The 51,328-nt window shown below is 45.4% G+C and overlaps 1 protein-coding gene across 1 annotated transcript; it reads left to right on the top strand.

The window, feature by feature from the left end:
• The first annotated feature begins 9,946 nt into the window (after nucleotides 1-9,946).
• Nucleotides 9,947-50,211, top strand: LOC147646918 (serine/threonine-protein kinase pim-1-like). Its single transcript, XM_086872723.1, has 6 exons — nucleotides 9,947-9,962; nucleotides 48,208-48,314; nucleotides 48,419-48,469; nucleotides 48,674-49,040; nucleotides 49,654-49,830; nucleotides 50,065-50,211. Exons 1-6 carry the CDS (start codon nucleotides 9,947-9,949, stop codon nucleotides 50,169-50,171), a joined length of 825 nt encoding a protein of 274 aa, XP_086728849.1. The 3' UTR covers nucleotides 50,172-50,211.
• Nucleotides 50,212-51,328: the final 1,117 nt, after the last annotated feature.

Below are 51,328 nucleotides of genomic sequence, written 5' to 3'. Positions count from 1 at the left end.
GGAAGGGATCCATGGCAGCCTTGCTGCCCCGCTGCTGCTTTCTTGGCCTGCAGGGCTGTTTCCCAGCCTGGCCTGGCTACAGCTTCTCCCCAGCCTCTGCAGGAAGGCATTTGGCATCAGCTGACAGGGAGCCCAAACTGCAGCACAGGCCATGCAGAGCCAGAGATCCCTTGCAATTTCCCAGTCTTGGGGTAGATGTGGAATGGCAGCTCTTTGGAGGAGGGAAGGCCCTGGCCTGGCTCCGAAGTTTTGATGGCTTCCTGAACCTTATTCATGACTTGGACAAGTATTGCCTTTTGAAGATGCCACCTTCCTGTTGGGGAACAGCCCCACCTGATCCAGCTGTGGCTCTTCTTTTCTCCAGAGATGAACCCTAAGGCTGTGCTGAAGGCAGCGTTTCCCGGAGGAAGCAGTGGCTCATGGGCAGCCTCTGCTGCAGGAAGGGAGGCCATGCCAGGCACAGTCCCAGGAGGTAATTGCTGTGCCTCTGGGCCTGAGCCCTGCTGAGGCTTGAGCTGCCATCTCTGTTGCTTGGCTTTGTGAGCACAGTGCAGAGGAATTATCCTGAGCAGGCTCAGGGCACTCGGCTACTGAGCAGTTCTGCTGAAGTCCCTCCATGGGAGACACATCCCAAAACCTGGCAGCGGCTGCAAGGAATGCCCATGGTGGGGAAAGGGCTGAGGGGAGGGTAAAGCTCCAGTGTGCCCTGAGAGGGCCTGGCTCTGTCCCCTTGGGCTGGGGGAGCTGTCCCAGCTGAAGGACGGAGGGCAGGAGAGAGGGCAGGACGGAGGTAGGGATGTCTGTGGCACTGAATGCTGCAGTTTGGCCCAGGGCTTAATGGTTTCCTCTGTGGCAGGGAGAGCCCCTGGGCCCTGGGCTGGTGCCGCTGCCCCACCAGGGATATTGCACAGGGCCTGCAAAGAAGGTGGAGAGTGTCCAGAGCCAGCCCAGAGCTCCCCAGGCCCCTCTGCAGCTTTGGCCATGTCCACTGACATCTGGCTCCCTTGGCCATCCCCCGACCCCCTTGCAGTGCCCAGTTTCCTAATGCAGAAGGGGGTCCCAGCACACCATGGAATGGTTCTGATCTGTGCTCCCTTCCAGATGAGGGTGGTAGGAAGGCTCCTCCAGCAGCTTGGCTGCATGAAGATTTTAAGCCTCTGGAGCCCCATGCAGGTATGTTCTCACTGTCCCAACAAGAAATAATCATTGACAACCTGTCACAAACCAGGTGACAGAAGCTTCTGTGGCTGTTGAGTTACAGGTGTGTCTGCATCAAGGACATTTCAAGCTCCTTTTCTGGTTGCTGCACGCAAGCCCAGCTCCCATCACAGGGGTGAGTGGTGTGTCCCTGCTGATCCCACAGGCTGAGCCCTGGTTCTATGGGATCCATACATCTGAAATGGAAATACTTTCTGTTAAGGTTCTCCGAGAGGGAGGAACAAACCTACAGAGGATAGTAAGTCGCTGGAGACATCCAAACACATGGATAAGATGTTGAGTGAACTGGAGAGACGCCATAGTGAGTCCATGTCCCTCAGCCTTCTCCTGTGACTCAGCAGCCGGGGGCTTTCTCTGCACATCTGGACATGCTATGGCTGGCACAGCAGGAAGGCATCCATGTCAGCCTCGCTGTCCCACTGCTGCTTTCACGGCCTACAGGGCTGTTTCCCAGCCTGGCCTGGCTGCAGCTTCTCCCCAGTCCCTGCAGGAAGGCATTTGGCATCAGCTGACAGGGAGCCCAAACTGCAGCATGGGCCATGCACACCCTGAGATCCCTTGCAATTTCCTGGTCTTGGGCTAGATCAGGTGTAGGGGCTGTTTGGAGGAGGGAGGGCCCTGGCCAGCCCAAATAACCTGGCCTTTCTCCTGATCCTTAACCATGACTTTAACAAATATTGCCACTTGAACATGCCACCTCCTCAATGGGGAATGGTTCTATCTGATCGAGCTGTGGCTCTTCCTTCCTCCAGAGATGAACCCAAAGGCTGTGCTGAAGGTGCCATTTCCCGGAGGAAGCAGTGGCTCATGGGCAGCCTCTGCTGCAGGAAGGGAGGCCATGCCAGGCACAGTCCCAGGAGGTAATTGCTGTGCCTCTGGGCCTGAGCCCTGCTGAGGCTTGAGATGTAAATCTCTGCTCCTTGGCAGTGCCTGCCTTTCAGGGATTTTGCACAGAGCATGGAAAAGGTGTTGAGAATGTCCAGAGCCAGTCCAGAGCTTTCCTCAGGCCTCTCTGCAGCTTTGGCCATGTCCATTGACATCTGGCTCCCACGGCCTTACGTGACCTCCTTGCAGTGCCCAGTTCCCTAAGGCAGAAAGGGATCCCAGCACACCATGGAATGGTTCTGATCTGTTCTCCCTTCTAGACTGGGATCGTGACATGGAGCATCTGGAAGTGCTGGTAAATGGCGGTTTGAAGACCTTGCCAGATGCTGGAGGCAAGTTCTCAATGTCCCTTTCCGCACAGAACAATCCGTGTCAAGGTGGCAAAAGCTCACTCATGTGCCATTTCCCTCAAGAGTCTGAAGGTTGACGGATTCTGGAAACCTTGCCCTGCTCCCTTCTGGAGCCCTGAGTGATCCCACAGCATTGCTGTCAGTGGGAGGAAGGAGCATTTAGCTGTCAATCCTCTTCCTGTGTGTAATGCCAGTGTCTCCTTCCGTGTGCTCTGTACAGCCACGGAGAAGAGCAGAGAGGGAAGGGCTGGGCTCAGGGCTGTGCCCTGGGGCTCTGCCTTGTGTGGCTCCTTTCTGGCCCCAGGGAACCTGAGATGCTCCTGCTCCAGCTGCCAAGCCCTGGCCCTGCTTGAGGCTCAGTTCAGAGCTGCTGGCAGCTCCAGGGAGTCCTTTCTCCCCTGACTGCCGTGCAAGGGGCTCCTTCCATCCCACTGTGGGCCCACTGCAGGCACGTGGTCCCCCTGCCCTTGCTACTGAGTTGAAAGCAGAGATGAGGAAGTGCCTTGGAGGGCAGCAGTCACCTGGGTGTACTCACTGCCACTCCAGCCTGAAGAAGAATCTTCAGCAGTGTCACGGGAGTTGTTCTGTCCTGACTTTCTTTGCAGATGAACCTGATGATGAAGATGATCCGGATTCCCAATCCATATCAGTTACTGAGCCTGATGATGAGGAAGATTCTGAGGGTAGGTCAAGGCCTTTCCCCCTGGGAGAGCCGCCAGCTCAGAGCCCAAGGGTCGGCCACGGTGGCATCTCTGCAGGTGCCAGGACAGAGCCGTGCATGGTTGTGCCCTCACCCTGCGTGATCCTCTCACTGCTCCTGTGGCTCAGTGCTGCCTGTGCAGATCAGCAGACATGACTGAAGCTTCTGTGGCTGTTGAGTTATAGGTGTGTCTGCAGGGAGGACTTTCCCAGCTCCTGAGCTAAATTCTGCCAGCAAGCCCAGCTCCCATCGCTGGGGTGTGTGGTGCCTCCCTGCTGATCCCACAGGCTGACCACAGGTTCTGTGGGATCCATTCCTGAGAAATGCAAATACTTTATATAATGGTCCCCTGAGAAAGAAGGACAAACCTATAGGAGATAGTAATGTAGCAATGGGGGAACTCAAATACCTGGACATAGTCCTGAATGATCTGGAGGGACGCCATGGTGGGTCCATGTCCCTCAGCCTCCTCCTGACACTCAGCAGCCAGGGGCTTTCTCTGCACATCTGGACACGCCGTGCCCGGTACAGCAGGAAGGGATCCATGGCAGCCTTGCTGCCCCACTGCTGCTTTCATGGCCTACAGGGCTGTTTCCCAGCCTGGCCTGGCTGCAGCTTCTCCCCAGCCTCTGCAGGAAAGCATTTGGCATCAGGTGACAGGGAACCCAAACTGCACCATGGGGCACGCACACCTTGAGATCCCCTGAAAATTTCCAGTCTCAGGCTAGTTCAGGTTTAGGGTCTGTTTGGAAGAGGGGTGGCCCTGGAGCATTTCCAAAACCGTGGGCATTTTCCTGATCCTTATCCATGTCTTTGACAAGTATTGCCTGGAGAAGACCAGCACAGCACAGAGAAATTGTGCCATTTGAGCTCAGGGGGTTGAGCAGTCTTGTGCCAAGGGGTGGCAAGGTGCCTGCAGGCCCCAGCTCTGGGGGAAACAGAGAACGTCCTGGCTGTATCCAGCGTGCTGCCAGCTCAGCAGTGGAGCACAGCAAAGGCTCACGCTGCCCATTGCTCCCACAGATGCAGCTGGCACCACAGCACATGCTCAGAAGATCTGGGAGAGCATGAGAAGAGTTTTCTACCAGGGAACAGATGGTTTGATTAAGTTAATGGCCATTGTGGCTGGTGGAGCAGTTTTCCTGATGATGTGCTGTGCCGGAATCTGGTATTGCTGGAAGGGAAAACGGTGAGTGTTTTGCGATCTCAGCCTCAAACAGCTTCTTGAAAGGCTGCTCATAGTCAGGAAACATTCCCAGTGAGGCTGCTGTGCACTTGTGGGTAGGCCTTGGTTGCCCAAATAACTCTGCTGAGAGTTCTGCTGCTGCCCAGGCCTTTCATTGGCCTCTTAATTGCTGGGCCTTGTCCTGGGGAGCCCGCTGGGGCTGCAGCCAGTGCTGGCTCCCACTGAGGCTGCCTGGCCAAGAGCAGCCCCAGGAGCAGTGGGCAGAGGCAAAGCAAGGTGGGCAGGAGAAAGAGCAGGGACGAGATTGCCCTTGAAAGGCAGAGGTGCTCTGGGGCCCGCTCCCGGCCAGGGACCCTGCCCAGAGCCATCCCCTGCTCGCTGGGGCCTTGAGGGGCAGCTGTCCAGCTGGGCCAAGCTGTGCCAGCAGCTCCAGCGGTGCTGGGGAGCCTTGGCCGCTCTGGGCCCTGCTGTTCAGGAGGGTCCCTGAGTGCCAGCAGTAGCTGGGGGCCTCAGCCACCTCCTCTCTCCACAGGAGCACCTCTGCAGCTTCAGAAGAGCAGCCAAAGATTCCAGTGTCTGAGAAGCTGACCTGTTATCCTCGCTCTCCACATCTCTCCCTATCTGCTGTGCTGCAGCTGCAACCCCGTCTTCAGGGCATCCCAAGACCCACACCTCCCAAGCGAGACCCTCTGCCCCTGAGCCCCCTGGCCCTGTTCCCTGGCCAGGACTGAAATTGGGCAGCCCCTGTCCACCAGAGTGTTGCTGCCTGTTAGTTTACCTTCATTAAGTATGTTTGTTCACCTTCATTGAGTTTAGAGTTGGTTTGCCCCAGTTACTCCCCACTATCCCGATATAGTTTGTTCCCAGTTGCCTGTCATTGTAAACCTCTCCCCTCTTTCCAGATTGTTCCCCATCCATCACTTTGGTCCTACCCCCAAGCCCTATCAATCTATGTACACCACACCTTTTGTTCTGGTTCCTTCCCTGCTCATCATCCCTTACTCGATGCCCTATTGGTTGTATAGCTATCCTACCTCCCCCAAGTCCCTACCATTGGATTTGTGTATTGTAACCCCTTCCCACAACACCTCCCCTGCTGCAATATTATTGGTTGTTGTATGAGCCGCCCACGGGCTTTAAAACCTGGCGCACAGAGGTGCCCAGGGGCTCGGCTCGGACTTTCTCCTCGAGATCCCAGCGCCGTCCCTCATCGCCTTCTCCCTGCACCTGCTGGAATAAACTTGTTCCTGGGAAATTGGAGGACTCCGAGCACTCTCTCTCCCTTTACTTCACCTCGTGTCTCCCTGCATACTATAGAGCCCAAGCCCAAAGGAGCTCTAGAGGTTCCAGGTCGAGCCACATAGTGCTCACCTGGTTCCCCACTCCTGCCGCCGATGCTTGGCACAAGCTAGCCGGGGTGTGAAGGGCCGAGCAGGCAGCGACACCAGAGCAGGGGTTGGCCCATGTTTTTTGTTCAAATAAAGAGATGGAGCTCTCACCCCAGTGTCTGGCTGGTACCACCAGCAAAGCCCACATGGCACCAGCCTTGGCTGAGCTCCATGTCCAGGAGCAGGCAGGGCTGACCATGGTGTGGGCAGGCAGGAGCCAGGCAGGGGCTGCCGTGACCAGCGGTGGGGCCCCGAGGCGCTGGGGGAACCCGTGCTGAGCATCCCTGGGCTGTGAGGGCACATTTCCTTCAGTGGCATCACCTGGGCCTGCACCTCATGAGGCACACAGGGAAAATTTGGGCTCTCTCCTAAGGTGTGCAGGGATTCCCCAGGAGGAGTGCAGTGGGGTTAAACTGAGAGGGTTTTTTACTCTTCTCAGCACAGCAAAGGGGACAGTCTTGGCCAAGGTTTTGCAGAGCTGGGAGGAAGCCTCTTGTGAGCCCTTGGGCCCGGCCTGTGGGCACAGCGGGCAGGTGGAGCCCATCCCTTGAGGCCAGTCCGGGCTGCTCGGGCCAGGCTGGGCCGGGTGAGCCGGGCCATTCTCTGGGGCACAGGAGGCACCCAGGGCTATAACTGGGGCCGTGGCTTTTCAGCTTGAAGGGAGGCTGGCTCTGTTGGTTCAGAGGGCACAGCTTAGATCCCAGTTACCTTTGTAAACCTGCTGGGGAAGTGTTGAGGGCAGAGAGTTCCAACCCTTCTCACTGGGAAGCTGGGCTGATGCTGTGGGGTTTTTTAATTTTTTGGCCTCTAAATTTGTGTCCTGGCAGAGGATTAAGTTTGCTTGCTCTCAGTAAGCCCCTTTTCTTCTTGGTGCTGTTGTAAATGAAATTAAAATCAGACAACAAGATCTATTGAGTTAACAGCAATTAAATAACAAGGGAAAAAATTATACAACTTAGTGAATTGAATACAAGGATGCAATATAATAAAATAATACTATTTAGTGGATTGAATAGAAATTTGGTATAAAAGGAAAACAATTCAGTAAAAGAGTACAATTTAGTGAATATCTTCATATATATATATATATGTGAATATAATTTGCTAGTAATTGAGTATGATTAAAGCATGAGCAAAACTGACTGGGGTATGGGCAGGGCTTCTCACCCTGCCTCACGTACCAAAACAAAGCAATTCAAACTAAACTTATATACTGTATGCTTATACATATTCATTAATGTTCCCCTAAGTCTCTTCCTATTTTTGATTCTTTAATTTTACATCACTATTCTTCATGGTGCAAGCCTCAGTTGTTGCTAGGGGGTCTTCAGTCTCCTTTCGATGGTATTTTGGATGAAGGCTTACGCTCATCCTCATTGTCCTCTGGATAACCTTACAGGTTTTGCATGGGTACTAAGTGTTATGTAAATAAGCATTGTGTTCCACTAATTAGTCTTACACTTCATAATCTTCAGGCCTATGCCTAAAGTTGTTCCAACTTTATCCATCTCAAGGTTGATTTCTTCTTGGGACACCACTTACCTCAAAACTACATCCTGTACCTTAATTTCAACACGTAACATCTGCAAAGGGGTACATCTGCCTTGTATCACCAATTCCCTTGATTGCTTCTAATAATAACTTTCCAAATAGTTACAATTTAGTTAGCACAAATCATTTCCATTTATTACGCTCCCCAAATTCCACTCCCAACATCTCCCCCGCTTCCAGCTCAGGATGGTGCCCCAATGAGACCCCTCCCCAAATCCCACCCCCAAGACACCTCCCCATCGCTGGAAAATCCCCCAAATCTCACTCCAAAATTGGGAATCCTCCCTGAGACCCCTCCCCAAATTCAGGCCTCCCCAAAATGCCCCTCCTCACTGGGATTAGGACCTCTCCCCATCAATGGAAATTCCCCCAAAACACAAAAAATCCTCCCCAAATCCCCTTCCCAAAATCAGAACTCCACCAGGACCCCTGAATTTCCCCCCAAAACCACCAAATTTTCCCCCCCAAATCCCCAATTTTTTTCCCCAAATCCCAAATCCTCTCCCTAAAAACCCCAAAGTTCTCCCCAAAGTCCCAAACTTCCTCCCCAAACACCCAAATGTTAGAAAAAAAATCCTTAAATTCTTGCCCTAAAACCCCAAAATTCCCCCCAGGACCTTCAGAGTTTTGCCCCATAACCCCAAATTTCCCTCTGAACCCCCAAATTTCTCCAATTCCACCTCAAATCCTGGGAGAACTCCCCAAAAAACAGCAAGCCTTCCCAAAACCTCCACCAAAATTGCAACTCTCTCCCTAAAAATCGCCAAAAATCTGAGAACATAAATTTTTTCACGCCGCGGGTGGGGGGAGAAACACCAGAAATCTCAGGATTTTTCCCGTTTTTTTGGGGAGTGGGGTCTCCCTGTTTCCTGTCCCCCCAGGTGACCCCACCCCAAAATTCCTGCCCCTCGGCCCCCCAAATTAAGTGTAAATAAATAAAAAGATGAAAAAAGGAAAAAAAAAAAGAGGGGGGGGGAAAGGTAAAAAAAAAAAAAGCCAGAGAAAAAATTAAAAAAATATTTTCTCACCTCAGTTTGGGGGGAAGGGGATGGAGGAAATATTGGGGGAGGGGGTGAACCTCCAGAAAAAAAAAATTGAGGGACCCCCCGTGTCCTGGGTTGATTATGATGTTAAATTGTATCCCCATTCGTCCACCTAACCCAGACACAGATTTTGTATTCTTAATATTCCATCTAAAAGTGAGTGGAAAAGAAGCACTGAGCCTGTTATCAGACTGTACTTGCTCCCCCCACATCGGGAGTTTTGACTACAGCACAGACAGACAACAAGACACAGATCGCCTTGGCTTTCCAACTAGCCGGAGCAGAGAGGTCTTCCTGGACTGTTTTCTTTCCCTTTTTCTGAAACGAATCGAACCTGCTCTGGACTGGGGAGTCGGGGGAGCACCGGGAGCTTGCACCCGTGGACTACCGAGAGCCCAGCTTGGGCAGCGGCATTTTCCAGCACCAGAGGGACTGATAACAGAGCGAACACCCACAGAAAGAGACCCTCTGAAGTTTGTCATCTCTTCTGAATGGCGAGAGGTTTTGTAATTTGATATCATTAATTTTTGTGCTGGGTAGAGCTGTGCCTGTGAAATAAACAGGATTTTTCCACTTCTCTCAGAGAAATCTCTTCCGAACCGGCTGAGGGGTGGGAGAAAAGGGCCACATGGGTTTGCTTCCCGGGGGGAGCCCCATTGGAGGTTTTCTCCCAAATTTGCCCTAAACCAGGACAGCGTCCCTCGGCAGTTGGCGGCCTTTGGGGTGGAGCCCAGTGGCACGCGAGCGGCCTTTGGTGGCTGCTGTCGGCCGGCGGCTGGGTAGACCTGCTGTCGGCCGGCGGGCCGCCGTGTGACGCGTCGAGCGGCTCTCCCCTATCGGCCTGAGCGCCTCACCGCCTTCGCGTCTCCCTGAGAGGGAAGGAGGGAACCCTCAGAAGCCGGCGGCGCTCCCTCCCGCGTCTGGGCCCGAGCAGATGGCGGCCCTGCTCCCGCCTCGGTTTCTGCCCGGCTGGCTCGGTCAGCGGGGCTGCCGTCCGCCTGCAGGTTTCGGTGGGGCCGGCCGGGGGCGAGCGGGAAGGAAGCCGCCGTCGGAGCGAAAGCCTCCGAGAGAGCGCCGGCGAGAAAGCTTCCTCGGAAAGGGAGGAGACCGAGCCTCAAGCCGCCGGCGGCCCCGTCGGCCCGCTCCTCAGCCCCCGCAGGCGTTGTCGCGGTGCCGAGCGGCCGGCCGCTTGAGGAGCCGCCTGGGCCGTGGGCGGGGAGGGGCCGACGGCGGCGGCCCGAACCCAAGCCGCAGGGGGGCGGGGAAAGCCCGGAAGGCGGTGCCAAGGCAGGGTGACGTCAGAGGGCGGGGCCGCCCGGCGAGCCCCCGGAGGCGGGCCCGGGGCCAAAGACCTGCGCGGAGCGCCGAAGAGCCGGCCTGTGCAAGCGGCCGCCCGCTCGCCGCCTCTGCCGGGGATTCGAGTCGAGTCACGCCGGGGGCCGGCGGCTTCCAGCCGCGTCCCACCGCCCGCTTCCGCCTGCTTCCTTTTCCCCGCTGTCCGCCCCGAGGTGCCGCTTGCTGGCTGGTGCCGTGTCTGCTCCCCGCGGGGTGGGGACGCCCCGTTGCCGGCCTGTGCAAGCGGCCGCCCGCTCGCCGCCTCTGCCGGCGACTCGAGTCGAGTCACTATGACTCTTAACAGAGGTAAGTTTGCATTCCTAACTGGGCTTAGCCGCTGAAATCAGACCTCCTCGTGGTCCCGCTGGATACCCGCAAGGGTAACTAGCTGATTTCTGCCCCAGTGTGAGTGAGGTTGTGTTTTTCACTGCCTCCCTGCCTTTGGACTCGCCACCCAAAGTGCAGTTTCACGATTTTGCGTCGAAAAGTTATCGGCAGAAGCTCCTTAAAAGCTCCCTGCCTGAAACCGAGCCCGCGGTCAAGTTGGGCAAAGCTGACAGCGCTTGAGGGGGTGCTGTTAGTCAATATTCCCTCAATTGGACTTAGTTTTACTTTGAAACGGCACCACGGTAAAGGCTTTAAAGCTACTCCGTGTGTCCACGGCAACTCAAACTAATTTTAAAGACTGGCATATAAAATCGCCACAAAACCCAAATTTTAAACCCTCAGAATTGGAAAGGGAGGTTTGGAAAAGTTTAAAACTGGAGTTCTACAACTCGATGCATTGTGCCGAAGAATGTAATGCCCATTGTGTGGGGCGGGAGGGGCTGGAGGAATACCCTGATGTGTACTGTGATGATACAATGACTTGTTTATCTCTAGATGATAACGGGATTGATAAGAGCCAGGAAAAGACTGCCACACCCCCACCCACCCAGGAAGAAGCAGCCGTTTTATCAGAGCCAGAGGAAACCACTATTCAACCACCAAACAATGGGGAATCAGAAGACTGCCCTGTCATATCAGTTCCAGATGAGAATCCACCCTGCCCGTGCTGCGGTATTAAAACGAATAAAATGCCTGGATTAATTGAACATTTACTCAGAGCACATGGAATTAGAGAATGCAAATTTAAATGCACCAAATGTGATTTGGAAAATACAAATTTTCACAGCATTGCCTGCCACTATCCAAAATGCAAAGGTAAAATAAAAAAACCATCCCCAGGAAAATGGCCCTGCAATGTATGCCAGATGAGTTTTCAAACTAAAATTGGACTGGGACAACATAAAAGAATTGCACATCCAGCAGTCAGAAACCAGGAGAGGCTAGAAGCCATGAGACCAAAAGAAACATCAGCAAGAGGAGCCCACAAGAAATGCTGGAGTGAAGAGGAGGAAAATCTGCTAATCCAACTAATAAAACAATATGAGGGTAATAAAAACATTAATAAACTGATTGCTGAACACATCCCATCCAAAACTGCAAAACAAATCAGTGACAAGAGATGCTATCTGATGTTAAAACAACAAGCCTCAATTGGATTACAAACTAACAGAAAAACAGAAGAGCAGCCACAGGAAAAAATTCAAAAGCCATCAAAGCGTAAAGAAACCACAATAAAGCAGTTGAAAAAACACTAGGAAGAGATTATCCCATCAAAGATCAGTGATGGCACCTTCATTTTGTATCAGGAAGCCTTCCAAGAAATTCTCAAAAAGAAAAATAAGAATCCCACCCACACCATTAGTGAAATAACCAAAGACTGCATGAAGGTATTTAAAGAGATGCACAGCTGGGAAAAGAACACGGCCTCGTCCGTGGGGCTGTGCCTGGCTGTGCTGCTGGAGCTCCACAGGGACCTGATCTGCAAGGCATTCTCCATTTATTTCAAGACTGTTCTTTTATCATTTTTCTGTAGTGTATAAATAAAAGATGTGTTCTAATAAACAGACTGCAAGACTGTTCTTTTGCTGCCCAGGGTCTGCAGGGCATAGGGGAAGAGGGGGAAAAGGGTCTTTGTGCTCAGCAAGCTGCCCAGGTGTGCAGTGGTGCAGGGAAAATGGCCAGAAGCCCCTTGGCCTTTGGTGGTTCTGCTGAAGGCACAAGCCCTGTCCCAGCCTGGCAGTGCCGTCTGTGTCCTCCTGCCCATGTGGTGCTGGCTGGATTGCTGAGGGCTCCCAGGTGCATCTTGCTCCAACTCCATGAGCAGCCCCCAGGCTTGATTTGCCTTGTTCCTGACAGCCGGCTGCTCTGGTGCTTCCCTGGGGCTCCTAACTGGAGCAGGTTTATCTGAGGGGGTGAGAATGCCAGGATGTGCCAGGACCAGAGCCCTGGGGTTTCCAAGGAAGAATCCATCAATCCCCTTTTCCAGGAGATCCCAACCCTCTGAATCACACCTGGGATAGAAAATAGCAGAATCGCTGGAGTGCTTAAGACCGGAATGCTGGGAAAAAACCTGATCTTTAATTAACCCCATTTCCTGATGGGAAATAATCCAGGAATTTGGTTCCTGGAATTGGAAAAAGAAGGAAATGTTTTTTTGGGAGGTGCCATAGGTGCTCCTGGACGGGGGATTTCCCTAATCCATCCTTCCCTGATTGAGGAATGGAAGTTTGTGGGATGAGCCAGGATTAACAGACCCCTCCCTCAGGTGTGTGATCCAGGATTTTTCTGCTTTTTCCCAGCCCAGGTGAGCCATGTGCAGCCTTCCAAATGGATTGGTTCAAACCAGGAAGGATTTTATTCCCCATGGGAATAAACCTGGGCTCCAAAACACTCCCAGAATGGCAAAATCCTGATTTTAGCAGCTTTTTCCAGCTCCACATTGGAGGAATTCATGGATCTGCTGGATGATGGGTTCTCATCCCAAATAATCTGCCTGTTTGTCGAGGAACACTCTGGTGATGGTGCTGATACAAGTTGTGCTGACTCAGTCTTCTGAGAGTTTTGGGGATTTTTTTGGGGGCGGGATTTCAGGTGTCTGAGACAGCGGGGAGTGAGGCAGGAGAGAATCCAGATCCAGAAAAATACCGGATAGTGCAGGGAATGGGGAAATCGCAGTAGAAACAAGCACAAAGGAACTGGGAAAAAAAGCATTTTTAAGAAGGGAAAAAAAGGATAACATTCCAACCAAATGCACTGGATGCATATGGATGCTGAAAGCAGGCAGGGAGCACAGAGCCTGTGTGAAACTGAGTCACACAGGCTTCTCTCTCTGGCCTGGGAAAGCATAAGAAGGAATCCCAACAGTCCTTGTTAAAGGACACCAATTGGCAGGTGTTGTTTAGTCGAGGGCTGGTGTTCCACTTAAGCAATGAAGGTGATGTGTACCTTTAATGAGCAATGGGAGTTTTACCTCTCAGACCTTCTCAACCATGTGTATAAAAGTAGATTAAGAATAATAAACTTTGCTCTCTTGGACAATGCAGCCAAGGGAGTCAGTGTCGTACTCCTCGCTGTTCCTAATACAGTGCGAGAGAAAAGAATAACTTGGAGGTGGAATAGGAGAAATTCCAACACAACAGGTTACCAAGGCCTGGGAGAGCCCAAATTTTTCATTTTATTTGGGAATTTTTTTTGTGTTTATCAATGTTATTGCATTTTGTTTTTTTCCAGGAAAATCCCGGTTTCTTTCTGATGGGACTTGCAGTTGCCTCCTGTTCTTGTAGTTCTGATTTTGCCCATCCTCATTCCCAAAATTTTTTAGAAACTTCTGTAAAATGATGAAAATGATGATGGACTGTGGCCTTTTTTCTTTCTCCTTACTTGTGATGCTATTGCAGTGAAAAGAAGAAGAAAAAACACTGATAAGAAATGGTAAAAAAAAAGATAAAAAGATCAGCATTTTACCATGTATCAGTGCTTGGCTATTTGTTTTAAAGCTTTTTGGCAAATGTTCTTTTTGCTATAAAATAGAATTATATGAAGCCCTGAGGAGGTTTAAAAAATAAGAGAGAAAAAGTAAATTATAATTTAAAATTTAGCTTCTTTTTCAAAGGAGCAATCCTTTTAGACTACAAAAGTGTCGTGGTTTTAAAGCAGTAACTAAAAAATTACTAGAAAATTTACTTATTTCTTGCTATGAGATGTGGATTAGAACAAGAGCAAAACAGGCTTAAAACTTAAAAGGAATAAAGTAAGTTCATTAACAAAACTACAAGAATAAGAACACCAGAATAAACCTCCAGAAAAACCTTTTTATCCCCCACTACTTAACCATTCCCTTGTTCAAATGACAACATAGAGACAAAAAAGTTTGGAACTCAGGTGTTTAAAACAGTCCCAATTCCTGATAGAGTCTTTTCATCAGCCTTTGTAGAGAAACAGAAGTCTTCTTCTGCTAATCTATGGAGTTTCTCACAAGAAAACTATTTTTGTTATAGCTTTCTATTTTTCTGATGTCCAAAAATCTGTCATCATATTTTCTCCTCCCATTTCACATCACTCTGAGGTGTGTTATGGGCCATGAGTCTAGGGATGTCATTTTTAAGGATGAGTTATTCAAAAGCAAAAGTTCTCTTCATTTGTCTTTGTGAGCTTCCCTGGAAAAAAGAAATTTTCTCTTTGCCTCTCAAGGCTTCAAATCTTCAACTATTACTTCTCCCCACTCTGTTCCAGCACTTCACTGTATCACAATTCCTCCACCTTTTGCTCAAAATCTATACTTTGAACACTCCATTCCTCCCTATATACTCTGTTATGAATTGAAGGAGTTTTTTCAGGACACTATTGTCCATCTCCATAACTTTAACAGAAAAGTATTTCAGCTTAATTAAAGCATCTCCTTATTCTCTACCTCTTCTGAAGCTTAACTCTTTTCTTTACTGTCTCTGATAGTTTATAAAGTCTCTTTACATGTTGATTACTATATTTTTCTTTTTCTGGAAAAAAAGGATTAATCTGAAAGTCTCATCTGGGTGATGAAAGAGTTAAAATCTTGCCCAGGCTTTGTAGATGGTTCTGTGATCTCTGCCGGAGCAGCAGCTGGAGTTGTCTGCGATGGAAGATTGTTCATGGCTGCTCTGGAGAGTGTGGTCACTGTCTCAGCCCGCCGCAGGTCAAGAGCTTCTTTTCTTTCCTTACTTGGCAGTCTCTGGTGAATTCAGTCACAGCAAAAACTGCAGCCAAGCCAGGGACCGGCCTGGCTCGGCCAGAGCCCGGGGCAAGCCCCGCAGGCCCCATCTCCCGGCCGGGAGCTGCGGCAGGCCCAGCCCAGCCCCTACCCGGGCCGCATGGGCTGGGCCGGGGACGGGAAGCCAGCTAAAGCTCAGTTACCTTTCACAGACAGGAAACAAAGAGACCAAGAAATTCCCAGGCTTAGGTCTTAAGGTGGTGTCTCACTTTTCAATGGTTAAGAACTGCTGTCAATTCTTAGAAATGACCAGCTGTTGGCTAGGAGACAAACTCCCATCAGGCTCCAGCGGTTTGAACTTCCTTAGGTGTTTCTCTTTGTTTTCTTAAATGCCAATCCATCACAGTTTGATAGACCATGCTGGATTAAATAGCATTTGTTGTTGGCCAGTTTTCCTGATTACATAGGGTCCAGTTTCAGAAATTTTTGGAGTCAATCTAATTGGTGGCTGTGTGGTAGGTATTACAACATGAACATTAAGCTCTCCCCAGTATCTGGTATTGTTTTTACCACACACAAATTTGGAGGACAATTGTACAGCTGTTAAATTCAGCCAACAATCTTGATTCCAAGTTTCACAAGATTTAACCTGGCCACGAGATCCGGCGACTTGACTGTGTACAGGCTCAGTGTGGGATCCAGTACTCAGTCATGAATTAAAGGAGTCTTTTTAAGCTACTATTGTCCATCTCCATAGCTTTAACAGAAAGGTATTTCAGCTTGTAAAGCATCTCCTTATTCTCTCTTCCCCATTTAAAACTTAACTCTTTTCCTCACTGTTTTTAGTGGTTTTATGATGTCTTCTTCATGTTGATTGTCTCTCTCTTTCTCTGTCTTTCTGGGAAAAAGGAGTAATCTGTACGTTTTATTCAGGTAGTAAAAGAATTAAAAGCTTTAGAAAAGCTGCAAGAGTTCATGGTGTCAGGTTTCAGTCCAGCAGCAGAAACTGAAAACTAAACCAGGTTGGCCGGCTCTGCTTTCTTTTCCTCCGCCCCCCCCCTTCGTCCTCTGTGGCCTTGTCCGGCCTGGAGGGTGGGGGGGGAGAGGAGGAGGCCAAGACAGAGCCTTGTTACCTTTTCAGAAGCCAGAAACAAAAGAGGACAAGAGTGCTCTGACTTTACATCTTAAGGAGGTGTTCACAGCGTGACTCTACGTTTTAATGGTCAAAACTGCTGTCAATTGTTAGAAATGACTGATAATTGGTCTGGAGGAAAGACTGCCATCAGCCACCAGCACCTTCAACTTCCTTAGCTCTCAAAACTACCATAAAGGTAAAACCACCCCATGACACTGTGACACAACCGCTGTGAATGTCCCAGTTTCCACCTCTCTGTGACAGTACAGCAGGGACAGCCCCAGTGTTCTCCTCTCTGTGACACCACAGCAGGGACAGCCCCAGTGTTGTCCTCTCTGTGACACCACAGCAGGCACAGCCCCAGTGTTTCACTCTCTGTTGCGCCTGTCGTGGTTTTAAAGCATTAGTTAGAAAATCACTGTAAAACTTACTCATTTCTTGCTGTGAGATGTGGATGATGAGAAGGGCAAAAGAAGCTTAAAACCTAAAGGAATGAGTAAGTTTATTAACCAAACTACAAGGTTAAGAAAGCAGAATAAAACTTCCAGAAACCCTTTTTCCCCACCATGCTGCCATTCCTGTCTTTAATTGACAACATAGAGGAAAAAAACCAAACCCTGGTGGTTAAAACAGTCCAAACTTTGCTATAGTCTTTTCAGCAGTCTTTGTCGAGAAAAAGAAGTTCTTTTTTGTCAGTCTATGGAGTTTTTCATAAGAAAACCATTTTCTCGTGGCTTCCTATTGCTCTGATGCCAGTGGCCCAGAAAACTCTGCCATCAGTCCTTTCCTCCCATTTCACACCACTCTGAGCTGTGTTCTTGGGCTGTGATTCAAGGGGTGTCCTTTGAAGGATAAGATCTTCCAAGGCAAAAGTTCTCTTCATTTGTCTCTGTGACCATCTCTGGAAACAGAAATTTTTGCTTTGTCTCTTAAGAGCCACAAATCTTCAACAACTCTCACTTCTCCTTTTCTCTTCCAGCATCTCCTAGGATTACAACCACTTCACCCTTGACTCAGCTTTATCAATGAATTACTTTTGCTCAGATCTACACTTTGAAATACTCCATTCCCCCAAAATACTCTTTCAGGAATGAAAGGAGTTTTTTCAGGACATTATTGTCCCTCTCCATAGCTTGAACAAAAGAAAACTTCAGCTTATTCAGGCATCTCCTTTTTGTCTTCCCATCTGAGGGTTAATTCCTTCCCTTGCTGCCTTTGATCCTTGATGCTGTCTCTTTCCATGGTGATCCCTCTCTCTTCCCCTCTCTCTGGAAAAAGGATTAATCTGCAAGTCTCATCTGCCTAGCGAAAGGGTTAAACTCTTGCCCAGGCCTTGATCTCTGCCGAGGCAGCGGCTGGAGCAGTTTGCCAGGGAAGATTTTTGGTAGCTGCTCTGGAGGAGTGTGGCCACTGTCTCAGCACGCCGCAGCTCAAGAGCTTTCCCTCCCCTTCCTCGGCAGTCTCTGCTGAAAGCCAGCAGCGTCAGAAACTGCAGCCGAGCCAGGAAGCGGCCTGACCCGGCAGCCCCGCTGCACAAGGCGCAGCGAGCCCTGCAAGGGCTTCAGCCCCTCTGGGAAGGGGCTCCTGTCACTTCACAGTCGCCATCCAGCACCAGGAACCACAGAACTCCAGCCAGCCCCGCTCCCCGCCGCGGCCTTGTCTGAGGTGGAGCGGCGGAGGCTGAACCAGAGCCCTGTTACCTCTTCAAAAGCCAGAAAGCAAAGAGAAAGAGAAATTCCCAGGCTTAAAATTGAAAGGGTGGTGTTCACAGGTTGATGTCACTTTTCAATGGGCAAAACTACTGTCAATTCCAGAAATGGCCAGGTATTGGCCAGGACAAAAATCTCCAATCAGTTTCCAGCAACCTTAACTTCCTTAGCTGTTTCTCTTTTTTTCATAAATGTCAATCTAACCCACACTAGCACAAGTGACAGCCCCAGTGTTCTCCTCTCTGTGACACCACAGCAGTGATAGCTACCATGTCCTCCTCTTTGTGACACCACTGCTGTGACTGTCCCAATTTCCCCCTCTCTGTGACACAACAGCAGGGACAGCCCCAGTGTTCTCCTCTCTGTGACACCACAGCAGGGACAGCCCCAGTGTTCTCCTCTCTGTGACACCACAGCAGGCACAGCCCCAGTGTTCCACTCTCTGTTATGCCTGTCGTGGTTTTAAAGCATTAGTTAGAAAATCACTGTAAAACTTACTCATTTCTTGCTGTGAGATGTGGATGATGAGAAGGGCAAAAGAAACTTAAAGGAATGAGTAAGTTTATTAACCAAACTACAAGGTTAAGAATGCAGAATAGTACTTCCAGAAACCCTTTTTCCCCACCACGCTGCCATTCCTGTCTTTAATTGATGTCATGGGGTGGCTTTACCTTTATAGTGATTTTAGGAGCTAAGGAAGTTGAAGGTGCTGGTGGCTGATGGGAGACTTTCCTCCTGACCAATTATCAGTCATTTTTAAGAACTGACAGCAGTTTTGACCATTAAAAAGTGAATTCAAACTGTGAACACCGCCCTAATATGTAAAGTCAGAGCACTCTGGTCCGCTCTTTTGTTTCCGGCTTCTGAAAAGGTAACAAGGCTCTGTCGTGGCCTCCTCCTTCTCCCCTGCCCCCTCCCCCGCCAAGCCGGACAAGGCCGCAGAGGACAAAGGGGGGGGGACGGGGGCAGGGGGGGCGCAGAGGAAAAGAAAGCAGAGCCGGCCAACCTGGTTTAGTTTTCAGTTTCTGCTGCTGGACTGAAACCTGACACCATGAACTCTTGCAGCTTTTCTAAAGCTTTTAATTCTTTTACTACCTGAATAAAATGTACAGATTACTCCTTTTTCCCAGAAAGACAGAGAAAGAGAGAGACAATCAACATGAAGAAGACATCATAAAACCACTAAAAACAGTGAGGAAAAGAGTTACGTTTTAAATGGGGAAGAGAGAATAAGGAGATGCTTTACAAGCTGAAATACCTTTCTGTTAAAGCTATGGAGATGGACAATAGTAGCTTAAAAAGACTCCTTTAATTCATGACAGAGTATTGGGAAGCTTGGAGTGTTCAAAGTGTGGATTTTTGAGCAAAAGAGAGAGTAATTGTGATACAGTGAGTTGCTGGAACTGAGTAAAGCGAAGATTTTGAAACATTGGGGCAATGAGAAAACTGTTTTCTAGGAAAGCTCACAGAGGCAGATGAAGAAGACTTTTGCCTTTGAATGCCTCATCCTTAAAATGACATCCCTAGACTCATGGCCCATACACACCTCAGAGTGATGTGAAATGAGAGGAGAAGAACTGATGACAGATTTCTGGGCAGCTGGCATCAGAGCAACAGAGAACTGTAACAGAAATAGTTTTCTTGTGAGAAACTCCATAGGTTATCAGAAAGAGACTTCTGTTTCTCTACAATGACTGATGAAAAGACTGTAGCAAGAATTTGGACTGTTTTTAACCACCAAAGTTCAAAATTTTTTTGTCTCTATGGTGTCATGTATACAAAGAAATGGTCAAGTAGTGAGAGATAGAAGAGTTTTCTGGAAGTTTATTCTGGTGTTCTTGTAGTTTTGTTAATAAACTTTCTTTATCCCTTTTTAAGTTTTAAGCCTGTTTTGCCCTTGTTCTAATCCATATCTCACAGCAAGAAATAAGTAATTTTTTAGTTACTGGTTTAAAACCATGACATCTCCTTTCAAAACCTAGTTGAAATTTTGCAAAAACAATTAGATGAAGAAAGGAATGAGACCCATCTCTTGCCAGTGGCCCGAAGAGAGGAATGGGTTAAAAATTCAAAGAATGCTTACTCACCAAAGAAACGGTGGAGAGGGAAACCCCTCTCATTAATCAAATTTAGCCTCAAAAAGAACTAACTGATGAAAAATTTTGGGGAGCACTGCTGTCCTAGCTTGAAACCTTTAATTAAAACAGAATATAATCATATTGTCATGGAGTTACTTTACCTTTAAGGGAGTTGGAGTTGCTGGGAACTGCCTGGAGTCTTTTCTCCTGACCAATTATCGGTCATTGCTGAGAATTGACAGCAGTTTACGCCATTGAAAAGTGGGATCAACTTGTGAACCCTACCTTAAAGTGTAAACCCAGAGCTCTCTTGGTTCTCTTTGTTTCCTGGCTGTGAAGGGTGGCAGAGCTCCAGGCCTCCCGTTCCCTGCCCAGGCCATGCGGCCGGGCGGGGCCGGGGCCGGGGCCAGCCGCGTGTCCCGGCCGGCAGATGGCGGGGGGCCTGCGGAAGGTTTTCCTCGGGCCCAGGCCGGGCCGAACCGATCTCTGGCTCAGCTGCAGGTTTTGCTGTAACTAAATTCACTGGAAAATGCCGAGTGAAGAAAGAGAGAGGCCCTGGACTTGCAGTGGGCTGGAGCGGCGACTACACTCTCCAGAGCAGCCATGAAGAACCTTCCATCGCAGACGGCTCCAGCTCCTGTTCGGCAGAGATCACCGAACCACCTACAAAAGCCTGGGCAAGATTTTAACTCTTTCATTACCCAGATGAGACTTGCGGATTAATCTTTTTATCCAGAGAGAGAGAGACAGAGTGATCAACATGAAAACAGACCTTATAAACTACCAGTGACAGGAAAGAAAAGAAGCTTCAGAAAAGGTAGAGAATTAAGAAGATGCTTTAATTAAGCTGAAATATCTTTCTGTTAAAACTATGGAGATGGACAGTTCTGAAAAGAACTCCTTTAATTCATGATACAGAATCTAGAGAGGAAAAAAGTGTTCAAAGTGTAAATTTGAGTAAAAAGTAGAGTAATTGTGGTATAGTGAAGTGCTGGGAGATTTGAAGCCTTGAGAGGCAATGAGAAAACTGTTTTCTAGTGAAGCTCACAGAAACAGATGAAGAAGACTTTTTGCCTTTGAATAACTTATCCTTAAAAATGCTATCCCTAGACTCATGGCCCATACAAACCTCAGAGTGATGTGAAAATGGGAGGAGTGGGCTCGAATAATAGCAGCTCTGGGCAGCAAACATTAGGGCAAGGAAAACTATAACAAAAATAGTTTTCTTCTGAGAAACTCCATAAATTAACAGGAAGAAACTTCTGTTTCTCTACAAAGACTGATGAAAAGACTGTAGCAAGAATTGGGACTGTTTTAACCATCAAAGTTCCAAAGTTTTTGTCTCTGTTGTCATGTGAACAAGGAAATAGTGAGTAGATAGGGGATGAAAAGGTTTTCTGGAAGTTTATTCTGGTGTTCTTATTATTGTAGTTTGTCAATAAACTTTCCTTTTTCCTTTTAAGTTTTAGGCCTGTTTTGCTCTTGTTCTAATACATATCTCACAGCAAGAAATAAGTAATTTTCTCAGTTACTGGTTTAAAACCACGACATCTCTTCAAAGTCTTTCAAATTCCAGAAACATTCCACAAAATCTCCACAAATTTGCACACAAACTATGAAAAATCTTTCGAAATGATTCAAGTCTAGTCAAAATCCCACAAAATTCCAGAAACATCCCAACAAACTCCCTAAATCTTCTCAAAACCCTACCAAATTCCAGAATCATCCCACAAAAATCTCCACAAATTTCCACACAATCTAAGAAAAATATTTCAAAATGCTTCATGTCGCCTCAAAGTCTTTCAAATTCCTGAAACATGCCACCAAATTCCAGAAAAATCCCACAAAATTCCACAAATATCCCAACAAACTCCCTAAATCTTCTCAAAACCCCACTAAATTCCAGAAACATCTCACAATATTCTAGAAAAATCTTCTCAAAACCCCACCAAATTCCAGAAACTTCCAAAAAAAACGTTACAAATTTCCACACATCCTAGAAAATTCCCTCAAAATTCTTCAAGTCTTCTCAAAATCTCATCAAATTCCAGAACATTCCACAACATTTCAAAAAAATTGCACAATATTCCAGAAACCTCCCACAAAATTCTTTACATTTTCACAAAATTCCACCAAATTCCAGAAACATCCCACAAAATCTCCACAAATTTCCACACAATCTAAGAAAAATACCTCAAAATCCTTCATGTCTCCTCAGTCTTTCGAAATTCCCCAAACATCCCACACAATTGCCTAAATCTTCTCAAAACCCTACCAAATTCCAGAAACATCCCACAAAAATCTCCACAAATTACCACACAATCTAAGAAAAATACCTCAAAATCCTTCATGTCGCCTTAAAGTCTACCAAATTCCAAAAACATCCCACAAAATTCCACAAATTACCACACAATCTAAGAACAATACCTCAAAATCCTTCATGTCTCCTCAAAGTCTTTCGAAATTCCCCAAACATCACACACAATTGCCTAAATCTTCTCAAAACCCTACCAAATTCCAGAAACATCCGAAAAAATTTCACAAAAATTTCAACAGATTCCAAAAACACCCCACAGAATTCCACAAACATCCCAACAAACTCACTAAATCTTCTCAAAACCCTACCAAATTCCAAAAACATCCCACAAAATCTCCACAAATTACCACACAATCTAAGAAAAATACCTCAAAATCCTTCATGTCTCCTCAAAGTCTTGCGAAATTCCCCAAACATTCCACACAATTCCCTAAATCTTCTCAAAACCCTACCAAATTCCAGTAACATCCGACAAAAACTCTTCCAATTTCCAAAAATTCCGCAAACATCCCACAAATATCCAGAAAAACCTTTTCAAAACCCTACCAAACTCCAGAAACATCCTGCAAAATCCCACAAAAATCCCACCAAATTCCAAAAACATCCCACGGAATTCCAAGCATCCCAACAAACTCCATAAATCTTCTCAAAACCCTTCCAAATTACAGAAACATCCCACAAAATTACAGAAAAATCTTCTCAAAACCATACCAAATTCCAGAAATATCCGACAAAATCTTGACAAATTTCCACACAATCTAAAAAAAACCCTCAAAATTATTCATGTCTCCTCAAAGTCTTTCAAATTAGAGAAACATCCCACAAAATCTCCAAAAATATCCACACAATCTAAGAAAAATACCTCAATTGCTTCATATCTCCTCAGTCCGTAAAATTGCAGGAACAGCCCACAAAATTCCACAAAAATCACACATAATTCCAGAAACATCGCACATAATTCCACAAACAACCCAACAACCTCCCTAAATCTTCTCAAAACCCTACCACATTCCAGAAACATCCCACAACAACTTTTCCAGTTTCCACTCATCCTAGAAAAATCCCTCAAAATTCTTCAAGTCTCTTTAAAATCTTATCAAATTCCAAAACATTCCACAACTTTACAAAAAAATCACACAACCTTCCAGAAATCTCCTACAAAATTCTTTACAATTTCACAAAACCCTACCAAATTCCAGAAACTTCCCACTAAACCGCCACCAATATGCACACAATCTAAGAAAAATCTTTCAAAATTCTTCAAGTCTAGTCAAAATCCCACAAAATTCCAGAAACATCCCACCAAATTCCAGAAAAATCACACAAAATTCCACATACATCCCATCAAACTCCCTAAATCTTCTCAAAACCCTACCAAATTCCAGAAACATCCCACAAAAACTTTTCCAATTTCCACAAAATTCCACAAACATCCCAAGAAACTCCCGAAGTCTTATCAAAACCCTGCCAAATTCCAGAAATATCCAACAAAATCTTTACAAAATACCACACAATCTAAGAAAAATACCTCAAAATTCTTCATGTCTCCTCAAAGTCTTTCAAAATTCCACAAACATGCCACACAATTCCACGAACGTCCCAACGAACTCCTTAAACCTTATCAAAACCCCCCCAAATTCCAGAAATTTCCCACAAAAACTTTACAAATTTCCACACATCCTAGAAAAATCCCTCAAAATTCTTCAAGTCTCCGCAAAATCTCACCAAATTCCAGAACATTCCACAACATTTCAAAGAAATCGCACAACATTCCAGAAACCCCCCACAAAATTCTTTACATTTTCACAAAACTCCACCAAATTCCAGAATCATCCCGCAAAAACTCTTCCAATTTCCACAAAATTCCACAAACACCCCACAAAATTCCAGAAAAATCTTCTCAAAACCCTACCACATTCTAGAAACATCCCACAAAATTCCACAAACATCCCAATAAACTCCCTAAATCTTCTCAAAGTCCTTCAAAATTCCAGAAACATCCCACAAAATTCCACAAACATCCCAACAAACTCCCTAAATCTTCTCAAAACCCTACCAAATTCCAGAAATATCCCACAATATCTTTACAAATTACCACACAAATACCTCAAAATTCTTCATGTCTTCTCAAAACCCTACCCAATTCCAGAAACCTCCCACAAAATCCTTTACATTTTTGCGAAACTCCCTCAAATTCCAGAAACATCCCACAAAATCTTTACAAATTTCCACACATCCTAGAAAAATCCCTGAACATTCTTCAAGTCTCCTCAAAATCACAACAAATTCCAGAACATTCCACATTTCAAAAAAATCGCACAACATTCCAGAAACCTCCCACAAAATTCTTTACATTTTCACAAAACTCCATCAAATTCCAGAAACATCCCACAAAATCACCACAAATTTGCACAAAATTCAAGAAAACTCTTTCAAAATTCTTCAAGTCTAGTCAAAATCCCTCAAATTTCCAGAATTATCCCAACAAACTCCCTAAATCTTCTCAAAACCCTACCACATTCCAGAAACATCCCACAAAAATCTCCAAAAATTTCCACACAATCTAAGAAAAATACCTCAAAATGCTTCATGTCTCCTCAAAGTCAAAAACTTTACAAATTTCCACACATCATAGAAAAATCCCTCAAAATTCTTCAAATCTCTTTAAAATCTTACCAAATTCCAAAACATTCCACAACATTTCAAAAAAATCGCACAACTTTCCAGAAACCTCCCACAAAATGCTTTACATTTTCACAAAACCCTACCAAATGCCAGAAACTTCCCACAAAACCTCCTCCAATTTGCACACAAGCTAAGAAAAATACCTCAAAATGCTTCACGTCTCTTCAGTCTACCAAATTCCAGAAACATCCCACAAAATGTCCTCCAATTTGCAAGTGATCTAAAAAAAATCTTTCAAAATTCTTCAAGTCTAGTCAAATTCTCCACAAATTTCCACACAATCTAAGAAAAATACCTCAAAATTATTCATGTCTCCTCAAAGTCTACCAAATTCCAGAAACATCCTGCAAAATCCCTCAAAAATCCCACCACATTCCAAAAACATTCCACGGAATTCCACAAACATCCCAACAAACTCCCTAAATCTTCTCAAAACCTTACCAAATTCCAGAAACATCCCACAAAAATCTCCACAAATTTCCGCACAATGTATGAAAATACCTCAAAATCCTTCACGTCTCCTCAAAGTCTACCAATTCCAGAAACATCCTGCAAAATCCCTCAAAAATCCCACCACATTCCAAAAACATTCAACAGAATTCCACAAACATCCCAACAAACTCCCTAAATCTTCTCAAAACCCTACCAAATTCCAGAAACCTCACACAAAAACTTTTCCAATTTCCACAAAATTCCACAAACATTCCACCAAATTCCAAATACATTCCACAAAATTCCACAAACATCCCAACAAACTCCCTAAGTCTTATCAAAACCCTACCAAATTCCAGAAATATCCCACAAAATCTTTAGAAATTACCACACAATCTAAGAAAAATATCTCAAAATTCTTCATGTTTTCTCAAAACCCTACCCAATTCCAGAAACCTCCCACAAAATCCTTTACATTTCTGCGAAACTCCCTCAAATTCCAGAAACATCCCACAAAATCTCTACAAATTTCCACACATCCTAGAAAAATCCATCATAACTCTTCAAGTCTCCTCAAAATCTCACCAAATTCCAGAACATTCCTGTCGTGGTTTTAAACCAGTAACTAAAAAACTACTTATTTTTTGTTGTGAGATATGGATTAAAACAAGAGCAAAACAGGCTTAAGACTTAAAAGGAATAAAGACAGTTTATTAACAAACTACAAGAATGAGAATACCAGAATAAACTTTCAGAAAACCCTTTTATCTTCTACATCTTAACTATTTCTCTGTACACATGACAACATAGAGACAAATAACTTTAGGACTTTGGTGGTTAAAAACAGTCTTAATTCTTGCTACAGTCTTTCATCAGTCTTTGTAGAGAAACAGAAGTCTCTTTCTGATAGCTTACGGAGTTTCTCACGAGAAAACTATTTTTCATCATAGTTTTCTATTTCTCTAATGCCAGCTGCCTGGAAATCTGTCATTAGATTTTCTCCTCTCATTTCATATTTCCAAGGTGTGTATGGGTCACAGAGTTTAGGAATTTTATTTTTAACGATAAGTTATTCAAAGGCAGAAGTCTTCTTCATTTGTCTCTGTGAGCCTTCCTGGAAAACAGTTTTCTCTTTGCTCTCAAAGCTTCAAAATCTTCACTCAACTCAATTCCAGTAACTCACAGTATCACAAGTACTCTCTCTCTCTCTCTTCTGCTCAAAAGTTACACTTTGAATATCTCATTCCTCCTAATACTCTTATCATGAATTAAAGGAGTCTTTTTAAACTATTATTGTCTATCTCCATAGCTTTAACAGAAAGATATTTCAGCTGTAAAGCATCTCCTTATTCTCTCTTTCTTATTTAAACTTAACTCTTTTCTTCACTGTTTTTGGTGGTTCTATGATGTCTCTTCCATGTTGATTGTCTCTCTCTCTGTTTTTCTGAGAAAAGGAGTAATCTGTATGTTTATCTAGGTAGTAAAAGAATTAAAAGCTTTAAGAAAACTGCAAGAGTTCATGGTGTTAAGTTTTAGTCTAGCAGCAAAAACTGAAAACCAAGCTCGGCTGGCCAGCGCTGCTTCTCTTCCCCCTCCCCCCCCTCCACCCCGCGGCCTTGTAGGCCTGGAGGGGGGGGGGAGGAGGCCGAGACAGAGCCTGCTACCTTGTCAGAAGCCGGAAACCAAAGAGAGCAAGAGAATTCTGTCTGTACTTCTTAAGGGGGTGTTTACAAGTTGAATTCACTTTTTAATGGTCAGATCTGCTGTCAATTCTTGGAAATGACCGATAATTGGTCAGGAGGAAAAACTCCCATCAGCCACCAGCAGCTTCAACTTCCTCTCCCTCCAAGCTGTTTTAAAGGTAAAGCTACCCCATGACATTTCCACAACATTTCAAAAAAATCGCACAACATTCCAGAAACCTCCCACAAAATTCTTTACATTTTCACAAAACTCCACCAAATTCCAGAAACATCTCACAAAATCTCCACAAATTTCCACACAATCTAAGAAAAATACCTCAAAATTCTTCATGTCTCCTCAAAGTCTTTTGAAATTCCACAAACATCCCACACAATTCCACAAACATCCCAACAAACTCCTTAAACCTTCTCAAAGCCCTACCAAATTCCAGAAACATCCCACAAAATCTCCACAAATTTCCACACAATCCAAGAAAAATACCTCAAAATGCTTCATGTCTCTTCAATGTCTACCCAATTCCAGAAACATCCCAAAAAATCTCCTCCAATTTGCACACAATCTAAGAAAACTCTTTCAAAATTCTTCAAGTCTGGTCAATATCGCACAAAATTCCAGAAACATCCCACAAAATTCCACAAATATCCCAACAAACTCCCTAAGTCTTCTCAAAACCCTAACAAATTCCAGAAACATCCCACAAAATCTCCACAGATTTCCACACAATCCAAGAAAAATACCTCAAAATGCTTCATGTCTCTTCAATGTCTACCCAGTTCCAGAAACATCCCAAAAAATCTCCTCCAATTTGCACACAATCTAAGAAAACTCTTTCAAAATTCTTCAAGTCTGGTCAATATCGCACAAAATTCCAGAAACATCCCAAAAAATTCCACCAACATCCCAATAAACTCCCTAAGTCTTATCAAAACCCTACCAAATTCCAGAAATATCCCACAAAATCTTTACCACACAATCTAAGAAAAATATCTCAAAATTCTTCATGTCTCCTCAAAGTCTTTCAAAATTCCACAAACATGCCACACAATTCCACGAACGTCCCAACGAACTCCTTGAACCTTCTCAAAACCCCACCAAATTTCAGAAATTTCCCACAAAAACTTCACAAATTTCCACTCATCCTAGAAAAATCTCTCAGAATTCTTCAAGCCTCCTCAAAATCCCACCAAATTCCAGAACATTCCACAATATTTCAAAGAAATCGCACAACTTTCCAGAAACCTCCCACAAAATTCTTTACATTTTCGCAAAACTCCACCAAATTCCAGAATCATCCCGCAAAAACTCTTCCAATTTCCACAAAATTCCACAAACATCCTACAAAATTCCAGAAAAATCTTCTCAAAACCCTACCAAATTCCAGAAACATCCCAAAAAATTCCACAAACATCCCAACAAACTCCCTAAATCTTCTCAAAACCCTACCAAATTCCAGAAGCATCCCACAAAAACTTTTCCAATTTGCACAAAATTCCACAAACATTCCACAAAATTCCAAATACATCCCACAAAATTCCACAAATATCCCAACAAACTCCTTAAGTCTTATCAAAACCCTACCAAATTCCAGAAATATCCCACAATATCTTTACAAATTACCACACAAAGAAAAATACCTCAAAATTCTTCATGTCTTCTCAAAACCCTACCCAATTCCAGAAACTTCCCACGAAATCCCTTACATTTTTGCGAAACTCCCTCAAATTCCAGAAACATCGCACAAAATATTTACAAATTTCCAAACATCCTAGAAAAATCCCTGAACATTCTTCAAGCCTTCTCAAAATCTCACCAAATTCCAGAACATTCCACAACATTTCAAAAAAATCGCACAACATTCCAGAAACCTCCCACAAAATTCTTTACATTTTCACAAAACTCCACCAAATTCCAGAAACATCCCACAGAATCTCCACAAATTTCCACACAATCTAAGAAAAATACCTCAAAAATCTTCATGTCTCCTCAAAGTCTACCAAATTCCAGAAACATCCTGCATAATCCCTCAAAAATCCCACCAAATTCCAAAAACATTCCACGGAATTCCACAAACATCCCAACAAACTCCCTAAATCTTCTCAAAACCTTACCAAATTCCAGAAACATCCCACAAAAATCTCCACAAATTTCCGCACAATCTATGAAAATACCTCAAAATCCTTCACGTCTCCTCAAAGTCTACCAATTCCAGAAACATCCTGCAAAATCCCTCAAAAATCCCACCACATTCCAAAAACATTCCACAGAATTCCACAAACATCCCAACAAACTCCCTAAATCTTCTCAAAACCCCACCAAATTCCAGAAACCTCACACAAAAACTTTTCCAATTTCCACAAAATTCCACAAACATTCCACCAAATTCCAAATACATTCCACAAAATTCCACAAACATCCCAACAAACTCCCTAAATCTTCTCAAAACCCTACCAAATTCCACAAACATCCCATAAAAACTTTTCCAATTTCCACAAAATTCCACAAACATCCCAATGAACTCCCTAAATCTTCTCAGAACGCTGCCAAATTCCAGAAACATCCCACAAAATTCCACAAACATCCCAACAAACTCCCTAAATCTTCTCAAAACCTTACCAAATTCCAGAAACATCCCACAAAAATCTCCACAAATTTCCGCACAATCTATGAAAATACCTCAAAATCCTTCACGTCTCCTCAAAGTCTACCAATTCCAGAAACATCCTGCAAAATCCCTCAAAAATCCCACCACATTCCAAAAACATTCCACAGAATTCCACAAACATCCCAACAAACTCCCTAAATCTTCTCAAAACCCTACCAAATTCCAGAAACCTCACACAAAAACTTTTCCAATTTCCACAAAATTCCACAAACATTCCACCAAATTCCAAATACATTCCACAAAATTCCACAAACATCCCAACAAACTCCCTAAATCTTCTCAAAACCCTACCAAATTCCACAAACATCCCATAAAAACTTTTCCAATTTCCACAAAATTCCACAAACATCCCAACAAACTCCCTAAGTCTTATCAAAACCCTACCAAATTCCAGAAATATCCCACAAAATCTTTAGAAATTACCACACAATCTAAGAAAAATATCTCAAAATTCTTCATGTCTTCTCAAAACCCTACCCAATTCCAGAAACCTCCCACAAAATCCTTTACATTTTTGCAAAACTTTCTCAAATTCCAGAAACACCCCACAAAATCTTTACAAATTTCCACACATCCTAGAAAAATCCCTCAAAATTCTTCGTCTTCTCAAAATCTCACCAAATTCCAGAACATTCCAAAACATTTCAAAAAAATCGCACAACATTCCAGAAACCTCCCACAAAATTTTTTACTTTTTCACAAAACTCCACCAAATTCCAGAAACATCTCACAAAATCTCCACAAATTTCCACACAATCAAAGAAAAATACCTCAAAATTCTTCATGTCTCCTCAAAGTCCTTCAAAATTCCAGAAACATCCCACAAAATTCCACAAACATGCCACACAATTCCACGAACGTCCCAATGAACTCCTTAAACCTTCTCAAAACCCCACCAAATTCCAGAAATTTCCCACAAAAACTTTACAAATTTCCACTCATCCTAGAAAAATCTCTCAGAATTCTTCAAGTCTCCTCAAAATCCCACCAAATTCCAGAACATTCCACAATATTTCAAAGAAATCGCACAACTTTCCAGAAACCTCCCACAAAATTCTTTACATTTTTGCAAAACTCCACCAAATTCCAGAATCATCCCGCAAAAACTCTTCCAATTTGCACAAAATTCCACAAACATTCCACAAAATTCCAAATACATCCCACAAAATTCCACAAATATACAACAAACTCCTTAAGTCTTCTCAAAACCCTACCCAATTCCAGAAACTTCCCACTAAATCCCTTACATTTTTGCGAAACTCCCTCAAATTCCAGAAACATCGCACAAAATATTTACAAATTTCCACACATCCTAGAAAAATCCCTGAACATTCTTCAAGCCTTCTCAAAATCTCACCAAATTCCAGAACATTCCACAACATTTCAAAAAAATCGCACAACATTCCAGAAACCTCCCACAAAATTCTTTACATTTTCACAAAACTCCACCAAATTCCAGAAACATCCCACAAAATCTCCACAAATTTCCACACAATATAAGAAAAATCCCTCAAAATGCTTCATGTCTCCTCAAAGTCTTTCGAAATTCCACAAACATCCCACGCAATTCCACAAACGTCCCAACGAACTCCTTAAACCTTCTCCAAGCACCACCAAATTCCAGAAATTTCCCACAAAAACTTTACAAATTTCCACACATCCTAGAAAAATCCCTGAACATTCTTCAAGTCTCCTCAAAATCTCACCAAATTCCAGAACATTCGACAACATTTCAAAGAAATCGCACAACATTCCAGAAACCTCCCACAAAATTCTTTACATTTTCTCAAAACTCCACCAAATTCCAGAAACATCCCACAAAAACTCTTCCAATTTCCACAAAATTCCACAAACATCCCACAAAATTCCAGAAAAATCTTCTCAAAACCCTACCAAATTCCAGAAACCTCCCACAAAAGTCTTTACATTTTCACAAAACTCCACCAAATTCCAGAAACATCCCACAGAATCTCCACAAATTTCCACACAATCTAAGAAAAATACCTCAAAAATCTTCATGTCTCCTCAAAGTCTACCAAATTCCAGAAACATCCTGCATAATCCCTCAAAAATCCCACCACATTCCAAAAACATTCCACAGAATTCCACAAACATCCCAGCAAACTCCCTAAATCTTCTCAAAACCCTACCAAATTCCAGAAACCTCACACAAAAACTTTTCCAATTTCCACAAAATTCCACAAACATTACACCAAATTCCAAATACATTCCACAAAATTCCACAAACATCCCAACAAACTCCCTAAATCTTCTCAAAACCCTACCAAATTCCACAAACATCCCATAAAAACTTTTCCAATTTCCACAAAATTCCACAAACATCCCAACAAACTCCCTAAGTCTTATCAAAACCCTACCAAATTCCAGAAATATCCCACAAAATCTTTAGAAATTACCACACAATCTAAGAAAAATATCTCAAAATTCTTCATGTCTTCTCAAAACCCTACCCAACTCCAGAAACCTCCCACAAAATCCTTTACATTTTTGCAAAACTTTCTCAAATTCCAGAAACACCCCACAAAATCTTTACAAATTTCCACACATCCTAGAAAAATCCCTCAAAATTCTTCGTCTTCTCAAAATCTCACCAAATTCCAGAACATTCCAAAACATTTCAAAAAAATCGCACAACATTCCAGAAACCTCCCACAAAATTCTTTACTTTTTCACAAAACTCCACCAAATTCCAGAAACATCTCACAGAATCTCCACAAATTTCCACACAATCTAAGAAAAATACCTCAAAAATCTTCATGTCTCCTCAAAGTCTACCAAATTCCAGAAACATCCTGCATAATCCCTCAAAAATCCCACCAAATTCCAAAAACATTCCACGGAATTCCACAAACATCCCAACAAACTCCCTAAATCTTCTCAAAACTTTACCAAATTCCAGAAACATCCCACAAAAATCTCCACAAATTTCCACACAATCTAAGAAAAATACCTCAAAAATCTTCATGTCTCCTCAAAGTCTACCAAATTCCAGAAACATCCTGCAAAATCCCTCAAAAATCCCACCACATTCCAAAAACATTCCACAGAATTCCACAAACATCCCAGCAAACTCCCTAAATCTTCTCAAAACCCTACCAAATTCCAGAAACCTCACACAAAAACTTTTCCAATTTCCACAAAATTCCACAAACATTACACCAAATTCCAAATACATTCCACAAAATTCCACAAACATCCCAACAAACTCCCTAAATCTTCTCAAAACCCTACCAAATTCCACAAACATCCCATAAAAACTTTTCCAATTTCCACAAAATTCCACAAACATCCCAACAAACTCCCTAAGTCTTATCAAAACCCTACCAAATTCCAGAAATATCCCACAAAATCTTTAGAAATTACCACACAATCTAAGAAAAATATCTCAAAATTCTTCATGTCTTCTCAAAACCCTACCCAATTCCAGAAACCTCCCACAAAATCTTTACAAATTTCCACACATCCTAGAAAAATCCCTCAAAATTCTTCGTCTTCTCAAAATCTCACCAAATTCCAGAACATTCCAAAACATTTCAAAAAAATCGCACAACATTCCAGAAACCTCCCACAAAATTCTTTACTTTTTCACAAAACTCCACCAAATTCCAGAAACATCTCACAAAATCTCCACAAATTTCCACACAATCCTAATAATAAAACCTCTTGCTGTTCGATGGGATGGTAAGTCTAGGAAGAAAGGTCTTTTTTTCATGTGGTGCAGCTCGGCTCACTCAGGTTCTTATCAGTCCCTCTGGCGCTGGAAAAGTGCCGAGGCCCAGGCCGCGGTGGGCCACAGGCGTGAGCTCCCGGGGTTTGGCTGGGTGTTCAGTCCAGAGCAGGCTTGCACAGATCCAAGAAAATTGAAAAAAACAAGGGTCCAGGGAACTCCTCTGCCTCAGCTAGCTAAAACTAACTAAAAGTCAGAGAGAAGCTCTGTCCCGCTGTCTGTCCGTGCTGCAGACACCACAGTCCAGGAGCGGGGTGCGTGGGAGTGATGTTTTCCTTAACACACTGCGCGCTTCTTCTTTCCCCTCTCTTGCTTTCAAAGACAGTCTTAAAGGTGCAGGACTTAATATATAACATAAACCAGACGATTGGGGATACCAGTATCATAAAGTCACCCCAGGACACTAAGAAAAATACCTCAAAATTCTTCATGTCTCCTCAAAGTCTTTCAAAATTCCAGAAACATCCCACAAAATTCCACAAACATCCCAACAAACTCCCTAAGTCTTCTCAAAACCCTAACAAATTCCAGAAACATCCCACAAAATCTCCACAAATTTCCACACAATCCAAGAAAAATACCTCAAAATGCTTCATGTCTCTTCAATGTCTGCCCAATTCCAGAAACATCCCAAAAAATCTCCTCCAATTTGCACACAATCTAAGAAAACTCTTTCAAAATTCTTCAAGTCTGGTCAATATCGCACAAAATTCCAGAAACATCCCAAAAAATTCCACCAACATCCCAACAAACTCCCTAAGTCTTATCAAAACCCTACCAAATTCCAGAAATATCCCACAAAATCTTTACAAATTACCACACAAAGAAAAATACCTCAAAATTCTTCATGTCTTCTCAAAACCCTACCCAATTCCAGAAACCTCCCACAAAATTCTTTACATTTTCGCAAAACTCCACCAAATTCCAGAATCATCCCACAAAAACTCTTCCAATTTCCACAAAATTCCACAAACATCCCACAAAATTCCAGAAAAATCTTCTCAAAACCCTACCAAATTCCAGAAACCTCCCACAAAAGTCTTTACATTTTCACAAAACTTTACCAAATTACAGAAACATCCCACAAAATCTCCACAAATTTCCACACAATCTAAGAAAAATACCTCAAAAATCTTCATGTCTCCTCAAAGTCTACCAAATTCCAGAAACATCCTGCATAATCCCTCAAAAATCCCACCAAATTCCAAAAACATTCCACGGAATTCCACAAACATCCCAACAAACTCCCTAAATCTTCTCAAAACCTTACCAAATTCCAGAAACATTCCACAAAAATCTCCACAAATTTCCGCACAATCTATGAAAATACCTCAAAATCCTTCACGTCTCCTCAAAGTCTACCAATTCCAGAAACATCCTGCAAAATCCCTCAAAAATCCCACCACATTCCAAAAACATTCCACAGAATTTTACAAACATCCCAACAAACTCCCTAAATCTTCTCAAAACCCTACCAAATTCCAGAAACCTCACACAAAACCTTTTCCAATTTCCACAAAATTCCACAAACATTACACCAAATTCCAAATACATTCCACAAAATTCCACAAACATCCCAACAAACTCCCTAAATCTTCTCAAAACCCTACCAAATTCCACAAACATCCCATAAAAACTTTTCCAATTTCCACAAAATTCCACAAACATCCCAACAAACTCCCTAAGTCTTATCAAAACCCTACCAAATTCCAGAAATATCCCACAAAATCTTTAGAAATTACCACACAATCTAAGAAAAATATCTCAAAATTCTTCATGTCTTCTCAAAACCCTACCCAACTCCAGAAACCTCCCACAAAATCCTTTACATTTTTGCAAAACTTTCTCAAATTCCAGAAACACCCCACAAAATCTTTACAAATTTCCACACATCCTAGAAAAATCCCTCAAAATTCTTCGTCTTCTCAAAATCTCACCAAATTCCAGAACATTCCAAAACATTTCAAAAAAATCGCACAACATTCCAGAAACCTCCCACAATATTCTTTACTTTTTCACAAAACTCCACCAAATTCCAGAAACATCTCACAAAATCTCCACAAATTTCCACACAATCAAAGAAAAATACCTCAAAATTCTTCATGTCTCCTCAAAGTCCTTCAAAATTCCAGAAACATCCCACAAAATTCCACAAACATCCCAACAAACTCCTTAAGTCTTCTCAAAACCCTAACAAATTCCAGAAACATCCCACAAAATCTCCACAAATTTCCACACAATCCAAGAAAAATACCTCAAAATGCTTCATGTCTCTTCAATGTCTGCCCAATTCCAGAAACATCCCAAAAAATCTCCTCCAATTTGCACACAATCTAAGAAAACTCTTTCAAAATTCTTCAAGTCTGGTCAATATCGCACAAAATTCCAGAAACATCCCAAAAAATTCCACCAACATCCCAACAAACTCCCTAAGTCTTATCAAAACCCTACCAAATTCCAGAAATATCCCACAAAATCTTTACAAATTACCACACAAATAAAAATACCTCAAAATTCTTCATGTCTTCTCAAAACCCTACCCAATTCCAGAAACCTCCCAGAAAATCCTTTACATTTTTGCGAAACTCCCTCAAATTCCAGAAACATCCCACAAAATCTTTACAAATTTCCATACATCCTAGAAAAATCCCTGAACATTCTTCAAGTCTCCTCAAAATCTCACTAAATTCCAGAACATTCCACAACATTTCGAAGAAATCGCACAACATTCCAGAAACCTCCCACAAAATTCTTTACATTTTTGCAAAACTCCACCAAATTCCAGAATCATCCCACAAAAACTCTTCCAATTTCCACAAAATTTCACAAACATCCCACAAAATTCCAGAAAAATCTTCTCAAAACGCTACCAAATTCCAGAAACATCCCACAAAATTCCACAAACATCCCAACAAACTCCCTAAATCTTCTCAAAACCCTACCAAATTCCAGAAATTTCCCACAAAATCTTTACAAATTTCCACACATCCTAGAAAAATCCCTCAACATTCTTCAAGTCTCCTCAAAATCTCACCAAATTCCAGAACATTCCACAACATTTCAAAGAAATCGCACAACATTCCAGAAACCTCCCACAAAATTCTTTACGTTTTCGCAAAATTCCACCAAATTCCAGAAACATCCCACAAAATCTCCACAAATTTCCACACAATCTAAGAAAAATACCTCAAAATTCTTCATGTCTCCTCAAAGTCTTTCGAAATTCCACAAACATCCCACACAATTCCCTAAATCTTCTCAAAACCCTTTAAAATTCCAGAAACATCCCACAAAATCTCTTCCAATTTCCATAAAATTCCAAAAACATCCCACAAAATTAAAGAAAAATCTTCTCAAAACCCTACCACATTTCAGAAACATCCCACAAAAATCTCCAAAAATTTCCACACAATCTAAGAAAAATACCTCAAAATGCTTCATGTCTCCTCAAAGTCAAAACTTTAAAAATTTCCACACGTCCTAGAAAAATCCCTCAAAATTCTTCAAGTCGCCTCGAAATCTCACCAAATTCCAGAACATTCCACAACATTTCAAAAAAATCGCACAACCTTCCAGAAACCTCCCACAAAATGCTTTACATTTTCACAAAACCCTACCAAATGCCAGAAACTTTCTACAAAACCTCCTCCAATTTGCACACAAGCTAAGAAAAATACCTGAAAATGCTTCACGTCTCTTCAGTCTACGAAATTCCAGAAACATCCCACAAAATCTCCTCCAATTTGCAAGTGATCTAAAAAAAATCTTTCAAAATACTTCAAGTCTAGTTAAAATCCCACAAAATTCCACAAACATCCCAAAAAATTCCACAGACATCCCAAAAAACTCCCTAAGTCTTATCAAAACCCTACCAAATTCCAGAAACCTCCCACAAAATTCTTTACATTTTCACAAAACTTTACCAAATTCCAGAAACATCCCACAAAATCTCCACAAATTTCCACACAATCTAAGAAAAATACCTCAAAATTCTTCATGTCTCCTCAAAGTCTACCAAATTCCAGAAACATCCTGCATAATCCCTCAAAAATCCCACCAAATTCCAAAAACATTCCACGGAATTCCACAAACATCCCAACAAACTCCCTAAATCTTCTCAAAACCTTACCAAATTCCAGAAACATCCCACAAAAATCTCCACAAATTTCCGCACAATCTATGAAAATACCTCAAAATCCTTCACGTCTCCTCAAAGTCTACCAATTCCAGAAACATCCTGTAAAATCCCTCAAAACCCCACCAAATTCCAAAAACATTCCACGGAATTCCACAAACATCCCAACAAACTCCCTAAATCTTCTCAAAACCCCACTAAATTCCAGAAAAATCTCACAAAATTCTAGAAAAATCTTCTCAAAACCCTACCAAATTCCAGAAACATCCCACAAAATTCCACAAAAATTTCAACAGATTCCCAGAACACCCCACAGAATTCCACAAATATCCCAACAAACTCACTAAATCTTCTCAAAACCGTACCAAATTCCAGAAACATCCCACAAAAAACTTTACAAATTACCACACAATCTAAGAAAAATACTTCAAAATACTTCATGTCTCCTCAAAGTCTACCAAATTCCAAAAATATCCCATGAAATCTCCACAAATTACCACACAATCTAAGAAAAATACCTCAAAATCCTTCATGTCTCCTCAAAGTCTTTCGAAATTCCACAAACATCCCACACAATTCCCTAAATCTTCTCAAAACCCTACCAAATTCCAGTAACATCCCACAAAAACTCTTCCAATTTCCAAAAATTCCGCAAACATCCCACAAATATCCAGAAAAATCTGTTCAAAACCCTACCACACTCCAGAAACATCCTGTAAAATCCCACAAAAATACCACCAAATTCCAAAAACATACCACGGAATTCCAAGCATCTCAACAAACTCAATAAATTTTCTCAAAACCCTCCCAAATTCCAGAAACATCCCACAAAATAACAGAAAAATCTTCTCAATACCCTACCAAATTCCAGAAATATCCCACAAAATCTTGACAAATTTCCACACAATCTAAAAAAACCCCTCAAAATTCTTCATGTCTCCTCAAAGTCTTTCAAATTACAGAAACATCCCAAAAAAATCTCCACAAATTTGCACACAAACTAAGAAAACTCTTTCAAAATTCATCAAGTCTAGTCAAAATCCCTCAAAATTCCCTGAAACATCCCAACAAACTCATTAAATCTTCTCAAAACCCTATCACATTCCAGAAACATCCCACAAAATCTCCAAAAATTTCCACACAATCTAAGAAAAATACCTCAATTGCTTCATATCTCCTCAGTCCTTAAAGCTGCAGAAACATCCCACAAAATTCCACAAAAATCCCACAGAATTCCAGAAACATCGCACATAATTCCACAAATATCCCAACAAACTCCCTAAATCTTCTCAAAACCCTACCACATTCCAGAAATATCCCACAAAAACTTTTCCAATTTCCACTCATCCTAGAAAAATCCCTCAAAATTCTTCGTCTCTTTAAAATCTTATCAAATTCCAGAACATTCCACAACTTTCCAAACAAATCGCACAACCTTCCAGAAACCTCATACAAAATTCTTTACATTTTCACAAAACCCTACCAAATTCCAGAAACTTCCCACTAAACCTCCACCAATTTGCACACAATCTAAGAAAAATCTTTCAAAATTCTTCAAGTCCAGTCAAAATCCCACAAAATTCCAGAAACATCCCAAAAAATTCCACCAACATCCCAACAAACTCCCTAAGTCTTATCAAAACCCTACCAAATTCCAGAAATATCCCACAAAATCTTTACAAATTACAACACAATCTAAGAAAAATGCCTCAAAATTCTTCATGTCTCCTCAAAGTCTTTCGAAATTCCACAAACATCCCACACAATTCCACGTACATCCCAACAAACTCCTTAAACCTTCTCAAAACCCTACCAAATTCCAGAAACATCTCACAAAATTCTAGAAAAATCTTCTCAAAACCCCACCAAATTCCAGAAACTTCCCACAAAATCTTTTCCAATTTCCACAAAATTCCACAAACATTCCAAAAAATTCCAGAAAAATCCCACAAAATTCCAGAATCATCCCAACAAACTCCTTAAGTCTTATCAAAACCCTACCAAATTCCAGAAATATCCCACAAAATCTTTACAAATTACCACACAATCTAAGAAAAATACCTCAAAATTTTTCATGTCTTCTCAAAACCCTACCCTATTCCAGAAACCTCCCACAAAATTCTTTACATTTTTGCAAAACTCTCTCATATTCCAGAAACATCCCACAAAATCTCCACAAATTTCCACACATCCTAGAAAAATCCCTGAACATTCTTCAAGTCTCCTCAAAATCTCACCAAATTCCAGAATATTCCACAACATTTCAAAAAAATCGCACAACATTCCAGAAACCTCCCACAAAATTTTTTACATTTTCACAAAACTCCACCAAATTCCAGAAACATCCCACAAAAACTTCTCCAATTTCCACAAAATTCCACAAACATTCCACAAAATTCCAGAAAAATCCCACAAAATTCCACCAACATCCCAACAAACTCCTTAAGTCTTATCAAAACCCTACCAAATTCCAGAAACATCCCATAAAAATCTCCACAAATTACCACACAATCTATGAAAATACCTCAAAATCTTTCATCTCTCCTCAAAGTCTACCAATTCCAGAAACATCCTGCAAAATCCCTCAAAAATCCCACCACATTCCAAAAACATTCCACAAAATGCCACAAACATCCCAACAAATACCCTAAATCTTCTCAAAACCCTACCAAATTGCAGAAACATCCCACGGAATTATACAAAAATTTCAACAAATTCCAAAAACATCCCAAGAAATTCTACAAACATCCCAAAAAAATCACTAAATCTTCTCAAAACCGTACCAAATTCCAGAAATATCCCACAAAAATCTCCACAAATTATCACACAATCTATGAAAAACCCTCAAAATTCTTCATGCTTCCTCAGTCTTTCAAATTCCAGAAACATCACACAAAATCTCCAAAAATTCCCACACAATCTAAGAAAAATACCTCAAAATGCTTCATGTCTCCTCAATGTCCTTCAAAATTCCAGAAACATCCCACCAAATTCCACAAAAGTCCCACCAAATTCCAGAAACATCCCAAAAAATTCCACAAAAATCCCAACAAACTCCCTAAGTCTTCTTAAAACCCTAACAAATTCCAGAAACATCCCACAAAAATCTCCACAAATTACCACACATCCTAGATAAATCCCTCAAAATTCTTCAAGTCTTCTCAAAATCTCACCTAATTCCAGAACATTCCACAACATTCCAAAAAAATCGCACAACATTCCAGAAACCTCACACAAATTTCTTTACATTTTCACAAAACCCTACCGAATTCCACAAACATCCCTCAAAATCTCCACAAATTTCCACACAATCTAAGAAAAATACCTTAAAATGCTTCATGTCTCTTCAAAGTCTACCAAATTCCAGAAACATCTTAAAAAATATCCTCTAATTTGCACACAATCTTAGAAAACTCTTTCAAAATTCTTCAAGTCTAGTCAAAATCCCACGAAATTCCAGAAACATCCCAGCAAACTCCCTAAATCTTCTCAAAACCCTACCAAATTCCAGAAACATCCCACAAAAACTTTTCCAATTTCCACAAAATTCCACAAACACTCCACCAAATTCCAGAAAAATCACACAAAATTCCACAAACATCCCAACAAACTCCCTAAGTCTTCTCAAAACCCTACCAAATTCCAGAATTATCCCACAAAATCTTTACAAATTACCACACAATCTAAGAAAAATACCTCAAAATTCTTCAAGTCTAGTCAAAATTCCTCAAAATTCCAGAAACATCCCAGAAAATTCCAGAAAAATCCCACAAAATTCCACAAACATCCCAACAAAATCTCTAAATCTTCTCAGAACCATACCATATTCTAGAAACTTCTCACAAAATCTTTACAGATTTCCACAAAATCGAAGAAAAATCCCTCAGAATTTTTCAAGTCTCCTCCATATCCCACAAAATTCCACAAAAATCCCACAAAATTCCAGAAACATCCCACAAAATTTCACAGTTATTCCACAAAATTCCACAAATATCTCACAAAATTCCAGTAAAATCTGATTAAATTGTTAGCGTTCAGGATCACACATAATCACAAATGATTATATGCGGGTGCTTTATTAAGAGATCTGGGTGTCAGGGGTACACATACCCAAATCTCTCCCATCTTGGTTTTGAGTTGAACATATTTTCATAGTCTAGCATTATATAACTCACATATTAATTATTAAACTTACATTGTTCTATTGTATGCATTGTTTTTACCCAAGCATGGATTGCTCCTGATCCGCCCCAGCCCCCTAACATTGTTCCTCACGTTCTTTAAACAATAATTACAGCTAATCACATCTAACAATTGTATCATGATCATCTACTGATTACACGGGTGCAATTTTGACCTGATTTTTAGCAAGTACAAGGCCTAACATTTCCCAGGGCCAACTTTTCCAAGGCCTTTCCAAACCTAACTAACTTTATAAGTCCCCAAATTTTCTAACATTTTGAGACCTTTTACTATCACTTATAGGACTTGTGTGCTCCAGAGCCCTCACCAGCCTTGTTGCCCTTCTCTGGACACGCTCCAGCCCATCCATGACCTTCCTAAATTGGGGGCCCAGAACTGGACACAGCACTCGAGGTGCTGCCCAACCAGTGCAGAGTAGAGGGGAGGAATCCCTGCCCTGCTCCTGCTGGCCACACTGTTCCTGATCCAGGCCAGGAGCCATTGGCCTTCTTGGCCACCTGGGCACACTGCTGGCTCATGCCCAGCCTGCTGTCCATCAGTGTCCCAGCTCCCTTTCTGCCTGGCTGCTGTCCAGCCACTCTGTCCCCAGCCTGTAGCACTGCAGGGGTTGTTGGGGCCAAAGTGCACGACCCGACACTTGGACTTGTTAAACCTCACCTTGTTGGGTTTGGGCCCTGGATCCAGCCTGTCCAGCTGCCTGTGCAGAGCCCTCCTACGCTGCAGCACATCAACACTCCCAGCCAACCTGGTGTCACCACGGTTCCATGGGGCCCTAGAGTGTCACAATGGTCTCCAGGATTCCATGAAGCCTCCCACCAATCCAGTTTTGGATCATACTGGGAGTGACTGGACTCATACTGGGAGTATCTGAGAATGACTGGGAACATACCATGCACATCATTCCCCATACTGGGGGTGACTGGGAGCAACTGGGAGCGTGCTGGGAGCCAACGGCATCATCCTGGGACTGACTGGGTTGATCTAGTCCGAGGAAAATGGGACCATCCTGGGAGTGCTGCCATGTGACAAGGATCATACTGGAGCTTACTGGACTCATACTGGTGTTGAAAGGGAACAGCTGGGATCTCTGAACACCAAAGGTTTTTTTCCTGCCCACTGAAGAAGGAGCTTCCCAGTGTCCATGTGTGAGGGGACCTTCACCTGAACCAGATGCTGTTAGGAGAAAAAGCTGCCTCTGCTGGCAAATCCCACACAACAAGTCAATGCCAAGAGAGAGCATTTTACTTTCACAACTTCCCTCCTGGAGCCACAGTCCTTTTGGATCACACAGCAAGCAAGAGAACAGCACAAAATATAAGGCTGTGTCCAGTTTTTGGCTGGGTGAGCAAACAGAGGGAGTGCCAGGGTCCGCTGCCACAGACTCTCCTCTTGGGGAACAGAACCCCCCAGGCTCCATTCCAAATGCTGTGCACACCCTGCTGGCTACAAACAACCCCTTTTTTAAGAAGTTGTTGGCAGGAGCTTTCCCAAATAAATGGCATCTTAATGGCAATTTTCATTCAAAATCACCTCCGTTCCAAAGGATGAATAGAAAGCCCACAGCAATCCCAAAGGCACATATGGTGCACCTGGGGAAATCCTCAACTTCAGGGCCCAGTGGGTTAAAAAATACCCATAAGAAGCCACAGAGTGCAGAGTGCAAACTGCAACAACCACTTGCTGGATCATTTTGGCTGTGCTGCACATGTCTGCAGACTCTCTGTCCCCCTGCAAGGACAGAAGGACACCCATCAGGGGCTGGGCTGGCTGCTGAGAATGCCTCGGGCAGGACGATCCTCAGGCAATGAGCAGGCGCCCAGAGCCGCTCTGACACTGAGGCCTCTGTGCCCCACAGCAACGGGAACACCACAAGGACACGGCAACGTTCCTGTGACATCACAGCAGCAGCTCCCCCAAAAATTGCCTGCAAGGTTCTCCTGGGTCACCAAGGAGCACAAAGGATCCTCAGAGGGCACAACCTATTGCTCAAAGGATCCAAGAGGAGCTCAGAAAATGCAGCAAATGAGGACACCCCACAGCCCAGCCTGAACACTGAGAACGAACAAAGAAGTGACCAAACCAAAGGAAATACAACTTTTGGTCACTGATGCTTCTGACTATAACCAGCAAGGCTGTTCCATCTGGGATCTTTGTTCTAGAAACAAGCAACGTTCTCTGCTGTAACTGTACATAAAGCTGGAACTTGGGGGAAAGAAGTTTTGTGTGACTTCTTGGACATCTTGTGGCTGAGGGTGTCCAAGGCAATGGACTCACAAGCGGGGTCCCTGCCCTCCCGACTGACAGCTGCCATCTCTCCTTCAGCCCCATGCGTGTCTCCAACAACCTCCTGTCAAGGGCCTCCATCCACACATTCCATCACCAGCCACAGATCCTCATCGACGAGGTCACCCAGCATCCCTGAGGCCACAGCAGGGAGTGCTCCTGACATCTGGTACAGCACTGTGGCTTTCCTGGGATCCTTCTGGTGCCTGTGGCTGAGAGGAGTGGGGTGGATGGAACCAGGATGGGTCACAGATCAGCAGCCCCACTGCAAGCAGTGCTTTCTCCTGCTGTGTGGGGACCGTGGGGTGACTGATATTGGGACTCCTCTGGCTTTGGCTCCTGCAGACCACACAGTGGCTCAGACACTGGCCTGAGGGAAGGGGTCTCATGGAAACCCGGCACAGGCATTTCTCTTTGGAGAGGGGGTTCTGCAGGGAGAAGGGAAAACGAGAGACTTTCCTGTCTCCTGAGATTCCCCCTCCTCTTTCAGCAGCCATACCACAATCCATCAATACCAGAGTTCATAGGGTCACTTCCATGCCAGGGAGCACAAGGCACTCAAAACAGAACCCTGCCAGAGCCCAGCACTACCTGCTCATTTGGAGGGTGTGGGGGAATGGAATTTCAGCAGGAGCTGACCCACAATGATACTTTGCCACTTGTGGGTTTCTCACAGCCTTAGAAGGAGTTTGAGATCTCTGTCCCCAACACCCGCTCACCCTTCAAGTGCACACACGCGCCTGGGGGCAATTCAGGGTCCCTGGAGTGGTGGCTGCTAATCTTGGAAACAGGAGCTGTTGTCTTTTCCAATGGCCTTAACTCCCTTCTAGCTATTAGAAAGTGGGTGAGTAAAGGAAATGACCCTGGAGGAAGGGGACCAGAACCTTGGAAAAAGATGAAACATCTTTTGTCTGAATTACAAATTAAATCGCTTTCATTTATTTCTTTAGTACTACTCTATTACTACAAACAAAAACATGTTTCTGAGCTGATTGTTGGGATTCGGGGCTTTATTTCTTGTTCTTGTTGTTGTTATTATTATTTTTTAGTATTACTTTTCATTGTCAAGACTTTTAAATCTTAGACATAAATAACAATGGCTGGATGTCACACACTGGGAAAATTCCCTTGTTTTTCCCACCAGAATTAAACTGGACACTCAACTCCAAGTTGCCAGTGGATTCTAAAGACGGAAAATCCTGTTAATGCCGGGTTTCGTGTGGTTTGGAGCTGGGGAAGGGTCTCATCCCCTCCCAGAGGTGCCCCAAGCCCGCTCTGCTGCCACGTCTGCACTCGCGGCCCCTCACGGCGGCCCTGCCCTGGGGACATGGTGGGACCCCCTCCTGCCAGGGCTGAGGCTCCTCATGGCCCCTCACAGCCCCTCATGGCCCCATAGAACTTCTCAGGGCCCCATAAAACCTCTCATGGCCTCTCAAAGCCCTTCATGGCCCCTCATTTTTCCTCACGGCCCCTCTCAGCTCCAGGCGCGGGGCTCCTCCCAAAGGAGAAGGGGTCGGGCCCTGCTCTTTCTCCTTTTATTTCGGTCCCTTCATAGCGACGAGTAAACAAAGGCTGAATGGAGCCTTTCCCCAGCGTTTCCCTCGGGGTTCATTGCGGGCTGAAGCTCTGTGCAGGCGCTGGCCCCAGTGCCAACATCCCTGCAGCCCCCAAGGCCTTTGCTGTCCCCCCGTGTCCATTCCCTGTCCCCGAGTCCCGCCCGGCTCTGGCAGCAGCAGCAGCCGCAGCGCAGCGGGCGCCGGCCCGGCCCGGCCGGGGCTCCAGGCCACGAGCAGCAGCAGCGCCGGCCCTTCCCACCTGCTCCTGCCTCGGCTTGCCAGGGCTTTTGCCAGGGCAATTCTGGACTACAGCAACAATCCCCCACAAACAGCCCTGATTCCTCAGGCCCGCCTCTGCTGCCCTCAGCCAGCCTTCAGAGGAAGAAAGGATCGGGTTCCAGCGCTGTTTTCAGCACTGTTTTACTCACCCTGAGGTGACAGCAGGAGGCTGTTGGTGCCTTGGCCTTGGCAGTTGTAGATCCCGGCTGCTCTTGCCCCTCTTCTGCTTGCCACTTGAATTTTAGCAGTACAGCTGCAATTGCCTCTTTCAATCAGTGCGACCCACTGTGCTTTTCTGACAGGGAACTCGGACTGCTTGTTAAAAAGGCCTCATGAGTAGTAGATCTCCAAATGCTCCCAACTCCCTGAGCACAAAATCAAAGAGAATTAAAGCCACACAGGTCACATTTGCAGTGCTCAAACACAGCCCTGTTGCTGCTGCTGCTGCTGAAATAGAATCAACTGACAGAGGCCATCACAGAAATTGCCTTTACAGTGGCAAATAAAATGAAAAAATCGACTAGGAGAAAAAAAAACATAACTCCCCAACTCGCTTCACTGTTTCTACGGAGCAGCAGAAGAAAAAGGAACAGGGCACCTTTCAGGCAGTCCCACAAGCTCAGGGTTCTCATTTCATGGGGAATCTGAGATGCAATTGGCCTTTTTAAAAGGATAAAACAAAGGGAATGAATTGGAAATTATTAGGAAAAAATGTACCTTCTTATATACAAAGTTCACCAAGTCATTCCCTGCATTTCTCCTTTTCACATTCTTTCTGTCATCCAGAGAGGTCCAGCTTATCATGTTCAGATGCTTATCATCAACTGATTGTGCTCTTGATTTCTACCACTGCAAGAGATGTAGAATCATCTAAACTGAACACAGAAACAAACTCTCTCTGTCAGCCAATCTTCATGTTCCAGATCACTTTCAAGATGTCCATGGGGCTATTGGAATGATTAGCTCTCCACTTCTGGTTGCACACCCTGGAGATTCTTTCTCCGCATTCAGCCAGGCTTGTATTCCCGAACAATTCCTGGTACCTCATCATGTTTTCTTTGTCTAGAAGAGTAACAGTGAAATCCTTACCAATGGCACAACTCCCCAGTGCACAAGGAAAAGAAAGAACAAGTTGTCAAGTGCTTGAAATATTTGTCCTGCTTTGCTGCAAGAGTTGTGCTGCAGTCACAGTGTGGGAAGCCAAGAGAAGCTGCAGCTGGGGGCACATCTTGTGACAGGAGCTGTGCCTTGTTCTCCAGGACAGGTTTTTGGAAAGAACAGACGGGACTGTGGAGAAGATTCTGGGAAAATTGAAACAACATTTTTATGAAATGAAAATCAAATCAAAAGAAACAACCAATATATTTTTCTCTATTTTTCTCTATTCTCTATTTTTATATTCCCCTTTTCCATCTTGCACTTTCTCCATCCCATTCATTCCAAATGGATCTCACCTCTAAGATCTGAGACTTGGCAAGTTTTAGACACCGTAAAATACCATGAGCTATGCCCAGTTTGCCTTGCCCTGTTTTCCTTGGAAAGCAATGCTGGAGACACAAGTGCAGTGCTTGGATCGGGTACAAATTCTGCATTCAGGGAATGTGCTCAGACGGTGCCTGACCCTCAGCAGGGACAAGGCACAGCAGCAGCCAAGGGCATTCCTGTGCCCCTGTGCAGGAGTCAAGACTCTGGCTCTTGGCTCAACACGGCAAAGTTGCCGTGTTTGGCCAGGCTCAGGGGCTGCCCGGGGAGTGCGGGGCTCGGGCCGGGGCCGAGCGGGCAACGGACAAACGGACACGGGGACAAACGGTCCCGGTGCTTCAGTTGCAGCGGCGGCAGCAGCGGCAGCAGCAGCAGCGGCGGCAGCAGCAGCAGTAGAAGCAGCGAAAGCATCAAATTTATCACTTTTCTGTCTCTCCTCTCCCTTTCCCACTGTCCCACATTCTCTGTGGGTCTCCCTTTTCCTGCGTCCCCCCCTTTTCCAGGTTCCCTCTCCCCGTACCCGCCCGGGCCATGCCCCCGGCCCGCCCCCGGCCCCGCCCACGGGCCCAGGCGGGGTTGCCCCGGCCCCGGCCCCGTCCCCGACCCCGGCCCCGGCCGTCCCGCCGTGGTCTCGCCTCCGCTGGGCTCTGGCTGTGCTGGCGCTGGCGCTGCTGGGCGGGCATCATTGCCTGGGGCTGGGGCGGAATCGCTGCCCTTTGGCTCCGCCTTGCCCGATCCCGGCCCCGGCCCCGACGCAGGCTCCGGTCCCGGCCCCAGCTCCGGTCCCGACCCCGGCCCTGTCCCCGGCCCCGGTCCCGACCCCGGCCCTGCCCCCGGCTCCTCCCGGGGCCCGCGGAGGACACAGGCGGCGGGGCCGCTGCCGCCGCCTCCGCTGCGGCTTCCCCGGCCCGAGCTCCGCCGCTCAGCAGCGCGGCCGCTGGCCCCGAGCCGCCGCTGCCGCGTTCCAATGAGGGAACGCCTGCGGATGCCCGGCCCGGGGAGCTCGGGGAGCGCTCGGGGGCCGTTCCTGTCCCCGGGCCGAGCGCTGATGGCCGCGACTCGCCCCCAGGGAAGGCGCAGGAGGCCCTGCAGCAGCGCTACGAGCTGGGCCCGCTGCTGGGGCGCGGCGGCTTCGGCAGCGTCTTCGCGGCCACGCGACTCTCGGACGGCGCCCCGGTGAGCGGTGGGCAGAGGAGGAGGAGGAGGAGGGGGCGGAGGAGATGGCGGGGGCGCGGCGGGGCGGGCAGCGAGCTCAAGCCTCTGCTGCTCCTTGCTCGCAGGTGGCCATCAAATGTGTGCCGCGGGATCGCGTCCGGCTCTGGGGCGAGCTGGTGAGTGTGCGGGGCCAGCGGCAGAAGCCGGGGCGTGCCGGGCAGGGATGAGCCGGGGCCCGGCGGGGTGGGAGCCGCCGAGAGCCCTGCGGGGAGAGCGGGCGTGCGGTGAGCGAGGTGTGCAGAGCATCCCGGGCTGGCTGAGGGGTCCCAGAGCCCTGGCCCGGCCTCAGCCCCACTGACAGCACCGTGCTCCTCCCGCAGCCCGACGGCACCCGTGCTCCCATGGAGATTGTGCTGCTGGACAGGGTGTCCTCTGGCTGTGCTGCAGTCATTCAGCTGCTGGAGTGGCTTGAGCTCCCCGACAGCTTCGTGTTAGTGTTGGAGCGTCCACAGCGGTGCCAGGACCTCTCGCATTTGCTGGCGGAGCGGAGGTTCCTGCCAGAGGAGGAGGCGCGGGGGCTCTTTCGCCAGGTGCTGGAGGCCGTGCAGCACTGCAGCAGCTGCGGGGTCCTGCACAGGGACATAAAACCGGAGAACATCCTGCTCGACCTGGCCACTGGGCAGCTGAAATTGATCGACTTTGGCTGTGGCGCCTTCCTGCAAGACACAGCCTACACCCAGTTTGCAGGTGAGCCCTCGCAGGGGATGCTCCTGGCCATCTCATGGCCCAGCCTGGCTGTGGCACCGGGGATTCCCCGTGGTGCTGCCAGGATGGGATCAATGCTTGAGGCAAATTGATTTGGATGGGGGTGTGAGTGGGGCCAGCTCCCAGCCCTGCCAAGAGCCTTCAGCACCCACTGTGCCCTGGGCTGGGGCTGGGACAGCCAGCCTGACAAAAACCCCCATGGGGGTAGCAGAGGGCGGGGGTCTGACCCCATGCCCCAGAGAGTTTAGTGAGTCAGCGAGGAAGGGCTTGAACTCCTCTGCTCCCCACGTTTGCCTTGGCCTATTAACAATGTTTTGGAGGCCATGCAGGCAGAGAGGAGAGTGTGTTTTCTCTACCACGGGGTGTGTTTTTATTTGCTTGTCATGGTTGGGCCTCCCCAGTGCTTCTGCTGCCCTCTTCCAGCAGCAGTGGCTTCTTTTCCAACCCTGGGTTTGTAGCCAAGTGCCAGGTGCTGGCAAGAGGGCAGTGGGTCACCCCGTGTGCCGCTGGGGCAGCCCCCACATGCCCAGGGATGCTGGGGCCAGGCTCTGGGAGCAGCAGCATCCCCCTGATGAGCTCCATCTGTGTTCCACAGGAACCCTGTCCTACAGCCCACCAGAGTGGATCCACCAGCAACGCTACCATGGTCAGGCAGCAACAATCTGGTCCCTGGGCCTCCTGCTCTACCAGCTGGTCATAGGGAAGCACCCATTCATGAGGGGCCAGCAGATCATCTGGGGGCGGATCTTGTTCCCACGACGGCTCTCCCAAGGTGAATCCTCATCTCTGGGCACAGGGGGAACACCAGGCTTGGGAGACAGCTGTGGGCTCATGAGCATCCTGCTCTGGCAGCTGCTGAGGAGGTGGCACATGTCCTGCTCTCCTGCAGACAGGGAATCCATGGGGAAGTTGAGGCCCAGCTCTGGGCACACCCAGCATGGCCTGGGCACTGGAAGGGGGCGGCAACTTCTCCAACTGACTGGTGATTCCTGGTTTCTCTCTTCAGAATGCCAAGATATTATTAAGAGGTGTTTGTCCATGCAACCCTCGGACAGGCCATCCTTAGAAGACCTTTTCCGCGATCCTTGGATGCAGGCTGTTCATCTGCCCTAGGAGATGGGAGAGATCCACATGCACAGTTGGATCCAGGGGCCTGGCAGGTAACAGCTCCACACATTTCTTGGCAATCGGTGGCAAAGCAAACCAGGCTGTTTTTGTCGTGCCTGTAGCTCTGAGCAGGGGTCATCAGAAGGGAACACACAGCTCTTGGGCTGGAGCTGAGCTGGACACCTGGTGTGGCAAGCACTGGTGGCCACCATTCCCCCTGCTTTTGCTTGTCTGCTTCACTGATGGCTGGGACCCTGGGCAGAGCACTGACAGCCTGGTCTGGCCCCTAGGCAAGGAGAAGGAGCCCCTGGAGAAGCTGTTACCCGCTGGGGCTGCTGCTGGAGACACCAAGGGCAACCTCAAGGATGGCAATCTCTTCCTCCAGCTGGCCAGCTGAAGATGATGGATTTCAATTCTGGCATGTCTTCTTCAAAGACTCGCTCCACGCCCAATTTGCAGGTGAGTCCACAGCCAGGGGATGCTCCCTGATCTGGGCATGGCACAGCCTGGCCAGGCACCAAAGGTTCCCCCCTTGGCTGGGGTGGATGCAAGCAATTCTTCAGTTGGCTGCCAAGCTGCTTTTTGTCTCTGGACAGCTGCTGAGGGGCTGGGTCTGCCGTGGCTGGCTGCAGGCTGGGCACATGGCCTGCCCTCCTGCTCTGCTCCCAAAGGCAGCAGTGATGGGCAGCTTTGGGCCCAGCTCTGAGCACGGCCAGCATGGCCTGGGCACTGCGGGTGGCTGGGACAAGGGGACAGGAGCCTTCAGCTGACGGGCGGTTTCTGGTTTCTCTCCTTGCAGCCGGGCTCTGCGGATGCTGAGGCTGCTCTGGGCTCTGCCAGGGCTCTGCTGGGCTCAGCCCCAGGCACAGCTGGGCTCACCCTGCCCTCCCATTGCTCTGACAGCTTTGCATCACACGAGCCCGTTCCCAGCACACCGCCTGAGCTTTCTGCTTTTGCAGGTGAGTGAGACTCTCCTGCAGGCCAAGAGATTGCAGTTAGGGACACACATATAATTGGCAAGGACCCAAACTCTCCACAGTCCCAGCTGAATGCCTGCATCTGCACAGGATGTTTTCTGTGTCCCACTCTTCCTTTCTTTTTGGCTGCAATTGTGCAATTGCACTTTCTTCCTCCTCTAGAAGTGCCACTGCTGTGTTCCTGAG

Source organism: Cyanistes caeruleus, unplaced genomic scaffold, assembly GCF_971803275.1.
Source record: "Cyanistes caeruleus unplaced genomic scaffold, bCyaCae1.hap1.1 HAP1_SCAFFOLD_76, whole genome shotgun sequence".
Lineage (NCBI taxonomy): Eukaryota > Metazoa > Chordata > Aves > Passeriformes > Paridae > Cyanistes > Cyanistes caeruleus.
Note: the sequence above shows the minus strand (reverse complement) of the source record. Positions and strands in the feature narration are given on the sequence as shown.

Bases quoted from the DNA above. Each gene is read 5' to 3' on its own strand.
- LOC147646918 (XM_086872723.1), top strand. The intron at 48,470-48,673 runs GTGAGTGTGCGG...CTCCTCCCGCAG, and splicing joins TCCGGCTCTGGGGCGAGCTG to CCCGACGGCACCCGTGCTCC. The intron at 49,041-49,653 runs GTGAGCCCTCGC...TGTGTTCCACAG, and splicing joins AGCCTACACCCAGTTTGCAG to GAACCCTGTCCTACAGCCCA.